This window comes from Xenopus laevis, chromosome 9_10S (assembly GCF_017654675.1).
Source record: "Xenopus laevis strain J_2021 chromosome 9_10S, Xenopus_laevis_v10.1, whole genome shotgun sequence".
Classification (NCBI taxonomy): Eukaryota; Metazoa; Chordata; class Amphibia; order Anura; family Pipidae; genus Xenopus; species Xenopus laevis.
In genome coordinates this window covers 105,495,146-105,556,093 of record NC_054388.1, presented here as the reverse complement: position 1 = coordinate 105,556,093, position 60,948 = coordinate 105,495,146, and the positions used below count along the sequence as shown (strand labels likewise).

Genomic DNA, 60,948 nt, shown 5'->3' with positions numbered 1-60,948 from the left:
GTGAGTCCATTCCTTCAAGGGTTTATTATACCAATTCTGATAAGGAAGCTCTGGAGAACCAACAACCAAAATGCACAGGAGAGAAACCATGCGAGTGACTATACAAACAAACATGTCATCAATCAGATGCCAACAGGCTTGAAAGTTTATTTAATATATTATTGTTTATTTATGTATATTATTTGGTATACATTTCTTTAAGTTTATGATATAAATAATAAATAAACTTTTATTCCAGAGAAAAGGATTTGAATAAGTAGGTGCAGCATTTAACAATCAGATAATCTCATTCGCTCAAGTGACTACTAATCATACTAATCATATTTTCATGTATTTGATAAAAAAATAAATGATGAACTGATCTTATCCAAAAGCACCCCACACAATAATGTATTTAAAGGGATTCTGTCGTCGTTTTTATGATGTCGTTTTTATTTCCAAATGACACTGTTTACTCTGAAAATAATTCACTACAATATAAAATTTCATTCCTGAACCAGCAAGTGGATTTTTTTAAGTTGTAATATTGGTGTGTAGGTGCATCTCAGGTCATTTTGCCTGGTCATGTGATTTCAGAAAGAGCCAGCACTTTAAGATGGAACTGCTTTCTGGCAGGCTGTTGTTTCTCCTACTCAATGTAACTGAATGTGTCTTAGTGGGACCTGGATTTTACTATTGAGTGTTGTTCTTAGATCTACCAGGCAGCTGTTATCTTGTGTTAGGGAGCTGCTATCTGGTTACCTTCCCATTGTTCTGTTATTAGGCTGCTGGGGGGAAGGGAGGGGGTGATATCACTCCAACTTGCAGTACAGCAGTAAAGAGTGATTGAAGTTTATCAGAGCACAAGTCACATGACTTGGGGCAGCTGGGAAATTGACAATATGTCTAGCCCCATGTCAGATTTCAATATTGAATATAAAAAAATCTGTTTGCTCTTTTGAGAAATGGATTTCAGTTCAGAATTCTACTGGAGTAGCACTATTAACTGATTCATTTTGAAAAAAACATGTTTTCCCATGACAGGATCCCTTTAACAACCCCTCGAAGGGAGAAAGTCTTCACTGGGAACGAATACAACATGACTGATCAGCTGTTGCAAACCATGTTTGGCATTGAGCATAACCTAGATATGCTTTAATATTTTTATAATAATCAATATCATGTGGATAACATTATTTTTTTCATATATTTGCTGCCTACTGGGAATATTGATTGGTTTAAGAGTAAAAAAAAAAGCAATTTTCTCATGTATCTCAGTAGAAGAGGCTTCAAAAGGACGTTTGTTTTATTTTTCATGGTAGAGGTAGGACAGTGATTTTATAAGTAAATTTCTTCATTAGTAGCATCATTTTGTTTTCTACAACATAGTTGGTGTTCTGAATGCGTTGTGATGTTCTTAGGAGAGGAGGAAGGCGATCAGACCAGTGATGAGCAAGGAGTGAGAAAGGGCAACTGCTACAGCAGAAGAACCAACTGGAAAATAAAAATATTTATATTAGAATATGGAAAAAAACACACATTTCTTAGAATAGCACTGTCTAGTTAAACATCCCCTTTAATGAAATATTTTATGAGAAAAATAACACATTGGGGGTTATTTATCAAAATAAAAAAAGTCAGACCAAACTAGAATCCATGATTTGCCTTTATTTATCAATAAAATAAAACTTGGAAAAACCACAACTTTTTCAGATTGTTGAACAAAAAACCAGAATTTTTTGCATTTGATGCCTGAAAACCCAGCATCTGACCCCAAAAACTCTGAACATTTCAAATGGTTATGGGGACATCTGCCATTGACTTGTACATGAATTGGGCAGGTTTTAGATGGAACAGCTTCAGGGCATAATAAACCGTAAAAATGGTTAGGGGGGACATCTGCCATTGTCTTATACATGAATTCGGCAGGTTTTAGGATTCAGACTTGGAACAGCTGTGGGCATAATAAATCTCAATAAATAGTGTCTTTTTTTTTTACTGCAACTTTTTCGAGTTTTTGTCGTCAAAACGGACGACACGAAAAAATCACGCCGTAATAAATAACCCCCATGGACGTGGGTCCGTTCAGCAATGCATTGGGATGTAATGAGCAAATTATCCAATCTATGACATATTGAAGAGCTGGATTTTAATAAAATTGTGATATACAATGAAGTACTTGGAGCCCTTGGTAATGTTTTGGATCATAATAAATTTGTTTGGAGTTTGTGGGGTTCTCCAGTCCGACATCTCCCGTCTACAGAAATCTACAAAAATCCGTTGTGCCAAATCGATTACCTTTCTTAGTGGTCTGGCTCACTGTTGTAGATGTAGTGGCATCAGCTCTTCCTCCCGTGAGCCCAATCCCAAGTAGGTCCAGGGCTGACTGACTCTGAGATCTGGCCCATGTGTTTACAACTGTGTTGTTTTCCTGAGTCTTTAGATCAGCCACGTTGCTTCCAAGTAGGCCTTTTACATCGCCGACTGATAGACCCTGTGAAGATATTACAAGCCAATGAAGGAGCCTTCTAACAGGTGTATCATATTGCATTTGCTTTCCACGATGCTATTTCTAGAACATATGTAAGCATGAAAGAGAATCAAGGCTGGTTGTTCCACTGCTAATTTACTCCTGAAAAAGAGCTTTATTTAAAGGAAAACTATACCCCCAAACAATGTAGGTCTCTATAAAAAGATATTGCATAAAACAGCTCATATGTAAAATCCTGCTTCATGTAAATAAACCATTTTCATAATAATATACTTTTCTAGTAGTATGTGCCATTGGGTAATCATAAATAAAAAATTGCCATTTTAAAAAATAGGGGCCGCCCCCTGGGATCGTAGGATTCACTGTACTCACAAACATACCAACAAACCATACATGTTAGGTCACATGAGCCAATTAACAGACAGAGTTGTGTCTTTTGCTTCCACACTTCTTCCTGTTACAGTTAGAGCTGCAGTATTTCTGGTCAGGTGATCTCTTCCTGTTACAGTTAGAGCTGCAGTATTTCTGGTCAGGTGATCTCTGAGGCAGCACACAGACCATCACTAAATGGTGGTTCAAGGCAAGAGATGTAAAAGGGCAATATTTACTTAAATATATATTCCAGTTTGGTAAGATTCTTTAATATGCCACTTAATATGATATGAACTATCTGTTGCTTAAGTGTTCATTTTGGGGGTATAGTTTTCCTTTAACAGGTCCAAACAGGGGAAATTATCCTGAACTGCTTCCTTCATGGCAGTGCTTGTTGGTAGGACTAGTACAACTGTCAGTACCAAAGGGCAAGATGTCTGTACTAAAACTTTATCAGTAGGGTGAAATAAGAAAACATTTCTAAAAAGAGTGTTGTTTTAAAAAAATATGATGCCTCTCTTCTTTGAGCTTGGAAACTTACCAGAACTGAGTTTACATTTAAACTTATGAATGTTCCGATGTCCATGCTAACACTTTTGGAAGCCAGGTATTGCAGATCTGTAGCTGGTGCCCCACCTGTAATGCAATACAAGACAATGGCATTTACAATCCACAATTAAACATTCCATGTTAGAGAGCCAGCATACAGTACGCTGTGTAATCTGCATATGGGGGAGGGGGGTTGTAAATGAGATGATCCTCAGCTGTTAAAGGAGAAGTGAAAACTGCACCGGCCCGGGGTTATTCCAGCGAGTACCATGGAGCGTTTCTCTTCCGGCTTCTTCTTTCTTCTCACGGCTGCGCATTCGAGTGAAAAGCCGAACTTTAAATAAAAATTCGACTTTTTCATTCTACTGCGCATGCGTCTGCCCCGGGAAATTTGAAGAAAGAAGAAGCCGGAAGAGGATCACTCCGTGGTGCTCACTGGTATAACCCTGGCCGATGCAGTTTTCTGCTGATAGGAGGGTTTCAGGTAAGTCAATACATTCAGTTGCGGGTGCCTAACATTTGGCAATCCCAAGTGATAAACGACTTTCCTTCTCCTTTAAATATTTTTATTGGACTTATGGTTTGGCTTTTTTTTTTTTTTTTTTAAACCAATTCAGTAAAGTGAAGACAAATATACATTTTTGGAGGTATTAAAGGAGACCTGTCATCCAGATATAAAAAGCTGTATAATAAAAGTCCTTTTCAAATTAAACATGAAATCCAAATTCTTTTTTTTATTAAAGCATTCATAGCTGTAAACTCATTTCCAGCTGTCAATCAAATATTGCCTGCCCCTCCTCTATGCCTTAGGCAATTACTTTCACTTTCCATTCAGCACTTCCTACATGTCACTGCTCTCCCCACATTCCCCCGGCTCTGTTCATCATTTAATTGTGTAACCAGGACATGGGGATGGACATCAGGTCCCCCATTCTGGTGCACAAACAAGATTTTGAGATGATACAAGGCTTGTCTTAATAACAGTGTCCACAAAATGGCTCCTGCCTGCTTGTTATAATTATGAATTCCGAGACCGAAGGAAACACGATTAAAAAAAATACATATAGTGTAATTAAAGTTAATTTTGCTTGACTTATGTGACAAAATAGGATTTGGAATATTTTTTTTCAGGTGACAGGTCCCCTTTAAGATTTAAGCTCCAAAAATGTGATTGGTTTCCCTTTCATTCATAATTATGAAAAAATCATGACATATCTACCAGACTCAATAGTTTTGGGGGTATTCAAAATGGAATTTTAGCAAACACGGCAAATTTTGCCTTAATTCTCGACCTCCTCTCCACTACCTTGGTTGGACAGTTTGGGAACCTTTGATGTAAGGTATCACTTCTGTCAAGTAATAGAAGAACCCCCTTCCTTTTCCTTTATGAAATGCTGATGGTTGTGGAGTTTGGGAGTTTTCAACCAAACTTTCTCATGATCCCTCATTGGGGCCTTTGGTGGTATTTTGAATTACCTTACTCACTGGACCTGCATTGATCATTGCATTGTAGATGAACTAGAAGAAGCAGATACCCTACCTGCCTACATCTTTTTTTTCTGCTTGTTCAACCATTGGGCTGTTCAACCATTGGGCTGTTCAACCATTGGGCTGTTCAACCATTGGGCTGTTCAACCATTGGGCTGTTCAACCATTGGGCTGTTCAACCATTGGGCTGTTCAACCATTGGGCTGTTCAACCAGTTCAATGGAATTTGACCTCCATTGGGCAAATCAATGAAATCATAGAGAAATCTCCCAACAATAGACACGTTCTCTCAACTAAAAATCAGTGATGTAGATCTAAGCTTTAAACTTAGTCCTACATGAACCTCTGAGTCTTCCAACTGGAGATGCCATTGGGATGAAGAGAGTAATATTTAATTTCCTTATTGTTAAGTGCTCACCTATGTATGGTTTCTTGAGGGTGAAGTATGCAGATGAGTCGCTAATCATACTCTGGAAGGATGTATTGGCCTTAACATACAGCTGGTCCTTCACTGTTTGATTACATGGATTGACATTTAATGGCTTGGCATCTCTGATAATATGTAAAAAATAAATAAATAAACAATTATAAAACAACAAATGATAAAGAGAAGTAAAGTGTGCATAATTCAATCAATGTCCAATATCTAATTGTTCCTTAACCAATATTTACACTTCTAAAAATTATTGGCATTTGCATATTACATTTTTTTATTATTAGTAGTAATAGGCTGACCCAGCTCTGGTTAATATACTGTACATATTCAGGCCCTCTACCATTCATGTACCAGTGTCTTATTTATATACAGGCATGGTTGTTAGGGTAATTTGAACCCTAGCAACCGGACTTCTGAAATTGCAAACTGGAGAGCTGCTGAATAAAAAGCTAAATAATTTACAAACGATAAATAATAAAAAATGAAAACCAAATGCAAATTGTCTCCGAATATCACTCCCTACATCATACTAAGGAGCAGATTTATCAACGGTCGAGTTATAGAGCTGTTTTTTTTTTACCTCGAAACTCGAATTATTTATTCAAAAACTTGAACGAATATCACCAACCCGAAAATTCGAATTGAATTCGATTACACTGGAAGAAAAAACTCAAATGTCAGGAAGGCTATTAACATCTTCAAATGAGTCACTGGACCTCTGCCATTGACGTCTACATGAACGCTGTAGTTTTAAGGTGGTGTACTATCGAATTCAAATTGTTGCCAGGGTCATGGTATGATAAAGCTCCAATTCAAGTTTGGATTATTCCCAGCTCGAATTTGTGAGTTTTGACCAAAAATCCAAATTGAAAATTTAAATTTACAATTCAAACCTTTATAAATCTGACCTTCGAGTGAAGGATTCGAAGTAAAAAAACTTAGAATTTTTGTGCTCCTTGACTATCGAATTGGCGTAAATTCGCCTGAGTAGAATGATTCGAATAGATCGAGTGCAAAAACGATGCGACTATTCGCCATTCGATAGTCGAAGTACTGGATCGAGCGCAAAAACGCTGCGACTATTCGCCCATTCGATAGTCGAAGTACTGTCTCTTTTAAAAATACTTCGACTGCCTACTTCGCCACCTAAAACCTACCGAATTGCTTTAAAAGCCTATGGGAAAGTCCCATAGGCTTATTTTCCAAGTTTTTGATCGAATAAAAAGGCATTCGATCGAATGAAAATCCTTCGAGCGAATATTCGATCGAGCGCCTATTCGCCTGGCGAATATTCGCCAATTTGACTATTCACCAGCGCGTAAATCCGCCCGAATTGCCTATTCGATTCTATTCGATTCTATTCCCCAGTAGAATTTCGAGGGATTTAACCCCTCGAAATTCGACCCTTGATGAATTTGCCCCTAAAAGTTAATTTAAAGGTGAACAACCCTGCATTTTAGGTGAAAAAACTGTTTCACCGACATTATCCATCAAGTGTCTAGAGGAATTGACCTTACATATAATGATATATAGTATAGCTAAAGGGGTAATGTGTAACACTTCCTTCAGTGCTAGTAAATCCATAACAACTGTTCAGAAGTAGCATTTACTGATCAGCTCTTTTAGTTGCTATGGGTTATTGGACCTGGAGCCCTGAGGTGATGGTAAAGACTATTTGCACTCTCAACCCCTTAACACTGGATCTTGCATTCAAATAGCTTTTACAGCCACCTGTCAAGGATGTTACTGTGTCCATAATTAGTAAATGACTTTAGAGCATGACTCACCCGATGGCACTTGGGGTGATACCATTCAGCTGGCTGCTATTCAGAAGGCAAATGGATGGGCTGCCAATGACGTTCAATGCAGAAGTGCTCAATGAGTTTCCAGAAATGAATTTATCAATAACGGCTTTAACCTGTAAAATACAAAATAGAGATTTTTTTTAATCTTGTTTAGTACATTTATGGGTGTAGCTAGAGCAGGGGTATAATAGTGGATCTTTCATTTTATAAGCCCCCTAAAACTACAAATGAAAGACCTAAAAAATGTTGCCATGGCCTTTAATAACCTCTAGCTATAGTATTGCCAGTGGGGCTAAAAGCACCCCAACCCCTTGTACATCGTCATCCTTTAATTCATAGGTTCCCGATCTGTGATGCTGTCCTTCCTAGAGGAACACGGCAGTGGATGGAGCATCTCAGCCTGGGGGACAGTTGGGTTTGCATTTGGCGTAAATACCAATTTGCTGCCCAAGTTTGTTATGATGTCCAGTTAGATATTCCTGGAAACCCAGTTTGAGATTCAGGGTGTATCTATAGAAATAAGTCACATCAGGGTGGATACATATTTGCTACCTAGATATTTCTGGAAGCTTGGTGTAAATATAGTTTAGGATGAGATCTGGAGTAGATACTTCAATGCTACCTTAGATAATAATGGAACCCCAACCTAAAGGCCAATTAAAGTAAAATTTGGGGCAAACAGTTGCTAAGCTTGAAATTGGTGGAACTGTAGTGGCATGACTAATATTTATTGGTTTTCAGTAGATTAGGTGATCTTGACCAAATTTAGACCATTTAGTCATTACCTCTTTGAGAGTCTTCTTCATAAAAAGTCTAGAAACCACTGTTTCAGAACATATTCCTTTTTTTTTTAAGTAAAAATGTATGTATGAAGTTGTGTTAACCTACCACATTGCTAGATAGATCATTCTTCAGCAAACTCTCCAGAGTGTCTACAGAGGTGATATTCCACTTTGCGATATCTGCTTCAGCACAGACACCGGCGATGGCCCCAAGGTTGGGAATCACTTCCTCTGGGTAACCACTAGGATAGAGCTGGAAAAACAAAAAGTTCCCTCATATTTATGTTTGTTTGGTTGTTTTGGAAAGTAACATGAATTACAAATAAATAAATACAATTCATTTGTCATCTTTCCCGGATTCTCACCGTGTCAAGTCGGGTCTTTAGAACTCCCAGCTGACCATTCGTGAAAGGCTTGTTGCCGAGGTCTTGCAGGAAATCTTTTAGTATCGTGTCATTTAAGCAAGCATTTAATTGTTCAGTAGGGTAAGTCAGCGGGAGACTGTTATCCTTAATGTTATCTGCTGTTATTTGTCCAGTCGTGCAACCTGGAAGATGAAAGCAAAATGTCTTTTTAAGATGCCAAACTGTGGTTTTTGTTTGTTTAAATATATATATTATTTATGAAAGGTCGAATTTCAGTGGTATTAGAGCTTTTTGAAACCACAATTAAATTCATGTTCCCTAAAACCATGAATGCCATGAAATCTATTAAAAAATCTGAATATAAAAAGTAGGAATGGAAAAAACCCTAAATAATGTGCTAAAAATATATATATATAGGAAAACCTATAAGACCTCTAAGATGTCAAGTTTTTTGGAAAATTACTAGCAAAAAAAAAATCTTCTAAAAGTCTGGATAAAAAAGGTTCTATAGGATCAGCGTAGCATCTCCCATTGACTTCTGTAGGACCTCAACAGTCTCGTATTTTTTTGTGGTTTTTACATTTATCAATATTCGAATCAATGTGAATTTTTTTTTACTCTAATAAATTTGAATGTACTCACAACTCGAATGGGAGGTTATTTCAGAAAAAAATCAAATGTCTAATATTCGATTGAATAGTCCCAACCCGAAAATTAAAATTGAGTGTTAGGGAGGCAATTAACATATTCAAATGGTTCAATGGACCTCTGCCATTGACTTGTAAATGAACTCGGCAGGTTATGAGTGGCAAATATTTGAATTAGAACTGTTTCCATCAAATTTACATTCGAGTTGGTGCTTTTAAATTCGAATTTGTGAGTTTTGACACAAAAAAAAAAAAAAGTGAAAATTCAAATTTAACATTTGAATCTTAATAAATCTGCCCCTAAATAAATCTGGAATATTTTGAGTTTTAGAGAAATTTTAAAAAATACCAAAAGTTTTGAAAAAAATACGATGCCCAAATCAGCCCATTGGAGCTGTTTTTTTATACATATAAATAGGGTGTTTTTAATTTCTAATTTGTTTGATGTAAATGAAGAGTCAAACAAGATTTGGATCTGGAGATGCTTACCGGCTGCTCGGCGTGCCCTATTGGGATATAAAGTCTTCACAATGGTTGCGAGCTGACTTCTTTTCAGGTCAGAAGTATCTTTTATCCACGATACTAAGACATCCTGTGCAAAAATAAAAGAATCAATTCATTACCCTCTTCAATGAATTGGTGCCCCTCTTTACAGATTTGAGGGATAAGCTGAAGTTTTATAATTCATGGGGCAATAAATTTGCAATTCACTAAATTTTCCAGCACAGTTATTATGAGGTCTCTGTATAGGTTATAACAGGTATCCCCAACCTTTTTTACCCTTGAGCCACATTCAGATGTTAAAAAAAGTTGGAGAGCAACACAAGCATGCAAAAAGCTCCAGGGGGTACCCATTATGGGCTGTAATCAGAGTCGGACTGGGCCGGCGGGACACCGGGAAAAAACCTGGTGGGCCCCGCTAGCCCAGTCTTGTTCCCTGCGCTAATCTTCATGGGGCAGGTCATGGCAAATACAAGTAGGGATGCACCGAATCCACTATTTTGGATTCGGCCGAACCCCTGAATCCTATGCTAAAGATTCGTCCGAATACCGAACCGAATCCAAACCCTAATTTGCATATGCATATTAGGGGTGGGAAGGGGGAAACATTTTTTACTTCCTTGTTTTTTGACAAAAAGGCACACAATTTCCCTCCCTGCCCCTAATTTGCATATGCAAATTAGGATTCGGATTCGGTTCGGCTGGGCAGAAGGATTCGGCCGAATCGAAATCCTGCTGAAAAAGGCCGAATCCTGGCCGAATCCCGACCCGAATCCTGGATTCGGTGTATCCTAAATACAAGCTTTGCGTGTGTTCTGGGGTGGCTCTGCTGGGGAACGCGGTGACAGAGGACCTGGAGGGGGGCCCTGCGACAGCAGTCCCGGTGGGCCCCCCTTTCTGACCCTGGCTGAAATTGACTACAGGTGGCCCCTATGTGGACTGGCAGCCTACAGGAGGCTCTGTTTGGCAGTAGGCCTTGTTTGCAACCAAACCTGCTTTGAGGCCACTGGGAGCAACAGCCAAGGGGTTATTGAGCAACATGTTGCTCACCAGCCATTGGTTGGGGATCACTGGGCTGTAAGAATAGATGATGTCAGTAGGACTATAATAGGGCAAGATAATGGCAGCAGTAAAAGGTGCCAACACTAGGACAAGATGGGGATGGGAAGGTCAGATGGAAACATTAGACAAGATTGTTGTATTATAACTGTAAACAATTGCCCTGCTTTGCTCATAGTGATGCACCCCCAGTTCAAATATAATTGTCTGTATTCTCTGACTTCTTACATTGGAAATATTCGAGAGGATTTCATTGTTAGCGAAACTCATGATTCCCTTAAGAGATTTCAGTGTTGTTTTCGACCAAGTGGATGGTTGCCTTCAAAAAAAAATATGAAAAATGAATTCCAAAAATAAGTATTTGCATTGTCAAGGATTAGTTATGCTTTGTTTATATTGACAATCATCAACCCTCTACTATAAAATATTAGCAGTTCTATGATACTATAATAGCTTATATCACCCAGACCTCTCTGTTTCTTCTGCTCTTCAAGTCCTACCTATTGATAAGATTGAACAAACCTGAAACAAGATGTTTGCGACTTTGGATCTGTGGCTCTGAAAGACTGTATCTGTACTATGAAACCAGCACTATGGGTTGCACTATCCCTAATAATAAACAAGTGATACTCAGAGTTCCCTGTATAACTCAGCCTGCAGCCTTGTGCCTTTATATGGTCACAGAACAACCCCTCAGTGACTTCTAATATCCTTATCATTTACAGTAGGGGGTACATTATCCCTTATAATACATGAGTGATACTCAGAGTTCTCTGTATAACTCAGCCTGCAGCCTTGTGTCTTTATATGGTCACAGAACCCCTCAGTGACTTCTAATATCCTTATCATTTACAGTAGGGGGTACATTATCCCTTATAATACATGAGTGATACTCAGAGTTCCCTGTATAACTCAGCCTGCAGCCTTGTGCCTTTATATGGTCACATAACAACCCCTCAGTGACTTCTAATATCCTTATCATTTACAGTAGGGGGTACATTATTCCTTATAATACATGAGTGATACTCAGAGTTCCCTGTATAACTCAGCCTGCAGCCTTGTGCCTTTATATGGTCACAGAACCCCTCAGTGGCTTCTAATATCCTTATCATTTATAGTAGGGGGTACATTAACCTTTATAATACACGAGTGATACTCAGAGTTCCCTGTATAACTCAGCCTGCAGCCTTGTGCCTTTATATGGTCACAGAACAACCCCTCAGTGACTTCTAATATCCTTATCATTTACAGTAGGGGGTACACTATCCCTAATAATACACAAGTGATACTCAGAGTTCCCTGTATAACTCAGCCTGCAGCCTTGTGCCTTTATATAGTCACAGAACCCCTCAGTGACTTCTAATATCCTTATCATTTACAGTAGGGGGTACATTATCCCTTATAATACATGAGTGATACTCAGAGTTCCCTGTATAACTCAGCCTGCAGCCTTGTGCCTTTATATGGTCACAGAACAACCCCTCAGTGACTTCTAATATCCTTATCATTTACAGTAGGGGGTACATTATCCCTTATAATACATGAGTGATACTCAGATTTCCCTGTATAACTCAGCCTGCAGCCTTGTGCCTTTATATGGTCACAGAACAACCCCTCAGTGACTTCTAATATCCTTATCATTTACAGTAGGGGGTACATTATCCCTTATAATACATGAGTGATACTCAGAGTTCCCTGTATAACTCAGCCTGCTGCCTTGTGCCTTTATATGGTCACAGAACAACCCCTCAGTGACTTCTAATATCCTTATCATTTACAGTAGGGGGTACATTATCCCTTATAATACATGAGTGATATTCAGGGGTTATTGACCTCTGTAAATCTGCCTCCACCCTGTGTCTAAATATGATAATGGAACATCATCATACTTTATATTTAGAGTGTAACTCATACGCTATATATTTTATAGCACACCTGGTTTAAAAAAGTACATTTAATTACAATACTTATAATAATCGTAATTCAGATAATTCAGATTTATGGAAAAAAAAACATATTACTTTTAAGTGGACTCTCTTACCCATATGATGATTTCCCCTGGCTGATCACTTTAATAATGGAAGTTTTTTGGTCATCGGTGAGGGAAGTGCACTGGGGCAGTTGGTTTATTACACTGCTGTCTGAATTTTCAATATATGTCCCATTCAGGTCGCAGACTAATTGTCCAAGTATCTGAATCTGGTCACTGGTGAGGGCAAACCCTGTAACATTCTGTAGGAATACCATAAACATTAGTGTAACATTGGCAATATATACATACACTGTTGCTTAGTAGGAGTTATATTCATTATTGGCATAGACTAGGAAGTATAATTTCACAATTCTGGGGGTTTTGTCCCATCAACATCAATAAAATACTCAGAATAGCAGTACAACTGCTGATATGTATACCAGATCTACTGTTAAACCATACCGAAATCTGGAATTGATTCCACTTACCAAACAGGATAAGGCCTTTGGCAGAAAATTCTTTTGCTTTTTGGAATCTGCTGAAAGGATGCTGATGTTTGCTGCACCGACATTGGTATAGAAAGCTTTACAGGCTGTTGTATTCGCATTGCTTGGAGGGCTGGAATGAACATGTGAAGAACACGTCAGATAGGGGCTGGAATCTGGTTGCTAGGGTCACTAACTATAGCAGTAAAGCAGTGGTTTGTGGGGCAACAGAGTGAAAAATAAATGAGAGCATATATATAATGAACCATAAAAATCTAGACTCTAAGGGGCCGATTCACTAACTTCGAGTGAAGGATTCGAAGTAAAAAAACTTCGAATTTCGAAGTGTTTTTTGGGCTACTTCGACCATCGAATGGGCTACTACGACCTTCCACTACGACTACGACTTTGAATCGAACTATTTGAACTAAAAATCGTTCGACCATTCGATAGTCGAAGTACTGTCTCTTTAAGAAAAAACTTCGACCCCCTAGTTCGCCATCTAAAAGGTACCGAACTCAATGTTAGCCTATGGGGAAGGTCCCCATAGGCTTGGCTAACTTTTTTTGGTCGAAGGATAATCCTTCGATCGTTGGATTAAAATCCTTCGAATCGTTCGATTCGAAGGATTTAATCGTTCGATCGAAGGAATATTCCTTCGATCGTTCAATCGCACTATTTGCGCTAAAATCCTTCGACTTCGATATTCGAAGTCGAAGGATTTTAATTCCCAGTCGAATATCGAGGGTTAATTAACCCTCGATATTCGACCCTTTGTGAATCGGCCCCTAAATCAATTAGCCTCTGGTTTACTACATTTAATACAAGGGTGAAGGACTCTGGGGCACAAAAAAATTAATTCTTTCTCATTCTTAATTTTAGAAAACTGCAATACAAAGTGGCCAATCCACAATTAAACACATGGGATTAAGGGATATAAGAAGATAGAGGGCCTAGGATGAAGAATATGGTGGTGATGTGAAGCATACGGGTTAGAATGGTGCTAAAATCAAAGATGGAGGCACACTGGTGCCCAAGTGTTGTAGCCTTAAAAATGTGCACCAGGGCCCTTAGGTTCCTAGTGATACCACCAAAATATGTCTCAAGGGTTTCAGATAGCTATAAATCTACACACCCAGTAGGAATTTCAGAGGCTAAGCCTTCCCAAATGGTTGAGGCGTTACCTGGAAAACAGATATATTTCTCTTGGATAACTCTCCATGTCCGCATCACTGCTAATTTTGACGATCGGCTTGGCTAGGCAGTTCAACTACAACAGAATGGGGAAAAAATTGTGGTGACAATTCAAGGGCTTAATCTAGAGTTTAAGAGCCAAAGTAAAATTATTAATGAGCACTTTATATTATAGCTAAATCTTATCATGATCTAGGGTTCTACAACTACAGTAAAATTAGCGATATAACAACGAGAACACACCGAACGAGAAGGGAACTCTATATTGCCGATAACTCTTGGGAAAATTGATGATCTAGGGCTCTAGAGCTGCTGTAAAATGATGTATGACGTAACAATGGGCACTCCATATTATGGAGAAAAACGTGATGTAGGGTTTAGAGCAGCAGTAAAATTGTTAAAGACATAACTGGTCACAATATATATATATATATATCTACAGGTATGGGACCTCTTATCCAGAATGCTTAGGACCTGGGGCTTTCTGGATAACGAATCTTTTCGTAATATGGATCTTCATACCTTAAGCCTACTAGAAAATCATGTAAATAATAAATAAACCCAATAGGCTGGTTCTGCTTCCAATAAGGATTAATTTCATCCATAAGTCGGATCATGTACAAGGTACGATTGTATTATTGCAGGGAAAAAATAAATACTTTTAAAAAATTTAGATTATTTGGAAAAAATGGAGTCTATGAGAGAGAGCCTTATCGTTATTTGGAGCTTTCCGGATAACAGGTTTCCAGATAATGGATCCCATATCTGTAGGTGACTCATCTTTTATTATTATTATTATTATTATTATTTAGTGGTTTTAGAGGTTATTATTTTGTGGTTTTAAAGGTTTCAGAAACCAATGAATAAACTCACAAACTCTAAAACCACGATTGTCATGAAATTTATTTAAAAAGTTCTGACTGTAAAAAGTACGAATGAAAAAAAACGGAACGATGCACTAAACAATACCAATACATCGAAAACCTCTAAAAATTTGAGTTTCTCTGACAATTCCTCAAGAAAAAAACAAATCCGAAATTAAATTTAAAACGGTCCAATAAGATCAGTGCAACTCCCATCGGCTTCTGTAGGACCTCAACAAGTTTAACCTGGTGCATTTTGTAGTAGAGGTTTGGTGGTTTTACACTTGATAAATCTCGATATTTTTTTTTTTTTTTTTAAAAGCCAGGAGTTTTTATAGATTTGAGGAAAATATCAAAATTTGATTGTTAGTACAGTAAATGGACCCCTCGAGAAAGACATAAGGTTTTCTGGTGACAGTAAAATTCTTACTGATGTAACAATGAGCTCACCGTTGTTATGACTCTGTATTATAGATGACAGTTGGCAAAAGACAAAAGGCAAAAGTTTTGGGTTTCTAAAGCTGCATTAAGATTATAAATGCTGCAATGATGGGCACATTATAAAGACATTCCAGTGTTCTACTGTAACATTTTGAGTGACATAACAATGGAGACTTAATTCCCCCAAAGCCAACAGCAATTGTCATACCTGGTCTTCTGACAGGATGGCATTATTTATCTTCATAGCCTTTGCCAATGACTGGACTTGGGTAGGACTCATTTTGTTATTTGAGCCGCAGGTATACCCTTGCAGAACCGAGGCGGAAATACTGCAGATAAAATAAAAAGAGGAGACTTTATTTTCCTTCACACACTCTTATGGTACTCCAAAATTTGATCCAAAATGATCCAAAATGAATCTTCTCATTGTTATTCAAAGGGAGACGACGTCCTTGGACATTGCTGGTGTCTCAGCCAAAAGAACCCTCTTTTAATCTATGATAATCTATGATAATCTATGATAAACTTCTTGGAACAAGTTGGTGATTCACGAACAAACCCAAAAACATTGGAGATTTGTATCTTTTATGGGTTTGCACAATATTTTTAAAGGGAAACTATCATAGGTATATTTCTTATACTTTTTGGAATATTACATTGTTTTGTTAGTGTGTTCTTCTAACATTTTCAAGTCTACGATCCTCAGACCTGTCAAGGAGAATCACTGCAAGGAATTGTGGGAATTGGAGTCTTGGCTGGAAGGGGGAGCTGCTACATGGTTCAATTGGTACATGTAGTAAGGAACAGCAATGTAGGAATATTAAAGGTGAGACAGAAACTGCTTTCAATTCATAAAGTTACAATCATTCAAAAATGTCATGTTTACTGGAAATGTGCACAGAATTACAGCTGCTATCTTTATTCTAAATGTCATATTTTGGTTTGTTTCCCTTTGAATGACTTTTTAAACATTCCCCATGAAAAAGACACCCCTGAAGTTGGAACTTACTTGGATAAGACGGATTGGGCAGGCACAACACTGTCAAAAAACATGGCGGCCTGCGTAATAAAAGCAAGATTGTGTCAACAGAAAGTAGTTGGAGACCATAACAGTAAGGGGCAAATTTACTTATGGTCGAATATTGAGGGTTAATTAACCCTCGATATTCGACTGTCGAAGTTAAATCCTTCGACTTTGAATATCGAAGTCGAAGGATTTACCGCAATTCTTTAGATCGAACAATTAAATCCTTCAATTCTAAGGATCTTAATCCATTGATCAAACGATTTTTCTTCGACCCAAAAAAGATAGCAAAGCCTATGGGGACCTTCCCCATAGGCTAACATTGACTTCGGTAGGTTTTAGGTGGCGAACTAGGGGGTCGAAGTTTTTTTTTTAAAGAGACAGTACTTTTGACTATCGAATGGTCGAATAGTTTTAGTTTGAATCGTTCGATTCGAAGTTGTAGTCGAAGGTCGAAGTAGCCCATTTGATGGTCGAAGTAGCCAAAAAAAACATTCCAAATTCGAAGTTTCATATTATTCTATTCCTTCACTCGAGCTAAGTAAATGGGCACGTAAGTCTTTAGTATCAATTCCTTCACTGGTTGAATAATGTAATGGTAGAGCGTATAGCCTGTGCACAACATATGTATTCATTGCTTGCCTTGTTTGAACATTCTCTAGGAATGATGCCTCAGCCCAGGCAAGCAATGTATTTAGAACAGGAATTAGTGTTGGACTGGGATGCCAGTGGTCCACTAGAAAATGACGTGGGGCCACTTTCCAAACTTTTATTTCTCCTCTCCTCACTCATTCTCCTAATCTACTTACTATACTCTATTCTTCCATTATTAAGCCTATTTTTTTTGCCATAAAGAAATAGGGAATGACCATGAAATAGGTCAAATAGTTAGAAGAAAGAAGCCCACGGACACCTGGGCCCACTGGGAGTTTTCCTGGTATCCCAGTGGGCCAGTCCGACACTGAAAAGTCAATATGTTTTTGGATTTGGCTGAACATTCAGTTTTCCACAAAAGATTTGAATGTCGAACTCAATTATAACCCTAATTTGTCACATGAAGTTAAGCGTATGGATTTCATTTGGTCAAATCCCAATCTTGAATAAAGAGCTGGGGTGTGTCCACACGGAACCCTGGAGTTAGTGTTTCCTTGATATATAAGAAATAAACTGTAGATATATAACTTTCTCCATTCTTCCCCCTCCTATCCAAGCCCTTATCTCTCCCCCGACCTCTCTTTTCTTTGTTAGACTTTCTCTTACCACTTACTATGTCTGCCTCTTACTGGCTTTTCTACTATGCCCCTTTTATCCTCAGTCTCACCCCAGAGTGTGTATAGCTATCTCTTGCTAATGACATACCTGTTCTGGGGCCCAGGCTTTGTTATTAATGTCATCCAGGATGGGCTTGAAGGCAAGGCGGGATTTGGGAATGAGTACGGCCATGGCGTTGGGAATCATTTTGACAAAGTTTTCTGGCTTGGAATCTGCAGATAGAATCTATGGAAATAGAGAAAGGATAATTAATTTGGGGTTACCTTTAGGGCAATGGATGCACAAAACAAACGAAAATACATTCCCCATTGCAGGAGAAGGAAATCTCCATATTTTTAGTGCTAAAAATAAAGGCTAGCCAGACTTGGCGTGATAGACAAGTCAGAATGCTGATTATGTTTTAAGATTCTATCTGTAACCTAAAGCTATCCATAAGGTAATGGACCATGAATACATGTTGAACTGCAAATGTGGGTTTGATAGCCTTCCAGTCCTGGCTCATATCCACGAACTCTGGATATCGGTTGGTTTGTGAATCAGGTAGGTTTGAACATTTTCCCAGCAATGCACCATGTTGGCCAGTACATGGTTCATCAGAAGATGATAAAGTAAAAAGGAGCCTCAGCTCTATTCATCCCTTTCTTCTGGGCCGAGCATTCGTTCTCTTTGCATTAACAATGGGACAATAAAAAGTCAGCTACACCCTATGTTGTCCATCAAATGTTCTATGCAGGGGTGTAACTACATAGGAAGCAGACTCTGCGGCTGCAGGGGGCCCAGGAGTTATAAGAGGCCCATGAGGTCCAAATAAAGAGCAATTTCAAATTATATTGATGAAACAGGAAAAACTGTGGATACATTGGTGCCATAAAATTAATTTTCTGTGGGTCCAGCAACATCTAGTTACACCACTGGTCATTCTTCTGTTGGCCTGTGGTGGAATCAGTCAGAAGACATACCAGATCAGTTCGGAGTATGGCCTCCTTAACTGATGATTAAATTAAAAGTTGTGCAGAAGAATGTTTCCAAAGACTGGCAGTTTATTTGTGTATCTATAATAAGCTCAGGATTCTAAGTGCTAATTGACCATGATGAAACTTACATAATAATGCTCAAAGATAATTCATACCATGTCTCTTATGCTATGATTACTGTTTGAAATGGCTTTGGATATCCACTCACCTTGGCAACAAAAACAGTCTGCAGAGAAGAAGGAGCACTGGACAACTGGTTTGCAAACTGAGAGTTTTTGGATGCATTAACAATCAAACCTGGATCCAAATCCATCAACTTCTTGCTTGGAAGACCAACCACCAAGCTGCCCAAGCTTTCTAGATTTGTCACCTAAAACAAATAAAAGAAATCATAATATTTAGTATCTACAGATGGACATCCAAAAGAATGGCTTATTGAAAAACAATCGATCTTGGGCCTGCAAGGTCTCCAGCTGGACAACCCTGAAATTGTATTTTATTACAAGGCAATAATGTGACCACAGTTGCCACAGGCTACATGCCACAAATTGCTTTCTGACCTTCAGCTTTTTCAAAGTAAAATATTAAAACATTTACCTGGTAACCAGATTGGAAGAGCTTATTCATGATTGCCTTTGATTGTCCAGAACTCCAGCCACTGACGCTGCTGAGAGAAGACAGGGCGCCCTTGAGATCACTGTCCTTAATGCTGCTGATCTGAGACGTGGATAGTCCAACAGCAGTTTGACCCAGATCACTGAGAGTGCTTGATGTAAAGTTGTTCAGCTTGCTGACAAGGGAAATTGAGACCTAGGGAAATAAAATGGAGGGTTTGAATAGAATAATAGCTGTAATATAGGTACATGTGTACTACATGCTGGCATAAGTAAGCTGTGCTGTCCATCACAGGACTATTGTGTTAAGACATCTAGTGGTCATTTGTGTAACTGCAGTTTAGCTCCTCTCATAAGCAACAATGAAGTGTCTTACACTTGTTAATAAAGTTTGTTAATAAAGTTTCACCCTCAGGCTGCAGGAGCCATCTTACCTCTCAGGAGTGTTCTAGGAAGTTCATCTGTCTTCCCTCCATACATATATGCTTGTAAGTCTGCATATTATTTGTTAGATTTATTGTGCATTGCATCACTGTATGTTCGATGTGAGTATTAGCTGTTCTTTCTCTGAAATGTGTTTATAAATGCCACATGCAATTGCATATTGTAATTTCAGTCTATTTGATTGTATTGCAGTTTTACAAAATAAACAACTCCACACGGAAGTATATTCAGTTTTACCTAAAGAACACAACCTCCTTCTGTCGAGTTATGTTCGCTAGCTGTCAGCTAATCGTTAGTAGGACAGCATAGTAAAAAAGCATACGTATACGTAACAGGCGAAGATAAAGAGCTGCATTTGAATTCATACATCATGAATCCAGATAAGAGTATGGACATCTCGCAACAAACTTATGAGACCAGGTCCCACGTGTCTGGCTCCAGATATTCAGGACACTCCAGCAGATCGTCTGCAAGCTCTGCAGGCCTCAGAGCAAGAGCAAAAGCTGAAGCAGCACGCGCAGCGCTCTCATATGTCGAAAAAGAAGCCGATATGATCAGACAGAAAGCGGAGTTAGAGGCTAATATGCATATACTGCAGATTCAAAAGGCAGCAGTATCAGCATCGGCAGAGGCTGCAGTATACGAGACTGCTTTCGGCTTGGAAGGAGATCAGCTCCACGATGTTCCAGAAGTAGCAATTCATGATCCAGTACAGAGAACTCAGGAATATGTACAGAAACACACTTTGGACCAAGTCAAAACAGAGTATCCTTCTATTGAACCCATCTCCAGCACAGTTCCACAGTTCCATAACTCAACATATAAGCAGCCTGTTCCAGATACATCTGAGGCGCCCCCTGCTGCTCATGATGATTCAAAAAATGTTCCAGCTTCAAAGGTGCGCGTTCAAGAAAACATGGACTATGCTAATCCTCAGTATCCATCAAGTGACCCGGGTTATCATACGCCCTCTGTGAGAAATGTCCCCTTAGGATCATCAGAGTCAAATGATCTAGCGAAATACCTAATTCGTCGAGAATTAGTAAGCACAGGCCTCTTAACATTTGACGATCGTCCAGAGAACTATTGGGCATGGAAGACATCATTCCAAGGTATCACCAGAGATCTCAACCTCACAGCCAGAGAAGAGCTAGATTTGCTGACAAAGTGGCTTGGGCCAGATTCATCTCGGCAGGCTCAAAGAATCAGGTCGGTGCACGTTCATAACCCTTCAGCTGGGGTTAGGATGGTGTGGCAGAGACTAGAAGACTGTTACGGCAGCCCTGAAGTAATTGAAAATGCCCTAATGAAAAAACTGGACGATTTCCCTAAAATGTCTAACAAAGACAATCTAAAGTTGAGAGAACTTGGCGACATATTGTTGGAGGTGAATGCAGCTAAAACAGAAGGCTACTTACCAGGACTGGCATACCTAGATACAACTCGTGGGGTTAAATCGATCATTGAAAAGCTTCCATATAGTCTGCAAGATAAGTGGATTTCTCAAGGTTCTAGGTACAAAGAAGTTAATCACGTTCCCTTCCCACCATTCAGTTTCTTCACCAACTTTATTGTCAACCAAGCAAAAATCAGAAACGACCCAAGCTTCATATTCTCAACGTACAGCAACCAGATGCCAGCACACACAGAGAAGACAGGAGCTAAGTATGGTAACAGACCTTCCGTGTCGGTCAGAAGGACAGAGGTGTTAGCCACGGATTCAGCTGTGCAGATTACTAACTCTGAAAAGAAATCTTTGGACCCAGATAGTCCATGCCCGATCCATAGAAAACCTCACCCACTGTCAAAGTGCCGTGGATTCAGGAGCAAGCATATCGACGAACGTAAAGCTTATTTGAAAGAAAATAATATCTGCTTTAAATGTTGTGCATCCACCAAACATTTTGCTAAAGACTGCAAGGCCAATATAAAATGTAGTGAGTGCAAAAGTGACCAGCATATCTCAGCACTGCACCCGGGCCCAGCTCCTTGGACATCAGAGACTATTGTAACCGTCAAAGAGCATGGCGGGGAGGACAATGAACCTATTTCATCCACAGTTGTATCCAAATGTACAGAGGTATGTGCAGAAGGGACAAGGCCCAGATCCTGCTCCAAGATTTGTTTAGTAACTGTATATCCCTCTAACAAACCTGACTGTTCTGTAAACATGTATGCAGTATTAGATGATCAAAGTAACCGTTCATTAGCTAAATCTGAATTCTTTACTGTGTTTAACATTAGTGGTGAAGCATTTTCCTACACTCTAAAAACGTGCTCAGGTACTATGGTGAAAACAGGGCGTAGGGTATCTAATTTTACTATTCAGTCTATAGACGGGAAATCACAGTTAGAACTTCCCACTCTCATCGAGTGTGACATGTTACCTGATGACAGGTCAGAAATACCAACACCTGAGATTACACAGCATTTTCCTCATTTGGAATCATTAGCAGACAAAATTCCTGCACTTGACCCTAATGCTCAAATACTCCTCTTGTTAGGAAGGGATATCCTGAGGGTTCACAAAGTACGTGAACAAGTCAATGGACCCCATAACGCCCCCTATGCACAGCGTTTAGATTTGGGTTGGGTCATAGTTGGAGAAGTATGTTTAGGAGGAACTCATCCATCAATGGGTGTGAACTCATTCAAGACAAATGTACTACCTAGTGGACGCACTTCGCTATTCAGCCCATGCTCTAGCTTTATGCAAATAAAAGAAAACTTTAATGCTTGCAAACGGCCTTTCAACCCCGCTCTATGCTATGTGAAAACGGCAACTCACAGCATGGACAGTTTAGACCATAATGTGTTTGTTACAACTCCAAATGATGAAAAACCTGCTACGTCAATTGAAGATAACATGTTCCTTGACATAGTTGAAAAAGAGATGTTTATCGATGAAACGAATCATTGGGTAGCACCCCTACCATTTCGTTCACCACGTCTTAGATTGCCAAACAATAGAGAGCAAGCTCAGAAGAGACTTCTTGCTTTGCAGCAGTCATTCAGAAAAAAACCTGAAATGAAAGAACATTTTGTTACTTTTATGCGAAAGATCTTTAGCCAGGACCAAGCAGAGCCCGCTCCACCGTTGCAACCAGATGAGGAAAGTTGGTACTTACCCATCTTCGGCGTCTATCACCCTCAAAAACCAGGGCAGATCAGAGTGGTTTTTGATTCAAGTTCTCAGTATCAAGGTATCTCACTGAATGACGTACTTCTTAGCGGACCTGATTTGAATAATAAATTGTTGGGTGTACTCATGCGCTTCCGCAAAGAACAAGTTGCAGTGACTACTGATGTACAGCAAATGTTTTATTGTTTCATGGTTAGGGAAGACCACCGCAACTACCTGAGGTTCCTTTGGTACCAAGACAATGACCTTAGCCAGGAAATTTCAGAGTTCAGAATGAAAGTACATGTCTTTGGGAATAGTCCTTCTCCAGCCATAGCCACTTACGGACTCAGACAAATAGCGAAGCGTGGAGAAAGTGAATATGGCAAAGACGTAAAAGAGTTTATCTTAAGAAATTTCTATGTAGATGACGGACTTATTTCTGTGCCTACTGAAGCTGAAGCAATCAGTCTCTTGCAGAGGGCCAGAGACATGCTGGCAGAATCAAATCTCAAACTGCACAAGGTAGCATCAAATAGAAGTGCGGTAATGGAAGCATTTCCTGCAGATGACAGGGCTAAAGAGTTAAAAGACCTTGTTCTAGGTGTTGATCCTTTGCCCCTTCAACGAAGTCTAGGAGTAAGTTGGAACCTACAGACTGACAGTTTCACCTTTCAAGTGTCCAGGGAAGTAAAGCCATTCACACGGAGAGGTATCTTGGCCACAGTGAATAGTCTTTATGATCCACTTGGTTTTGCGACTCCGATCACTGTACAAGGTAAAGCTTTAGTTAGAGAGCTTTCAGTAGATCAATGTGATTGGGATACCCCACTCTCTCCAGACAAAGAGACTCAATGGAGAACGTGGACAGAAGATTTGATTCATCTTGAAGGTTTCAGCATTCCCAGACCCTATGTGCCAGTGTCATTTACAGCTACAAGGCGAAAGGAGGTATGTGTTTTTTCTGACGCTTCTACTATGGCAATAGCAGCTGTAGCATATCTCAAGGTTACAGACAGCGATGGTCAATGTCATGTTGGCTTTATTATGGGAAAATCCAAACTAGCTCCTAAACCAGCCCATACAGTGCCACGTTTAGAGCTATGTGCGGCAGTTTTGTCAGTTGAGTTAGCAGAACAGATTGTTGAAGAAATGGACTTTGAACCTGACGCAGTTGAATATTATACTGACAGTAAAATTGTACTAGGTTATATTCATAATACTTCCAGAAGATTTTATGTGTATGTTTCAAACAGAATCAATCGCATCAGAAAATCCACTAGTCCAGATCAGTGGCATTATGTTACCACTATTCAAAATCCAGCAGATCACGGGACTAGACCAATTCAAGCAACCCACTTGAAACATACTAACTGGTTTTCAGGTCCAGATTTCTTGTATTATTCAGTCACAAGTCATCAACCTGAAGTCAATACGTTTGACCTCGTAGAACCTGGTTCTGACTGTGAGATCAGACCCGAAGTGACAGCCTTAGCAACTGAGGTACATGAACGTCAGTTAGACTCACGTAGATTTCTCAGATTTTCAAATTGGAAATCTCTTGTGAGAGGTATAACTACACTTATTCACATCAGCAAGTCATTTTCTTGCAACAAACAGAAAGATTCATGTAAGGGCTGGCATTGCTGTAGAAAGTTATGCCATCCCTTAGATTACTTGCAAGCAGAGACTGTCATTGTCAAATGTGTCCAACAAGAGGTGTTTTCAGAAGAGATTAAGTCTTTGTCAAGGACGAAGAAAGTCACAGATCAAAGCCTGATCAAATGTCTGAATCCTATAATTGACAAAGAGGGACTACTCAGAGTAGGAGGGCGTTTGTCTAATTCAGACATGGCCGAGAGTGAGAAACACCCCCTCATAATTCCAGCCAGCCATCATATAGCCACCCTCTTAGTCAAACATTACCATGAGAAGGTAGCACATCAAGGTCGTCATTTTACTGAGGGTGCATTACGTTCGGCAGGCCTATGGATCACAAGAGCTAGAAAACTAGTCTCCAGTATTGTTCATAAATGTGTTATCTGCAGGATGTTGAGAGGAAAGGTGCAGGAACAGAAAATGTCAGATCTCCCACCAGACAGGCTCGTTGTAGCCCCTCCATTCTCACATGTTGGGCTTGATGTCTTCGGGCCTTGGAACGTGATGTATCGCTATACTAGAGGACATTCTGCTCAGAGCAAAAGATGGGCTGTAATGTTCACTTGTTTAAGTACCAGAGCAGTTCATTTGGAAGTGCTTGAATCCATGTCATCTTCAAGCTTTATTAATGCTTTAAGAAGATTTTTGTCTATCCGTGGACCAGTCAAGCAATTCCGATCAGATAATGGAACAAACTTTGTAGGAGCTTGCAAGGAACTGCAAATTAACTCAGAAGATCCTGAGATCCAAAATTACCTTTTTGAACAGAGATGCACTTGGACCTTCAATGCTCCTCACTCATCTCATATGGGAGGAGTGTGGGAGAGGATGATTGGCATAGCCAGACGTATTTTAGACTCGATGTTGGCACAAGGCAAAAATGTTAGACTGTCACATGAAGTGCTGATTACTTTGTTAGCTGAGGTTACGGCCATAATGAATGCTAGACCATTAGTTACCATTTCAACGGACCCTGAGAAACCTGAAGTTCTTACACCAGGAATGCTTTTGACTCAGAAAGCTTGTCCTATATCAGCACCACCTGGTGAGTTCACTTTGAAAGATCTTTACAAGTGTCAGTGGAAGCAAGTTCAGAACCTTGCTGATACTTTCTGGAAACGTTGGAAGCAAGAGTATTTGTCATCACTTCAAACAAGAAGGAAGTGGAAAGAGGAGAAACCAAATGTTCAAGAAGGACATGTTGTCTTGTTGAAAGACCCTCAAGCTAAACGCAATGAATGGCCAATGGGTCTTATTGTAAAAGCCATTCCCAGTGGTGATGGGAAAGTTCGCAAAGTGGAGGTTAAAGTCATTAACCACGGAGTTGCTAAAGTATATCTCCGACCTGTTTCAGATTTGATTGTCCTTTTTCATAGTAAAAAGTTATCGGATTGAATTTACAGTAATTCTTAGGTATATTATAGTGGCATATATTTACGCCAGGCGGGGAGTGTGCTGTCCATCACAGGACTATTGTGTTAAGACATCTAGTGGTCATTTGTGTAACTGCAGTTTAGCTCCTCTCATAAGCAACAATGAAGTGTCTTACACTTGTTAATAAAGTTTGTTAATAAAGTTTCACCCTCAGGCTGCAGGAGCCATCTTACCTCTCAGGAGTGTTCTAGGAAGTTCATCTGTCTTCCCTCCATACATATATGCTTGTAAGTCTGCATATTATTTGTTAGATTTATTGTGCATTGCATCACTGTATGTTCGATGTGAGTATTAGCTGTTCTTTCTCTGAAATGTGTTTATAAATGCCACATGCAATTGCATATTGTAATTTCAGTCTATTTGATTGTATTGCAGTTTTACAAAATAAACAACTCCACACGGAAGTATATTCAGTTTTACCTAAAGAACACAACCTCCTTCTGTCGAGTTATGTTCGCTAGCTGTCAGCTAATCGTTAGTAGGACAGCATATAAGCTTTACTGGGTCCCATCCTATTCCTGTTAGACAGGTGCAGATTAATGCACAGGATATCCTAAGCCAGGGATCCCCAACCTTTTGAACCCGTGAGCAACACTGAGAAGTAAAAGGATTTGGGGAGCAACACAAGCATGAAAAATGTTCTTGGGGTTCCAAATAAGGGCTGTGATTGGGTAATTGGTATGTGGATTGTCAACCTACATTGAGGCTCTGTTTGACAGTGCACCTGGTTTTTCTACAACCAAACGTTGCCTCCAAGCCTGGAATTCAAAAATAAGCCCCTGCTTTGAGGCCACTGGGAGCAACATCCAAGAGGCTGGAGAGCAACATGTTGCTCACGAGCTACTGGTTGGGGATCACTGTCCTAAGCTATAACCTAGGGGCCCATTGTAGCTCTTTTTCAATTATTATTTTTATTTTCTTTTAATACCTCTTTTTATTTGCATTGCTGGTTTCTGGTTGGGTGCACCTGCTGGGAGATGAAGGCAGGCAAGGAACGTGAATGTACCTACGTATGTGCAGATCCAGTGACTTCACTGGTGCACGCCGACCCTGACCTGGTGTAGAGAGTTTGGGTACACATGTGCCTGGATCTGCACAAATCTGGACTCAACAGTAGCCTAGAAGGGCAGCCTGTGTGGATGTAGCCTAGGGGCCCCACATGTCATTAATCTGCCACTGCTGTTTTTGAGATGAGGACTTAGCTGCAATTATATTTATGTCCACTAGGGATGCAAAGGAGAAACAACAAATTGAAGTCATGTAGGTAAGAAACAGGATTCATCATTACCTGTAGTTCTTCAGTGGTTTGGGCTGAAGCTCCTTGGGTCTGGTTTTTAGCACAAGCCTTATTGATTTTCTGGGAGATGTCAAAGATATCAGCACTATTCATATTGAGAAAAGCTTGTGGTGTCAGGAAGCACAGGAAATTACTTGGAATGCTAAAAAGGTAAAAAATGAAACAGTCATTACTGGTTGAACTTTGACACTGGAGATTGATATAAACATCAGCACCTCAAGGAGATACTTGGTATTAAGGTGAGATGGGTCATTTCTGTACACAACTGGGGCAGTGTCTTGATATTCAAATGTTGGGAGTTATACAGCGTCAAACTGGACCTTTTAGGAAGCACAGGAGAAGCTGACATCCAAAGCTCGCTCTTAGATCTACTACTAGATCAAAAAATGTTCTAAAGTTTATTGGTGTGACATATCTGTCTGGTTGAAATATGAGAGATTATGGGAATTGTCCTGCAGTGGGGCCCATCAGAAGGTTCCATGTTACTTGGAAGGTTGAGCTGACCCTGGAGGAATGGTGGTATTGTCTGACCCACAGTTAGAGCCAGCCATCAACCAAAATCTGTTTGTACGGTACCTGCTGAAATTGGTATTTCCGCCTGAAGTCATTAGTGTGGTGATGAAAATAGCAATGTCCTTATCCAAGTTGAGCTGGCTGGCAAACTGGGAAGTGGCTGGGTTGTTGACAAACAGCTGCAGCTGCAAAAAGTAATTTTTAAGTTACAACTAAATTCCAATCATTATGTCAGAAAAGTCAGCAAATTTAGTAGCTGTTCCTGCAGGATTGTGCTTAGCACAGGAGAATACTTATGCTGCCATAGTTTTATGGGATCTCTCTGTACAGACTATGAGCAAACTTAGGGGGCTGTTCCTGCAGAATTGTGCTTATTACAGGGGAATACCTATGCTGTCATAGTTTTATGGGATCTCTCTGTACAGACTGTGAGCAAACTTAGGGGGCTGTTCCTGCTGAATTGAGCTTAGTACAGGGAATACCTATGCTGCCATAGTTTTATGGTATATTTCTCTGAACTCTGTATAAGCAACCATTCCCTTTCATAGCTGTCAGGTTTGAGATACAGTGTAGCACTTACAATGGTTATTATCAATATATTGGTTATGTGATTAACTAACTTATATTTCTCCCTTAGTTGCTCAGAGTACCCAGGAACCTGGGAAGTGAAGGAATTTTCACAGGTAGTTGCAAAAACAAACCAAAAAAAGTGTTATTTATTGAGCTTATGTTGAACTGGGGGGGGGGGGTTATACTGCCCCTTTAACAAATACCATTGGTTTATGACCATTAGGGGAGTACTTTTACTGCAGTCTCATTAACTGCACTAACATAAACTTACAGTGTTTTGATTAGCAAATGTTAACAGATCGGTCTGGCTAGACAGTGCAAAGAAGAAGCCCATGTTGTCCAAAAGCCAGCCTGCAGAGTTGGGATCACTTTGGTTGTAGCATTTTGGTGCTTGACCTAAAAAGAAAAAATAGAGATTTGGAATATGGTCCCATTCATGCATGAGCAGTATAGTTATCAAACGCAGGCCACTGAATCATCTATACTGCTGCCTTTGCATTTTTTCCCATAAAACTGCACTCCCTATCAATCAATAAAGTGGGACAACTGTGCTCATGTAGTTTGTGTCAGGCTTTGTTACTGCTTAGAGATTAAGCAGAATAATGTAACTACTAATACAATAACCCCCCTGCACTCCCTACAGTTTGGTCCTCAGTCCTCAGTCAGCCTTATGTCAGATGAGTGATATATTCATGAATAATGTAGGGTATATAACCACAAGCAACACTGTGCTCTCCCCGAGCCCTTTATAGAGAAATGTGTAGGGCATAGCATTCCCAACCAGGGTTATAGTTCTCTCTTATGCTCTACATAATTCATAACCGATAAATGAGGACAATCTCTGTATGATTGAGTTTTATCCCTTGCCAGTTGCATCCTGATGGAAGTCAGTCATAGTTATCATGGGTGTTGGCTTAATGAAACTGACCATTATTTTTCAGATACGGCTTGATGAAGGATCCATAAGCAGCCTGCTGTTTCTCTGGTTTCATTTGTTGGTAAACGGAGTTCAAACGTTTGGTTCTAAAGAATATAAACAACATACAATAAGATAAAAAAGGTTTTAAAACAGTAAGAGATTCAATATCTAATATGATGGACCATAATTGGTGATCTGACCATACATTTAAAGATCATATGACAAGGTTTCCAAACAAGCCATTGGTCAAAACAGTCATATTGACCATGGGTCACTTGAGCAATATATACATGTCCAAGAAGCTCCTGGCATGTAATTGTAGCACCCAATTATAGCATCTATTTGAGGGTCACAGTGGACCTCAACTGGTGAGCTGGCCATACACATAAAGATCATGTGCCAATGTTTCCAAATAATTTGTCAAAACAGCCTGATTGGATATGGGTCACTTTTATCGACATAATGGCAAGGTTTCCAAACAAGCCATTGGTCAAAACAGCCTGATTGGCCATGGGGCACTTGAGCAACATATAAATGCCCAAGAAGCTCCTGCCATATAATTGTAGCACCCATTTCATGTCACAGTGTGGGTGGTAATAGCAAATTTTGTCTTGGTTGAGCAGCCAATAAGGGACACTGGGAATTATTAAATACTCTATGGAAACTGCATTAACTGAGAAGCAGCTATCAAGATTGGAATTTAGGAAACTGGGTTAATAAAACTCATAGTACCGTATGCGAGTAACACAATCAAAGGATGTCAGGAGCAGTGTTGCCTCTGAATGGCAAGTACAGAATGATGTGTTAAAGCACATTTTTGTGTGCTCAACCATTTGTTGTGTGGGCTTGTGCACGAACAAGCGCGTGGATTAGAGGGCACATTGGTCATGACATACAGAAGTAGCCAACTGGCTTCATTTCTACTGGTGTATATACAGTCGCCCAAAGTGAAGTAAGGGAGAACTTACACTACTTGGAAGGAATCACAACTAATGTTCTGTGGGATGAGGCTGAGTTGATCTTGAGAGATTTCAGGAAGAACAAGGCTCAGATTATTGAAGAGTGTTGACCAATCAGAACTGTTGAAGTTATTGATTTTGGGGGTCAGAGTCTGGAAGGTTTTGTTTAATAGCCCCTGAGCTAGAGGAATTGGAACGGTGGTCATATTTTTCTGTATAAAAAGAAACACAATTTTCAGCATAAACTGATAACGTGCATAGCACCTCACATCGTGCCGGAATTAGTAAGTGAAAATCTTCACTGCAAGTACACAGTAAGGTAAGAACACCAGTTATATGCCAGAAGCACAATCACTATATAAGCTATTACCCATTCATAAGAGATATTTTCCCTGGTACACACAGAGAATTATAACAAAACTTACTGATGCAGCAGCAGAACTGATCTGAGCCAAGAAATCGTAGGCATTATTGGTATTTTGCAATAATGCCATAATCTGTCCTACGGCACTGGGGTTACTTCCAGCTGATGATTCCAAACTGAGACTGACCACTTGTGGCACTGTGAGCGAAGACAACACGTCCATCTGCAAAATAAATGAGTAAGTGAATAAAGCCTTGGTTAATGAGCATGCATACATTTACAGTATAAGAGGGGAGCAATCAGTTGAAAAATTAATTCCATTCCATGTGTGCTTCACCTAAAAGGAAACCATTTGAGGAAAGTGAAACATGGTAAGAAGTCACCTTTTAGAATGGCTGGAGTTTTTGTCTCATTTTTCTACTAATATGTTTTTATATATGGCAATATAAGGCTACAGTTGCATTTTCCCACCTTCTTTCCTGTATTGAAGTTAAGACCATGAACATCACAGTTTTTGACTAGTGATGGGCGAATTTATTCGCCAGGCGCGAATTCACGGCGAATTTGCGCGATTCGCCGCCAGCGAATAAATTCGCGAAACGCCCGCGAAAATTTGCGGCAAAAAATTCGCCGGCGTCAAAATGTTTTTTTTTTCGAAAAAAAACGGACGCCAGCATCAAAAACGGGCGCCGGCGTCAAAAACGGGCACCAGCGTCAAAAAAAACGGGCGCCGGCATCAAAAATGAGACGCCCATCACTATTTTTGACCAATAGGTTAACATCTATCGCCTCTCTTAAAATATAAATGAACAGAAAATAAGCAGAAACATATTTATAGAACACCACAGCACTAAATCCCTAAAAGTGCAAACTTTTGTGCAAGATTTTTGTTCAGAGAACCCATTTAAGAAGGACTAATATTTGTTATTTTTGACTGTACTGGATTTTGAGCTGTAGAATTTGGGTACTTACTCCATTGAAGTTGGGATTAAAGGCAACCAAGTCCTTGTATTCAGCAAATTGAGAATATTTGCCAAAGTTCCCATTGATCCAGGTGCTGCTGTTGACATTCTTTGAGCAGACGGATCCTAATGGGAGACAAGAAATAAAAGTTAAAGGGGGAATGCAATTATGATCTATACAATGTGGACATGACAAGGAATTGGCAATTGTAGATACTGTAACCCCCTTTGAAAAAAATGTCTATCCCCTTCTAAAATTTACAGTGGCATGACAAGAAAGCGTTCATCCCCACACCAAAACTGTTTTAAGGACCCAATGGCAAGTGGTTGGACAAATGATACTGCTATTTTTAGGGTTTTATATCACTGTTTAGCCGAAACAAATTAGAACATTCAGTGATATGTACCAGGACATTGGGACAAATGGTTTTCCATGCGACAGCTAGTGGCACCATTTTAGCTTAGATACTTAAAAAGGAAATGTACCCTACTCTTAGAAATAGAAGATTTGTTGCATTCTACCTTCAGTGGTAAGCTCTGACTCACCCTTTTCCTTTTCTGATCATATTAAGACGATGGTCAAAAACTATCACTTTGTCTTATACAATATTGAAAAAAATCTCTCGCAAGCAATAGCTAAACCACTCACCTTCATACTACCCTGCTTATTTCTACAGGTTCCTCAAGTTTTTAAATCCTTACCATGGCTTCCCATTCATCAAAAAATAACAACAAACTCCTTCTCATGCCTTTCAAATACATCTGCACTACACTACATCTCTTATCTTGTGTCTTGCAGGGCCGGGCGACCGTCCTCATGTGCATGCGCGAAGAGCGTGCATGCGATGGGGAAGTGCGCATGAGCGAAAGAGAGCACACGCTGAATTTCTCCTGCAGTTGGGGGCCACAAAGGTCTGAACTAGGGGAAGGTGTCCGAAGAGGTACATGCCTGGTGCCCCTCTACCTTTGTGCCCTAGGCACGTGCCTCTTCTGTCTACCCCTAGTTCCAGCCAATGTGTCTTGATACATTTCTGGCTGACTTCTCTGTTCCTTTCAGATGCCTCCACTTGATCACACCACGGTTTCCCTCCCCTCAAGCCTTTCCCTCTAGCTGCCCCTTACTTCTGGATTTCCATCCCTGATTCTTTCTCTCAGTCTCTTTAAAACTAAATTTCAAGATGACCTCTTGGAGACCTCTCCTAGCATCTGACTCCGAGTCCTGGAACCTAGGACTTTATGTCACTGTATAATCCACTATTTGTTATCCTACTGTTTTTGTAATATCCTCACACTTGAATTGAAAGCTCTACAGAGCAGGGATCTCCTTCCCTTTGTCATTTATCCATTAGTCTTGAATGTTGTTAAATTAAGGAAAAAGTAGTTTCCTGCTTAACACAATTTCATTCATTCATATATCATGGTGTAACCTGAAATCTATTATTTTGAACACCTATCAACAAATTTCATCCTCCATTGAACTTGACGGACTTTGGTCTTTTTTCAACCCAATTTAACCATTACCATTATTTTTGAGGTAGGGTTGAATGACGACTTTGTAAACATCCTCTTGTTTTACATTTTTCAGGTGGCTAAATGACGTGTCCATTGCTTTGATTCTGTTAGAAACAAAGAACATTACAATTGGAGAAATGTAGATACAGATATATACAACAGGTTCATGCTTGTGTTGGGTTTCATTCAGTAGTTTAAAGGCATTTACTTTTACTAATATTTGCTTTTTAGTGACTACAATTTTCTTTTTTAGTGTTGGGTAAATTACTTCTTAGATATTGGTGGTAATTAGTCATTTGGGTCCTATGATCTGATAGCTTAGTTGCTCTGCATTTGGCCTCATCATCAAATGCTGATCTTCGGTTTTCCTAATTATAAAATAAAGAGGGGTCCAACCTACGTCTTCCATCTCTTTAAGTACACTTCATCTGTAGTGAGATGATTGAATTTGTACTGAGGGCTATATCAGTTGGGTGGCTATTTAAAGTTGCAAACAAGATTTTAGATCTTTAGTTGTGAAAGTATCTGCATCAACTCACACCCATGATAGTCTGAATCCTCCACAGAAGTAATAGTGGCAATTATATTGACCCTATAAAGATGCCATAGGTTGAATGCTTTTAATTCATGGAAATCACAATGCAACTTATATTATCATTACATTTTAAATCAATTGCCACATTATTTCTTGTAAAAGTTTCAGTAAGTCATGTGACACAAGTGACATGACTGGACATCAAATATAAGCAAACATTTCATAGGTTCTCTGTGAAGTTTGTCATCTGATACTCTTGTTACTTATCATAACGGCACATGTAGGGATTAACTAAGTGAATTAAAGAGACATTTTCCCTTACACAGACTGGAAGGAGTCACAGGAGAAGGTCTGAGGTAGGAGCTTGAGCTGGTCTGTTGTGATTTCAGGCAGAATAAACTTCAGTTTATCTTGAAAGAGCCCTGTCCAACCAGAGCTGTTGGAGGGTGAGAGGCTTGGAATCAACAACTGTAAAGTTTTGTTGATGAGATCCAGTGCTAGGGGGCCATGAATGGCGCTCATGTTTTTCTGCAAAGAAAAAATATGAAACAATGTAGATTTTTATGTGCCACAGAGTTGGGTTCAGGTCCTCTTGCCACCATTAACAGATGTTTGATTTTTTAACACAGAACTGCAACAAACTTCTAACCAGTAATTTACATTAAGCCCATAAGAATAAGTTGATCTCATGACATGGATGAACTGAAGCGAATGACTCTGAAGCAGGTGCATGAGACTTACTAGAGCAGCTGCTGAGTTGAGGGTAACCAGGAAGTTTTGGACATCTGCTGCGTTTGGAAATAGTGCCATAATTTGCCCCGCAGCATTAGTGTTGCTTGAAGCGTTCGACTCCAGGCTGAAGCTCACCACCTGGGGGACTGTCAGATTAGACAATACGTCCAGCTGCAAAGCACAATAAATACAACAGTAAGTAAGGAATTCATTGAGGAACCACATAAACAGTCACATTTACACAATGTAGTTTGTACATTTTTAGGGACTGTACAGAGAAATGGAAAATAAGGAAGAGATGAAGGGGTCCAATACTTACTGCATTGAAATGAGCATTGAAGGCAAGCAAGTCCTTGTACTCTGCAAACTGCATGAATTTCCCAAGGTTCTGCGTGACCCAGGTGCTGGTGTTGACATTCTGTGAGCAGGATAAACCTTATGGGAGATGAAAGAAATTTAAGGGCACTACAACAATGGTATTCTCTCTCTGTCTGATTATCCTGGATACTGTTTGACCAAATCCCACCACTATTTACTATTCAGCTAAGCTAAATCAACGTTACGTGTCTAAACCACTGGACGAATTCCTTCCATTGTTAATGGGACAAATGGCCTTCTAGAGGACAACGTTCCAGATAGCATTTCATTTTAGACACTTCAGCGGGAAACATATCATACTGTAAATGTAAACTTATGGCGTAAGATGAGATCTTTATTATAATTGTGAAATTACCATTGTTTTTGAGATTAGGTTGAATGATGACTTTGTAAACATCCTCTTGTTTTACATTTTTCAGTTGGTTGAATGAGGAGTCCATTGCTTTCATTCTGGTAGAAACAAAAATTGGGAAATGTAGATTTATAGTACACCTTTGGGTCTCCCTAAAGGGTTGCATTAAAACCAATGGCGATTTAAAGGCTAATACAAATACACAGAAGAATTGAGATTTGGAAAACTCTCTTGACATGAGAGAACAAAGATGGAGCACCATAGTCTTATCTACATTTATGGCTGAGGTTGGACTTTGAGTTTATGATTTCACTTACACAGCTTGAAAGGAGTCACAAGAGAAGTTTGAGGGTAAGAACTTAAGTTGGTCCGTTGTGATTTCAGGAAGAACAAACTTCAGGTTATCTTGGAATAGCCCTGCCCAATCAGAGCTGTTGGAGGGAGAGAGGCTTGGAATCAAAACCTGGAAAGTTTTGTTGATCAGACCCTGTGCAAGAGGACGTGGGATGGAGCTCATATTGTTCTGTAGAAAAAAAAGAAAGAAAGTTTATGGAACAGCTTTAAAAGCATGGCAATTATGCCTTTACTTCTGAAAGGATTTTAAAAGGTAAGCATATAAAAGTTGCAGGTGTTCCCTCCACGCAGTTTCCATTTTCATTCTTAATAGTGATGGGCGAATTTATTCACCAGGCGCGAATCTGCGGCGAATTCCCGCGATTTGCCAGCGGCAAATAAATTTGCAAAACCGCCGCGAAAATTTGCCGGCGTCAAAAAAATTTGGACGCCGGCATCCGTTTTTTTGACGCTGGCGCATTTTCACCATTTCGCAAATTTTTCGCCGTTTTGTGAATTTTCGTGTTACAAATTCGCCCATCACTAATTCTGAATATTGGACCAAAAAATGTGTGGATTCATCTGTGGGCTGGTCAAATTAATACAGCCGAGTTTTTCAGCATCCAAAATGTGCTGATACAGTCTACCTCGGCTTATACTCGAGTCAGTGGGCAGTAGTTGAGATTGCAGTCACTTTTAATCATTCCTATACCAACAGTTCGCTTGGGGAGAGACTGCAATATCACACAGCGCCCTCTGTTGGTTATATGAAAGAATAACAGTGACTGCAATATCACACAGCGCCCTCTGTTGGTTATATGAAAGAATAACAGTGACTGCAATATCACACAGCGCCCTCTGTTGGTTATATGAAAGAATAACAGTGACTGCAATATCACACAGCACCCTCTGTTGGTTATATGAAAGAATAACAGTGCCCTCTGTTGGTTATATGAAAGATTAACAGTGACTGCAATATCACACAGCACCCTCTGTTGGTTATAGGAAAGAATAACAGTGACTGCAATATCACAGCAAAATAATCGAGTTGCACTCGCACACCCTGGCCTTCAATTAGGATAATCCCTGGTGCACAGCAATGGAGGAATCGGCGTCCACCTTGTAATGATGGATCAGAAGAAAATTCACTGGCACACAGGTACTGCTAGCAGGGTAAACACTTGCTGATTTATTAAATGGTTTGCAGCATGCAACGTTTCGGGGTAACCCCCTTTATCAAGCATCTTGCTTCAAGCATCTTGCTTGATAAAGGGGGTTACCCCGAAAACGTTGCATGCTGCAAACCATTTAATAAATCAGCATGGGTTTACCCTGCTAGCAGTACCTGTGTGCCAGTGAATTTTCTTCTGATCTGCAATATCACAGAACCCTCTGTTGGTTATATGAAAGAATAACAGTGACTGCAATATCACACAGCATCCTCTGTTGGTTATATGAAAGAATAACAGTGACTGCAATATCACACAGTGCTATCTGTTGGTTATATGAAAGAATAACAGTGCGCCCTCTGTTGGTTATATGAAAGAATAACAGTGACTGCAATATCACACAGCGCCCTCTGTTGGTTATATGAAAGAATAACAGTGACTGCAATATCACACAGTGCCATCTGTTGGTTATATGAAAGAATAACAGTGACTGCAATATCACACAGCGCCCTCTGTTGGTTATATGAAAGAATAACAGTGACTGCAATATCACAGCACCCTCTGTTGGTTATATGAAAGAATAACAGTGCCCTCTGTTGGTTATATGAAAGAATAACAGTGACTGCAATATCACACAGCGCCCTCTGTTGGTTATATGAAAGAATAACAGTGACTGCAATATCACACAGCGCCCTCTGTTGGTTATATGAAAGAATAACAGCGTCCTCTGTTGGTTATATGAAAGAATAACAGTGACTGCAATATCACAGCACCCTCTGTTGGTTATATAAAGAATAACAGTGCCATCTGTTGGTTATATGAAAGAATAACAGTGACTGCAATATCACACAGCACCCTCTGTTGGTTGTATGAAAGAATAACAGTGACTGCAATATCACAGCACCCTCTGTTGGTTATATAAAGAATAACAGTGCGCTCTCTTTTGGTTACATGAAAGAATAACAGTAATATACAAAAGTTGAAACAATTCCTTTTGTGAAGTCTTACGAGCCCCCCAAAGACTGAGCCCTCTCCAAGCTCTATAACTGCCTGTTCTAAGCCTCGACCATATTAGTAACTGAACTTTTTTGTGTGTTGGGTACTATGGGAATGGACAAAGATATGTACAGACTATACACTCCCACATTTTAAGCTTCATTGTGGCAAAAAGTAAGTGGGTGAAAGCTTTTGGGTAAGTCCTTTAACTAAATACTAAATACTTTCTGTCAAGTAGCAATACAAAGAGGTCAGTTCTATTTGCGTCACCTTGAGACCAGGTATTTTATTAGAATAGCACAGAAAGGTGCGGCTTTTGCAGATCTGTACAGTGTGTTTTGCTGCTAAGATTTACTGGACAAATGCTTCATTCTTTCTATATTTGTGAGCTTTGCTTAGGGGGAGCTTTCCAAACACTCAAAGGCAGGCACCCATTGAGTTGACTGAATCTGTAACATCTATAGTGAAGACAGATGAAAGTTGAACAAATCTAAGACTACTCATATTACTACCATTTAGATTTTCCTTTTTGAAATGTGTTTTTATGTATCCCCCTACTTTAATTGATAAGGATATTAGAAGTCACTGAGGGGTTCTGTGACCATATAAAGGCACAAGGCTGCTGGCTGAGTTATACAGGGAACTTTGAGTATCACTCATGTATTATAAGGGATAATGTACCCCCTACTGTAAATGATAAGGATATTAGATGTCACTGAGGGGTTGTTCTGTGACCATATAAAGGCACAAGGCTGCAGGCTGAGTTATACAGGGAACTCTGAGTATCACTCATGTATTATAAGGGATAATGTACCCCTTATCATTTACAGTAGGGGGTACATTATCCCTTCTGGGATATCTGGATTTTCAGATGTAGAATTGGATACTTACTCTATTAAAGTTGGGATTAAAGGCAACCAAGTCCTTGTATTCAGCAAATTGAGGGGTTGTTGCAAATTCAGCAAATTGAGGGGTTGTTCTGTGACCATATAAAGACACAAGGCTGCAGGCTGAGTTATACAGGGAACTCTGAGTGAGTATCACTCATGTATTGTAAGGGATAATGTACCCCTACTGTAAATGATAAGGATATTAGAAGTCACTGAGGGGTTGTTCCTTGACCATATAAAGACACAAGGCTGCAGGCTGAGTTATACAGGGAACTCTGAGTATCACTCATGTATTATAAGGGATAATGTACCCCCTACTGTAAATGATAAGGATATTAGAAGTCACTGAGGGGTTGTTCTGTGACCATATAAAGACACAAGGCTACAGGCTGAGTTATACAGGGAACTCTGAGTATCACTCATGTATTATAAGGGATAATGTACCCCCTACTGTAAATGATAAGGATATTAGAAGTCACTGAGGGGTTGTTCTGTGACCATATAAAGACACAAGGCTGCAGGCTGAGTTATACAGGGAACTCTGAGTATCACTCATGTATTGTAAGGGATAATGTACCCCCTACTGTAAATGATAAGGATATTAGAAGTCACTGAGGGGTTGTTCTGTGACCATATAAAGACACAAGGCTGCAGGCTGAGTTATACAGGGAACTCTGAGTATCACTCATGTATTGTAAGGGATAATGTACCCCCTACTGTAAATGATAAGGATATTAGAAGTCACTGAGGGGATGTTCTGTGACCATATAAAGACACAAGGCTGCAGGCTGAGTTATACAGGGAACTCTGAGTATCACCCATGTATTATTATGCATAATGTGCCCCTACTGTAAATGATAAGGATATTAGAAGTATTAGAAGTGTTTAGCTGTATCATGGCTATATAAAGGCACAGTCATAAAATGTTGTTGTATTTCTGTTGTTGGCATAGGCTGAACAGCAACACCCATGAAAAGATACAGCTGTGTTATTTGTTGGAACTGTATCAATGTAGCACAATAATAATATATAGCAGTATAACTTACCGCAGCTAAATTGAGGTTGGTCAGGAAGTTTTGGACATCAGCAGAACTATTCAGTATTCCCATTATCTGGCCAGCGGCATTAGAGTTGTTCACTGCATTTGGCTGCAGACAGAAGTTCACTATTTGTGTCACTGTCAGGCTCGGCAATACATCCAACTGCAAAGCAGAAAACACACACAAGCAATCAATGAGGGATTTGGAAAGCAGGGAAGTTTTTTTTATATCAGTAGATTAAATAGGAAAGGTCAGAAAAGGCACTTGATAAAGTGGGTTTCATTTATGCTGAAAAAGTTGCCAGTTTGCTGAAAGACAGTGTCGTGCCAGATGCTTCTACAAATCCCTCTGGGTATGTTCCCTTGTGCTAAGCCACTCTACAAGATGAGATGACTTTGCCTCAATCTTATAGAACCAACTAGATAAAATGTTTGGAACAACCACAGTTCTATATTCTAGGGCTTCTTTAGCAGTAAAGATCTGTGTCTCCAAAGATGTCCTAGTAGCTCCCCGTTTTCTTTTCTGCTGATTTACTGCACATGCTCTGTGCTGCTTTCAATATTCTGCTTTCTTTCCGGTATTGAGTTTAAATGGATGACCATGAACATCAACGTTTTTGACCAGTAGACAGTAGGTTAACATTCATAACTTCTCTTAAAATAGAATATAAATGAACAAGAAAGCAGCAGAAACACGTTTATAGAAAACCACAGCACTAAATCCCTAAAAGTGCAAACAGAAGATTTCTGTTCAGAAAAAACAATTGGTATAATGTTTGTTATTTTTGACTGGACTGGATTTTCAGATGTAGAATTGGATACTTACTCCATTAAAGTTGGGATTAAAGGCAACCAAGTCCTTGTATTCAGCAAATTGAGAATATTTGCCAAAGTTCCCCTTGATCCAGGTGCTGCTATTGACATTCCTTGAGCAGGCTGATCCTAATGGGAGACAAAAAAGGAAAGTTAAAGGGGAATGCCATTACGATCTATACAATATGGATGTTACAAAAAATTGCAAATTGTAGACTCTGCAACCCCTTTTGAAAGAAAATGTTTACAGCTCCATGACATTAAAATTCTCATCCCCACCCCAAAAACTTTTTTAAAGGGGACCTGTCACCTTAAGAAATTATTCCAAATTCTATTTTATGGTGTAAGTCAAGCAAAATAAACTCACTTAAACTATCAAAACTATTTAAATCGTGTTTTGTTATAGCCTTGGAATTCACAATCACAGCAAGCAGGCAGGTGCCATTTTGTAGACACTTTTATTAAGGCAAGCTTTGCATCATGCCAAAACCATGTTTATGTGCCAGAATGGAGGGGGCTGATATCCCTGCACTCACTGGCTACACAGATGGTTGGGAGGGAGGGGGAATGTGGGAAGTGACATTAAATCTATGAAGTGTAGAATTGAAAGTGAAAGTAATTGCCTGCCCTGCCCCTATGACTAAGGCATTGAGGAGTGGCAGGCAATATATGATTGACAGCTGAGACTTTTAAACAAGTTTATAACAGGGATATATGTTTTAATAACAAAAACAATTTGGGATTCATGTTTAATTTGAAAAGGAATTTTATTAGTCTCTATGACAGGTCCCCTTTAAGGCCCCAATGCCCCTGATCTTTTTTTAACTTTAGGAAATACACAGAAGATAGGGGTTGGACAAATGCTGCTGCTATTTTTAGTATTTGATATCACTGTTTAGCTGAAACAAATCGGAACATTCAATGATATGCACCAGGACAGTGGGACAAATGGTTTTCTATGGGACATCTAGTTCACGGTACCATTTTAGCTTCAATACTCAAAAAAGGAAACGTACCCTACTCCTAGAAATAGAAGTTTTGTTGCATTTGTTGCGGTAAGCTCTGACTTACCCTTTTCTTTTTTTGATCATTTAAGATCATGTTCAACAGCTGTCACTTTGTTTTATACAATATTGAAAAAATGTGTCCCTTTCTCTCGCAAGCAACAGCCATTACATTCATCCGTGCCTTCATACTACCCTGATTATTCCTACAACTTCTTTCTACTACAGATTCCTCCAGTTTTTAAATCCTTACCATGGCTTCCTATTCAGCAAAGAATATATAAACAACAAAAACCATCTCATGTCTTTCGGATTCCTCTGCACTACACTACATCTCTTCTCCTGTGTCTCGATACACAGGGATCCCCAACCTTTTGAACCCGTGAGCAACATTCATAAGCAAAAGGAGTTGGGGAGCAACACTAGCATGAAAAATATTCTTGGGTTGCCAAATGAGGGCTGTGATTGGCCATTTGGCAGCCCCTATGTAGATTGTCAGCCTACATTGAGACTCTGTTTGGCAGTAGACTTGTTTTTATACAACCAAAACTTTCCTCCAAGCCTGGAATTCAAAAATAAGCACTTGCTTTGAGGCCACTGGGAGCAACATCCAAGGGGTTGGAGAGTAACATGTTGCTCACGAGCTACTGGTTGGGGACCACTGCGATACAGTTCTGGCTCCTCTGTTCCTCTCAGATGCCTCCACCTGATCACACCACCACCGTTTCCCCCACCTCAAAATTGCTCCTTACTTGTTTCCACCCCTGATTCCTTCTCTCAGTCTCTTTAAAACAAAATTTCAAGATGACTCAGTCCTGGAACCTATGGCTTTATGCCACTGTATAATTTGTTCTTCTCCTGTTTTAGTGATATCCTCACTTGAACTTAAAGCTCTACAGTGCAGGGACCTCATTGCTTTTGTAATCTTTCATTAGTTGGATGTTGTTATATTAAAGGGCACCTATCACAGCCAAAATCAAACACATATTAACAATCTGACCAGTACAAGCTAAACACGTTTAATCAAACTACATATATAGTTTTTTGAAAAAACTGCAGGTTTTAAAAAAATCCCTTACTTTGTCAAATGGGTTCTTTCGCTGAGGGAGGCCATATTGAGACTCTAACAGAGACTCTAATGTGCAGATTTCAGGAGCATGCTCAGATTGTAACACTGCTTTGAGTATTCTACCCAGAATGCCTTGTTTAAGTAAACTCCTCCACTAGAAGTATCAGGAGATTTCCCTATCTTGTCCCCTGCTGGTGATGTCATTATGCAAATGAAAGGCACACAGTAACTTCCAGCAGGTGGCAGCACTACTGTACAGCAGCTAACACACAGGTTTGGCTGATTTGGAAATAGCTTAGAAGGGTTGATAAGCAACAAGGAATTTGAACTGAGCATGTGCGAGATTTCAGAGCTACAGTTGGCTGGGAAGATATAGGTAGGAGGAGCCAGTGAAATCCAAGATGGCTGCCTCAGCTAGAACTGCAGGGGAGATAGGGGAGATCTTGCAGAAGGAATAGTGAGCTGATCATTTCCATTATAAAAACAATTCTAACTGTTTTAAAAATCGGATTTCTTGAACTTTCACATAGTGTATTTACTTAGTAAATGATTTTGGTCATGATTGGTGCCCTTTAAGGCAAAAGTAGTTTCCTGTTTAACACAATTTCATTCATTCATTTTTTCATGGTGTAACCTGAAATCTATAATTTTGAACACCAATCAACAAATTTCATCCTCCATTGAACTTGATGGGCTTTGGTCTTTGTTCGACCCAATTTAAATGTTACCATTATTTTTGAGGTAGGGTTGAATGACGACTTTGTAAACATCCTCTTGTTTCACGTTTTTCAGTTGGTTGAAGGCAGTGTCCATTGCTTTGATTCTGTTAGAAACAAAGAGCATTTCAATTGGAGAAATGTAGATTTAGAGGGTTAGTTATTAAGGTCCAAATTTATCTCAGTATTTTTAAATGAGAAATCCGAGCAACTCCGAATTCCTGAATGGACCTTATTTATGAAGAAAAAAGACCGAAAAAATAGGGTCGGACAAACTTTGGAGTTTTCCGCAAAAAATACGCAGTTTTCAGAGTCTTTTGCGCAGAAACCCCAAAATCATCGTATATCGGTACGGACATCAGCGCAGACACTGGGACCTTCCCCATTGACTTATACAGGACCTCGAGAGCTTTTAGATGCCAGGGTTTCAGATTCAGAGTTTTTAGACTAACTGACTTTAATAAATCTAGAAAAATTCGTAGTTTTTTTTTTTTTTGGTCCGGATATTCGGACCTTGATAAATAAACCCCTTAATGTATACAATAACAGCTTGATTCTTGTATTGGGTTTCATTAAATTCTGCAGCAGTTTAAAGGCATTTACTTTTACTAATTTTTGCTTTTAATGACTAAAATTTTCTTTTTTACTAGTATGGGATTTTATTACTTCTTAGATATTTGTGGTAATTAGTCATTTGGGTTCATGAAATACTATGATCTGATAGCTTAGATGCTCCGCATTTGGCCTCATCATCAAATGCTGGTTTTCCTAATTATACAATAAAGTGGGGGGTCCAGCCTACGTCTTTCATATCTTTAAGAACTTCATCTCATTGAGAGATGATTGAATTTGTATTGAGGGCTATATCAGTTGAGTGGTTATTTAAAGTTGCATCAGGCAGCTGCAGCTCCAAGAAGATTTAAGATCTTTAGTTGTGAAAGTATCTGCACCAACTCACACCCACAATGAATCCTGAACAGAAGTAATAGTGGCAATTACAGTATATTGACCATATAAAGATGCCATAAAGGCCACAGGTTGAATGCTTTTAATTCATGGAAATCCTAAGGTGACAGAAATAAGAGTGACAATTATATTGACCATATAAAGATGCCATTGGTTGAATGCTTTTAATTTATGGAAATCTCAAGGCAACTCATAGTATCACTACATCTTAAATCAATAGCCACATTATTTCTTGTAATTTTATAGTTTCAGAAAGTCAGATGACACAAGTGACATCACTGGACATCAATTATAAGCATACATTTACATATAGGTTATGAAGTTTGTCATCTGATACTCTTGTTACTTATCATAACGGCACATGTAGAGATTAACCTGGTGAATTAAAGAGACATTTTCACTTACACAGATTGGAAGGAGTCACAGGATAAGGTCTGAGGTAGGAGCTTGAGCTGGTCTGTTGTGATTTCAGGCAGAATAAACTTTAGTTTATCTTGAAAGAGCCCTGTCCAACCAGAGCTGTTGGAGGGCGAGAGGCTTGGAATCAACAACTGTAAAGTTTTGTTGATGAGATCCAGTGCTAGGGGGCCATGAATGGCGCTCATGTTTTTCTGCAAAGAAAAAATATGGAACAATGTAGATTTTTATGTGCCACAGAGTTGGGTTCAGGTCCTCTTTCCACCATTAACAGATGTTTGATTTTTTAACACAGAACTGCAACAAACTTCTAACCAGTAATTTACATTAAGCCCCTAAGAATAAGTTGATCTCATGACATGGATGACCTGAATTTAATGACTCTGAAGCAGGGGCATGAGACTTACTAGAGCAGCTGCTGAGTTGAGGGTAACCAAGAAGTTTTGGACATCTGCTGCGTTTGGAAATAGTGCCATAATTTGCCCCGCAGCATTAGTGTTGCTTGAAGCGTTCGACTCCAGGCTGAAGCTCACCACCTGGGGGACTGTCAGGCTAGACAATACGTCCAGCTGCAAAGCACAATAAATATAACAGTAAGTAAGGAATTCATTGAGGAACCACATAAACAGTCACATTTACACAATGTAGTTTGTACATTTTTAGGGACTGTACAGAGAAATGGAAAATAAGGAAGAGATGAAGGGGTCCAATACTTACTGCATTGAAATGAGCATTGAAGGCAAGCAAGTCCTTGTACTCTGCAAACTGCATGAATTTCCCAAGGTTCTGCGTGACCCAGGTGCTGGTGTTGACATTCTGTGAGCAGGATAAACCTTATGGGAGATGAAAGAAATAGAATGAGGATACCATTGTTGTTGTGCCCTTCAGTCTGATATGATGACTCTTCCAGAGAAGAAGTTATCTATCCCTTTTCCCCAGACCTTGGTAAAGATGATCTCTTTTACACACATTTCAGATACACCAAGACCCTGATCTAATTAAGAACAGCTGTTTTTGACACATTAGCGATACTATCCAGGATACTGTTTGACCAAATCCCACCACAATTTACAGGATTCGGATTTGGCTGAGGTCTAACTATTCAGCTAAGATAAATCAACGTTATGTGTCTAAACCACTGGAGGGGACAAAGTTCAAGACAGCCTTTAATTTTAGACACTTCAGCAGGTAACTTATCAAACTGTAACCTAATGTAGTAAGCTGAGATCTTTACTATAATTGTGAAATTACCATTGTTTTTAAGATAAGGTTGAATGACGGCTTTGTAAACATCCTCCGGTTTTACATTTTTCAGTTGGTTGGATGAGGAGTCCATTGCTTTCATTCTGGTAGAAATAGAAAGTGAAAAATTGGGAAATGTAGATTTACAGTAAATAAAATCCCAGTACACCTTTGGGTCTCCTTAACGGGTTGCATTAAAACCAATGGAGATTTGAAGGCAAGGGTCTACAGAACAAATACACAGAAGAATTGAGATTTGGAAAACTCTCTTGACACGAGAGAACGAAGATGGAGCACCATAGTCTTATCTACATTTATGGCTGAGGTTGGACTTTGAGTTTATGATTTCACTTACACAACTTGGAAGGAGTCACAAGAGAAGTTTGAGGGTAAGAACTTAAGTTGGTCTGTTGTGATTTCAGGAAGAACAAACTTCAGGTTATCTTGGAATAGCCCTGCCCAATCAGAGCTGTTGGAGGGAGAGAGGCTTGGAATCAAAACCTGGAAAGTTTTGTTGATCAGACCCTGTGCTAGAGGACGTGGGATGGAGCTCATATTGTTCTGCAGGGAAAAAAAAAAGAAAGAACTTTTATGGATCATCTTGGCAATTATGCCTGAGCTTCTGAAAGTATGGTAAAAAGGTAAGCATATAAATGTTCTAAGAGTTCACAGAACCTCAAATGCTTAATTCTACATTGTAGGTGTCCCTTCCAAGCAGTTTCTATTTTAGTTCTGAAAATTGGACCAAAAAATGTGTGGATTCATCTGCATAGGGACGTGGGCTGCTCAGATTAATACTGATCCCCCATATGATCCGTAATAAAAGCCAAGTAAAAAAAGTTTGCCCAGTAGCAGTAAAAGCAATCAATACGGTGTTTGCTTTTCTTACCGTACCTTAAAACTTAATACCTTTTATTACATAACCTTCTCTGCCTCCCAGGACCCACCAGCAAAACTGAAATTGAGGTCCTGCTCTTACAACAGTTAAATGGAGGCAATGTCAAGTGGTAAAGGTTATACAGGGTTATGGTGGAACTAGGGTTGCCATCTTTTTAAAAAAAAAAATTACCGGCCATGGTTGGGGGGTGGAAAAGAAAGGGGCGGGGCGTGACGCAAAAGGAGCGGAGCCGATGAGGGGTGCCACAAAAGGGGCGCAGCCAGAGGGAGTAGCGTCACAATAGGGGCGGGGTCATGAGGGAGTAGCATCACAAAAGGGGCGGGGCCACCGCCCAAAGCCGACGAAAATGTAAGTTTTCATCAGCGGGCAGGGGATTTTGTAAATGGTATTACAAATTACCGGATGCTACATTGCCGGTAAATTTGTAATACCGGCCCCGGCCCTGGCAGGTGTTTTACCGGCTAGGCCGGTAAAATACCGGCTGGTTGGCAACCGTAGGTGGAACTAAGAAAGAGCTAATGGGAATTTACCCAGACTGGGGCCTACTGGGAGAACTTCTGGTGCTCTGACTGGTCAGTTTGACCTTGGGTCCACTGCTGACATTATTTAATGGAGCTCTGTATATTCTATGAGCTTTGGTTCTGTACAATTCCATTTTGCTGGTCTGTCTGTTTTTTTTTTAAACCAGGGTTTATTGGGCACTAGGCCTTTTATCTGCTGGATTTTTGTTGGGGGGTGGATTATAACACAACAGAGGTCAAAGGGAAATAATATGGAAGTGTGGGGACAGCTTGCGAGAAATTGTCATCTTAGACAAATATTAAACAGCACACCTTGGTAAAAGGACAAAAATAAATCAAAGAAAATAATATGTCACCTCTTAATATTTCCATTAGTAATATACAAAAGGTGAACCTCTTCCTTTTGCGAAGTCTACCGAGCACCCAAGGACTGAGCCCTCTCCAAGCTCTATAGCCGCCTGTTCTAAGCCTCGACCATATTAGTAACTGAACTTTTCTCCCTTTTTTTGTGTGTTGGGTACTATGGGAATGGACAAAGATATGTACAGACTGTACACTCCCACATATTAAGCTTCAAAAGTAAGTGGGTGAAAGCTTTTGGGTAAGTCCTTTAACTAAATACTAAATACTTTCTGTCAAGTAGCAATACAAAGAGGTCAGTTCTATTTGCGTCACCTTGAGACCAGGTATTTTATTAGAATAGCACAGAAAGGTGCGGCTTTTGCAGATCTGTACAGAGTGTTTTGCTGCTAAGATTTACTGGACAAATGCTTCATTCTTTCTATATTTGTGAGCTTTGCTTAGGGGGAGCTTTCCAAACACTCAAAGGCAGGCACCCATTGAGTTGACTGAATCTGTAACTGTAACATCTATAGTGAAGACAGATGAAAGTTGAACAAATCTAAGACTACTCATATTACTACCATTTAGATTTTCTGTTTTGAAATGTGTTTTTATGTATCCCTCTATTGTGAACTATAAGGATATTAGAAGTCAATGAGGGGTTGTTCTGTGACCATATAAAGGCACAAGGCCGCAGGCTGAGTTATACAGGGAACTCTGAGTATCACTCATGTATTATAAGGGATAATGTACCCCCTACTGTAAATGATAAGGATATTAGAAGTCACTGAGGGGTTCTGTGACCATATAAAGGCACAAGGCTGCAGGCTGAGTTATACAGGGAACTCTGAGTATCACTCATGTATTATAAGGGATAATGTGCCCCCTACTGTAAATGATAAGGATATTAGAAGTCACTGAGGGGTTGTTCTGTGACCATATAAAGACACAAGGCTACAGGCTGAGTTATACAGGGAACTCTGAGTATCACTCATGTATTATAAGGGATAATGTACCCCCTACTGTAAATGATAAGGATATTAGAAGTCACTGAGGGGTTCTGTGACCATATAAAGGCACAAGGCTGCAGGCTGAGTTATACAGGGAACTCTGAGTATCACTCATGTATTATAAGTGATAATGTACCCCCTACTGTAAATGATAAGGATATTAGAAGTCACTGAGGGGTTGTTCTGTGACCATATAAAGGCACAAGGCTGCAGGCTGAGTTATACAGAGAACTCTGAGTATCACTCATGTATTATAAGTGATAATGTACCCCCTACTGTAAATGATAAGGATATTAGAAGTCACTGAGGGGTTGTTCTGTGACCATATAAAGGCACAAGGCTACAGGCTGAGTTATACAGGGAACTCTGAGTATCACTCATGTATTATAAGGGATAATGTACCCCCTACTGTAAATGATAAGGATATTAGAAGTCACTGAAGGGTTGTTCTGTGACCATATAAAGACACAAGACTGCAGGCTGAGTTATACAGGGATCTCTGAGTATCACTCATGTATTATAAGGTATAATGTACCCCCTACTGTAAATGATAAGGATATTAGAAGTCACTGAGGGGTTGTGTGACCATATAAAGGCACAAGTCTGCAGGCTGAGTTATACAGGGAACTCTGAGTATCACTCATGTATTATAAGGGATAATGTACCCCCTACTGTAAATGATAAGGATATTAGAAGTCACTGAGGGGTTGTTCTGTGACCATATAAAGGCACAAGGCTGCAGGCTGAGTTATACAGGGATCTCTGAGTATCACTCATGTATTATAAGGGATAATGTACCCCCTACTGTAAATGATAAGGATATTAGAAGTATTAGAAGTGTTTAGCTGTATCATGGCTATATAAAGGCACAGTCATAAAATGTTGTTGTATTTCTGTCGTTGGCATAGGCTGAACAGCAACACCCATGAAAAGATACAGCTGTGTAATTTGTTGGTACTGTATTCATGTAGCACAATAATAATGTATTGCAGTATAACTTACCGCAGCTAAATTGAGGTTGGTCAGGAAGTTTTGGACATCGGCAGAACTATTCAGTATTCCCATTATCTGGCCAGCGGCATTAGAGTTGTTCACTGCATTTGGCTGCAGACAGAAGTTCACTATTTGTGGCACTGTCAGGCTCGGCAATACATCCAACTGCAAAGCAGAAAACACACACAAGCAATCAATGAGGGATTTGGAAAGCAGGGAAGTTTTTTTTATATCAGTAGATTAAATAGGAAAGGTCAGAAAAGGCACTTGATAAAGTGGGTTTCATTTATGCAGAAAAAGTTGCCGGTTTGCTGAAAGACAGTGTCGTGCCAGACGCTTCTACATATCCCTCTGGGTATGTTCCCTTGTGCTAAGCCACTCTACTAGATGAGATGACTTTGCCTCGATCTTATAGAACCAACCAGATAAAAGGCGTGGAACCAACCACAGATCTATATTCTAGGGCTCAGTCTTAAGCATTCTTGGATCAGTTAGAGCAGCGGTTTCCAAGCCACCCCTTGGGCAGGTTGTAGTAGTAGCAGGGGAGGCTCTGTCTGCAGGCCAGTTAGGGTGAAAATTAAGAAGAATGCCCATTTACTCTCCTTGAATTACTTGAAAGCCCTACTAGAAGGTTGGTTGTGGTAAGTTTTGGGGTGAAAATGTATTTTCCTTTTTTTCTGTCCTAGAGAATCTTGGAACTAGTATCAACTGATACACCAATATGTTGCTTCCCGTTTTTATTTTTGCCTGGCTTGATAGCAGTAACAATTACCACTTGTTGTTCGGAAGAAGCAGCCACTGCAGTTTTAATTTAATATATACCTGATTGTGTATTGGACTCTTCATGATTTTGCCTACAACCATTGTTATCTGCTTGTCAATCACATCAGTTATTATTGATATCACCGTTCTTGGTTCATTTCTACCCCCTTATTTTAGAGACTATTCAATTTGCTACTTACAGCATTGAAGTTAGGGTTAAGGTCAATAAAGTCTTTGTAGTCCGCAAACTGAGCAAATTTCCCAAAGTATTTTGCCAGCCAGTTGCTGGAGTTGACGTTGTTTGAGCAGGCATTACCTGGGAAGAGAAAGAAAGAGCGAGAGATGGGAAATGTCCAACTGCTAAAGACTAGATGTCCTCTGCACTCACCCGTTATCAATATATATAGGATATTAAGTCATTTTGTTTATTAAGCTAATTACTGACATTTCAGATCCAAGTGTTTTAGGGCTGGATCCTATTAAATTCATGATGTGCTGCAGGAAGGACGAACATACCTGAAGAATTCTGTAGCAATGACTTGAGGACTGGAAACAGCTCTTTCCCATTGGTGATAGTCATACCGGGGTCTTCAATACCAATACCCTGCACCCTTAAAGAAGAAGAAAGGATTTTGACCTTGCCCAGATTAACTGACAAACCTTAACATCTTTTGAAGTGAACAGTATTTTTATTGGAGACCATCATTAAAAAGGAACACTTGATTTGCTCCAGGAAGTAACCATTAGCATTATTGTCTCTTGGGTTACCCAAATATTACTTGAGTACAATTACCCAAGCATTAAAGCTTGCTGGGGGCTGTAGTCCAGCAACATCACTCAGATATTGTTTTAAAGGCCACTAAAAAAAAGTTTACCAATATTCTCCAGGTGCAAGAGGATATGAAATAGCTGTCCATTATCTACAGTACCCGGTTTCTTGTTCTTTGCTTATACATTGTCGATGAGATGCATTAAACTAATCTGGTCTTTGTCTGTCCTGATGATGGTTTCTTGCACCTGCTATTAATTCTGGGCTAAATTGCTTAGTAATTGCCCTATATTTGATAATACCAAGATGGCTGATATCTGGTGCTAGTAGCTCATATTCTTACTGTAGAATGAACAAGAATGAGCAGACTAGCTATAGCATAGACTAGGGATGCACCGAATCCAGGATTCGGTTGGGGATTCAGACAGGATTCGGCACCAAATCCTAATCCTAATTTGCATATACAATTAGGGTCTGGAGGGAAATCACACGACTTTTCATCATAAAACAAGGAAGTAAAAAATCTTTTCTACGTTTTCCTTTCCTGCCCCTAGTTTGCATATGCAAATTAGGATTCTGATTCTGTTCAGTATTAGGCAAAATCTTTCACAAAGGATTTGGCCGAATCCCAAATAGTGAATTTGGTGCATCCCTAGCATAGACACAAGGTTGTCCTGGTCAGACAAGTGGAGAGTAGACATTTAAGCCTAGGATAGGTAGAACCAAGGCATCAAGCCCTAGCCTCTAATTATATATATAAGACTGAGTGGGAAATTAGTATGTTGCTATTTAGTCAACTTGCGATCTCATGTCACAGAATGGGTGTGGATATTTATATAGTGAATAAAGTACCCCCTCTTGTACAATATAAGGATATTAGAAGTTACCGAGGAGTTTCATGACCATATAAAAACAAGAGGCCGAAGGCCGAGTGTTTTTATACAAGTCATGGAACTCCAAGGTAACTTCTAATATCCTTATATTTTACAACTGGAGGTACTTTATTTATTATAATACACAAATTTCAGTGAGTCATGTGACAGAAATGACATCAGAACTCACCGTTTATAACTGATGACATCAGAACTCACCGTTTATAAGGATATAATTTACAGGATATTCATGGCTTTTGTGTATTATAAGGATATAATGTACAAGATATTCATGGTTTTTGTGTATTATATATATATATATATATATATATATATATATATTATATATAAAACAATGAGTGTGACTATACCCTGTGACCTACAGCAAATGAAATTATAGTATGGGAATGGGTTTGGGGGACAAGTGAAGTACTCTGTTTAGAGAACACTCAAGCCTTTTTAGAGGGTGTTACCCTTCAGTGGATACTTACAATTCCTGAATGTTTTCACATGGTGCTTTCTTGTCCACCAGGCACTGCATCATTGACGCACTAAGGTAAGGCAGGAATGGTCCAACATGTATTGGGATCAACTGAGGAGCAGGGTTGCTGCTGTTTACTTTCTGCAAAATACTGGGCCAGATCCCTGCCAAGAAGAAATTCTTCCATTCTTTGCTCACATTCTGAAACTGATCAAATGAAAATAAGAAAGGTCACTGTTTTTTGTTGTAGGAGGAAACATAAACCCTCTAAACCAACAAATATAAAAAAAAAAGCACGTTTGCAATTAACATTGTTTTCTGTTTTTCAAGTTGTTAGCAGTTTTTACACTGCTATATAGTGAATGTAAGAAACAGCACCACCTGGTGGTCCTTACAGATGACTGGCTACCGTTGGATGAAAATGAATTTCCCCAGCAAAGGAACATCTTGTGACGTCATTCTGCTTTAGGGAATCAGAATTTTCCCGACACTGTCCGTTCTATGCATTTAGACTGTATCGACACATCTATCTATTTAGTGCTTATGAATACCATAATAAAAAAACGGAATGACAGACAGAAGGCAGAACAATGGCATGACTGCTTTGACTTAGGGGAAAATATGTTGACTCACTAAAGTCATAATTATGTTTTTCTGACATGCCCTTTTTGTGTTTTGGTTAAAAAAGTTAACCAACCAGAAAAAGTGGAATATGAGAACAAACACATTTGACTTAGCTCTGGTCAAAATAGATTTAGACAATAAAAAGTATTTGCCTAAATCCGTCAAATGCTTTGCGTGTACAGATATTTGCTTTGTTATTGTATCAAGTCATGCTTTCTACTCAAATGAGTTGTCTAGCAGTTCATTTGCAGGACCTTTTCTTCTGAAATACAACCATGTAGACAATAACTCTAGGAAGGGATATCTCAGCCACATCTGATGCACTTGGATCAGCCTGGATCTATGTAGTGCCCCATACATAAGATGGAAACAAAGGGCAACAGGTAGGATGACTGAGGGAAACATGGAAGCTCATAAGCTCCAGACTAGGGATGATTATGTGCTTAGAACAGTTAGAAACCATCTAGAAATAGCAATATTATTTAGACAAGAGATGCAAAGCTTGAGATGTTTGTAGAACATGTCCCACCATGAAGTAAAGGTTTGGGGATGTTTAGAACTATAGTTAATAAGAACTAGAAAATACAGACGGACTTCCATGATTTATGGAATTTATGGTTTGTCATGTCTAGTCTTTGGACTAGTTATACACACCTGCCCAGTTAGGTTGGAGAGCATAATGTCTGCGTTGCTACTGTTCAACTTTGAGAAAAACAAGATGGAATACAGACTATCATTGCTCATTACGCTGCTGGGACAGGCAGTTAAATTCAGCAGCAGATCCGAGGTAAATTCATCTAAATTGGCCTCCTAGAGAGAAAGAGAGAGAAAAACCAAAATTATCAGTACATATAGCTCTTATGGATTTTAAACTCAAGGCATAGTTAGTAGGCTTAAAGGAGAACTAATGCTTAGCTAAAGAAGTAGCTAGAAATGTTGTACATTATGTTTTGGGTTTCTGTACCAGCCGAAGACAACCACAGCCCTTTAGCAGTAAAGATCTGTGTCTCCGAAGATGCCCCAGTAGCTCCCCATCTTCTTTTCTGCTGATTCACTGCACATGCTCTGTGCTGCTGTCACTTACTGAGCTTAGGGACCCACTCACAATATACAGTACACATGGAATAGAAATGTCACAATATAAGGCTGATTAGTAATTAATACACATAATTACTACATGGCAGCACAGAAACCAGTGCAATTAGCATCAGAATTTAATAATCAGCAAACCTGTAGCATCAGCTTATATTACAGCCAGGGAAGCTCATTTTCTGCTGGATAATTAGTGACGAGCCCTAAGCTTAGCTTCTCAACAGCCAATCAGAGCCCACTGAGCATGTGAGTGTCACAGACACTTTCCAAGATGGTGACCCCCTGTGACAAGTTTGAAGTCCTGGATCATTGCTGCTATTGACAAGCTGACACTTTAGCCTCATGCAATTAGTTCACTATATAAAATATGTCTTTTTTAGCCACATTTATTTTTAGGGTTTAGTTCTCCTTTAAGTGGCATACTCACTGGTGTGCAGGCATATTCTTCGAACGTCCATTCACAAGCGTCTGCGATGTTTGTAATTGTGCTATGAAAAGAAGGAAGGTATTAAAGATAAGTCATTGGCATGAATACCTAGTTGACTTAGAACCGAAGAGAACGCAATACAGATTTGTCTTTAATTTAATTTCTCATGTGCACAGATGCACTGGGAAACATTTGATCAGTTTAGCCACGGGTGGAACAAGACAGCCATGTCTCCAAATCTTTAGACAACCGTTTATTCAGTTCTGTTTATAGGAATCGGAAGCACTGTGTATTTTCAGTGTAAGTGGTGGGTCTGTGACAGTTAGTTAATGCGAAAGTCTATGGCTGCCTGAATGTATAGTTAGGAGAGCCATTTTGTGCAGTTGTGTGCCACTAGCCTAAACCTCGTCTATGATGCTACTGTCCCTGACTGGCTCTTTATCACCTCCCATAGGCCTTATCTTGAAAATCTGGACTGACATAGCAGAATCAGGAATAAGCACAACTGGGGCCTCACCTGTTTGCGTTGGCACACAACACTGTTTCTGTGAAAAACAAATAAAAGAATGGTTAGGGAAACATTGTTTATTTTACACCAAAACCTACAAAATAGACAAATTAGGAACCTACCATTAAAAGAGTAGGGGGGACACTGTGGAGAAAACCAAGAAGACATTAGCATCATTTTCAGGCAGAAGGACAAAAACCATGTAATCATAATGATAGAGAAGCATTTAGGACAGGGCCAGTTTTCAACATAATACATGTATGGAGTAGGTGGAACTGGTTGCTATGGGTTACTAGGCCCGGAAACAAACTTTGCATCATTCAGCAGGTACCATTTACGGGTCAGCTGCTTGAAAACTTGAAAAACTTTTTGAAAAAAAAAATAGGTTGTTATGGGTTACTGGACTTGGGCAAACTTTACGCCTTTTATTACATAATGCTACAGGTATATAGGTATGGAGGTACTGCATATATTGATGCTGGGAGCTTTTGAGCGATATTGACTCATCGTCAACATTGGCTCATTGGTTCAAGCCAAAATGTTGGGTTAAAGATGGTGGATTACCCAAACAATATATAGTATATTGTACAGAGTCCATGGATAAATATAGTCCTGTATTGTGATAGACTGGGTAATCTTACATTAAGGGGCACATTTACCTAGGGTCGAATATCGGGGGTTAATTAACGAAGGATTTTGCGCTATTCCTACGATCGAAGTACTGTCTCTTTAAAAATTTCTTCGACCCCCTAGTTCGCCACCCAAACCTACCGAGGCCAATGTTAGTCTATGGGGAAGGTCCCCATAGGCTTCCTAACAATTTCCTGATCGAAGGAATAATCGTTCGATTGAACGATTAAATCCTTTGAATCGAAGGAAATTGTTAGGAAGCCTATGGGGACCTTCCCCATAGACTAACATTGGCCTCGGTAGGTTTGGGTGGCGAACTAGGGGGTCGAAGAAATTTTTAAAGAGATAGTACTTCGACTATCGAATGGTCAAATAGTCGAACGATTTTTAGTTTGAATCGATCGATTCGAAGTCGAAGGTCGTAGTCGAAGGTCGAAGTAGCCCATTCGATGGTTGAAGTAGCCATATTCGACCATTCGAAATTCAAACTATTTTTCCTCTATTCCTTCACTCGAACTAAGTAAATGGGCTCCAAATCTTACATAGAATGTATATCTGTCTCTCGTTAACAAAAATAGAGGTTGTTATTAATCAAATCTGGTGAATTTGAGAGTAGTGACCCATAGCAGCACCAACTGATCAGATAACTGCATTATGTGCCAGTACTCCGTGCCCAGTGGAATATAGAATAAAGCCACATTTTGTTTACATGCCCAGGGCAAGTTCAGATGTCAGTCATCCAAATGACTAGATAATGTGGGGGAGTAAGTACCCCATTAGCCTAATGATCAGATAAGATCATTGACCTCATAAACTTCAGCGGGTATTGCCCATATTGGTTGATAATTTCCCTCTATTGAGTGACTTTATCTGCCTGGATGTCTCCAGTTTAGGAGCAATTGAAGCAGCATTCTTGGGGGGTGGGGGAAGCAAAATTCTTTTACACCCCTTAGTCCCTTAACTTATCATCCTCTGTCACAAAACACATACTTGGCTTGTGGCCATTGAATATTACATATGAAAAAAAAAAGCAAATACTTTCAGACAGGGAAGTTTTAACACTTACAATGTTGTTGGCAGCGACAGACACAGTCACCAGAAGGCCTGAATGCAACAAAGGAAACATCATATCGGTTACACTTGAAATCATATCACTTCTGTTCAAAAAGGAACTTAGAGGGACTTAAAAATGAATGTCTCATATGAGCCAAAAAATGGGATTGTTTTATTCCAGAATATTACTTTTTAAGGTTAAAGGTGAGAACTCAATGCCAAAGGTGCATGATTAATGCTTGTCAGTTGGCTAGAAGTGTGGTGTTGTACATGTTATTACAATGTAAGTATATGGGGGTAATTTGGGGTGATTTGACACCATGTTCAGGCTGTTATAATACGCAGCTCTCAAAGTGTCCAAAGACACCCCTGGGAAAAAAAGCATCTTAGGAATGTGAAGAATTGCTCTTCTGTATAAACCATTAAGTATTAAGCCTACATTTTGTTGTTATTCACAACCAGAACCAAAACACCTGTAAATGCCAATGTGACCCCTATTCAGTCCCCTTTTGGTGTATTGTTTTACTGGGACTCAGGGCCGGATTTACATTCAGGGGCAGGATTTACATTTTAGAGCGCCCCTAGGCCAGCTGCCGTTCCCTCCCTTTCATTTGTGCAAATTTTCAAAATCGAGACCAGAGCAATGGGGATTGGGCACACAGAGAATCTCTCATGCTCATCCCCAGTGTTTTTGAACCAATGTGGGTGTGGTTGGGCAGCATGCATCCCCCTAAAATCCTGCTGCCCTAGGCCTGGGCCTTGGTGGCCTCTCCTCAAATCTGGGCCTGCTGGGACTGTTGACTGGAACCAATAGCCAGGCAGACATGGCTCTCAGAATGGGAGAAAATCCAGAATCTCCAGATCAGAAATATATTTTCTGCATACCAACGTGGTTGGAGATGGGAAATGATAATGGCAGAGAGAGGACATATAAATTATAACAGTAGACCAGAACTCTAATTCCCCACCACAAAAATGCAGACTAAAAGTATGAGGCCTCCAGTTGGATCCAAACAAAGATTTTTTTTAGGTATGTTAGAAATGCAACAGTGGTTTTGCCTTCTCTTGTAATGCTGTCTGCATGTAACTAAATATACTGTACTCCATGGGTTTGCACTTACTTGTCAGAAGCAGGGCACTTCTTAGCGGAACCCCCATATTGAGGTCAGGACAACCAACCTGTGTACAAAACAAAAGAATCTGATTTATGGCACATTCGCATGCAACGTTCTGCATCATGATAAAAAGCTCTGGTCAGATGTATGTTTTATCCCAAATGACTCCCTTGTTTTTACTTCCAGACAAAGAAAAAGTCTGTTTTCCCAAAGAAAACCTACAGCAGAGACGGATGTATGTACAAGTGGGACCCAATAGTAGGTATGACATCTGTTTTATGGAACTAGGGGTTTTCGATTAAATGGTATTTCTGTCATTTAGATCACCAACCTTTGGTCATGGCTCCCCTTCGCTCGCAAAATGAACACATACATAGGAAAATAGTATCTCTACAAATGATTCTAGGGTAGGGATTCTGAACCTTTTGTTTACCTATGAGCCACATTCAAATTAAAAAAAGTTGGAGAGCAACACAAATATGCAAAAAGTGCCAACTATGGGCTGTGATTGATTTTGGTAGCCCCTATGTGGACTGTCAGCCTGTAGGAGACTCTGTTTGGAAGTACACCTGGTTTTTATACCACCAAAAATTGCTCCCAAGCCTAGAGTGCTTTGTGTCCACTGGGAGCAACATCCAAGGGGTTGGTGAGCAACATGTTAAGCTACTGATTGGGAACCACTGTTCTAGGAGAACATAGTCACCCCAAATCTTACCCTAACTGACCATCAAGATGGACCTTCTGGTATATGTAGGAGAGCAAACAGACAGTCTCCTCAATTCTCACTCTAAATAGCCTTCAGATACCACCCCAGTTGAACTATCCCCAAAGTTAGGAACCACTGGCTTAAGGCTACTAATAAACATTTAAACATTATAAAAATGCTACTGGCTTTGTTTGGACATCAACAATGATTTATTCAGCTTCGATACCATTAAGTACATGGTGTTGTCTTATTATTACAGTGAATCATAAAAAATATTTTATAGGTCTCATTAAAGAATGGTATTCCCATATTTTGGAACTTAAAGGAGAACTAAACCCTAAAACTGAATATAGCTAAAAATGTCTTATTTTAAATACTTATTGCACCAGCCTAAATTTTCATCTTCCCAATAGCAGCAATGATCCAGGACTTCAAACTTGTCACAGGGGGTCACCATCTTGGAAAGTGTCTGTGACACTCACATGCTCAGTGGGCTCTGATTGGCTGTTGAGAAGCTAAGCTTAGGGCTCGTCACTAATTATCCAGCAGAAAATGAGCTTCCCTGGCTGTAATATAAGCTGATGCTACAGGTTTGCTGATTATTCAATTCTGATGCTAATTGCACTGGTTTCTGTGCTGCCATGTAGTAATTATGTGTATTAAAAATGTCATTTTTTGAAGAATTAAAAAAAGGATCCAATGAGTTTCGCTCCAATCAGTTGCAATCATTAAATGTTATGCCTGACCATACAACCAATATCTAGTAGATCAGGCACCGACACATCCAAAAAATGATTGTGGAAATGCTGAGCAAATATTACGCATTGCCTCCTACAAGTAAAAATTTAAAAAATTTGCATTGGGGATACAGGTATGGGACCTGTTATCCAGAATGCTCGTAACCTGGGATTTTCCGGATAATAGATATTTCCGTAATTTGGGTCTTCATACCTTAAGTCTACTAGAAAGTCATATAAACATTAAATAAACCCAATAGACTGGTTTTGCTTCCAATCTTAATTGGGATCAAGTACAAACTACTGTTTTATTATTACAGAGAAAAAGGAAATCATTTTTAAAATTTGGATTATTTGGATAAAATGGAGTCTACGGGAAACAGTCTTTATGTAATTCTGAACTTGACTTGAACTGGATAACGGGTTTCCAGATAATGGATCCCATACCTGCACTGATTTTTTTTTCTTAATTTAAAATGTTTTAAAATATTAAAATATATTTTAATATAGACATGATATTGTATTCCCCCCCAAAAAAATATATACAGTTATAGGATCTGTTATGTGAAAATCCATTATCCAGAAGCTCTGAATTACAGGAAGCCCATCTCCCACATTATCCAAATAATTAAAACATTTTAAAAATTATTTCTTTTTTTTCTGTAATAATAAAACAATGCCCAGGTCTGAGCATTAAAAAAAGATATATATATATATATATATATATATATATATATATATATATATATATATATATATATATATCTATCACAATATACTAAGGTATGTTATAGCCTTGCATGGTTATCTCTTTAGCAGTTAAGCACAGGGACACCTACCTGTCTGTCGAAGCTGTCTGTTCTTCAGTACTAACAGTGCTGCACAATTGCAAGGATTTAAGGTAATATACACTAGCTGGGTGTGGCTTGTGTCTGATGCAAAACCTGAACTTAACCTATATGTTTCCCCAATTCACTCGGAGACGGCTTCACAAACAAGTGCAGCAAAAACAGTGCAAAAGGTTAATTGCAGGGTCCCTATATTTGTAGTGTTTTGGAACCAGGAAAAACACAAGAATTTATGATCATTTCCAGGCCGGCTCCATTTGTCAGGGGCAACCCTTAGTTGTTTTATTTTACGGCATAAGAAATTGCATTTATATTGGGCATTTCATTTTATTTTAATTTAAATTATACCCCACTTCTGGGCAGCAGCCAGAGGGGTGGGGTGTTTGAGCTCAGGGCTGCCACCTGTTGTATCCCCCCAACAGTCGCGGAACTAGATGTTACTGGGTCCCACATATCCAGAGGTTGTCTTGTTTTACCTATATCGATTGAGATTGGTCATTAATTAGGGCCTCATGGGGTCCTGGGCCCCCTGCAGCCGCAGGGTCTGCTTCTTCTATAGTTACACCCCTGCCCCCCAACCTTTTCACAGCTGCTGGCTGCATCCCCGGGCTGTTTAGGAACGTTGCATTGCTGAGTGCCAGCCAGTGCCCGTTTTGTGAGCAGGGAGCCAGATTCTTGGTGTACCTGAAAGGGAATTCCGCAATATTTTTTCCTGTGCAAGGAAAGAGCTGCCTATATCCTACTGTGTTTCTAGGAAGTGAGTGTTGGTACCCGTCCGTCCACCACGCACCCCATAGACAGGGACCAGAGAGGGTCTATGGGCAGCTCCAATAAAGATGCCA

The 60,948-nt window shown here is 39.6% G+C and overlaps 1 protein-coding gene across 2 annotated transcripts; it reads right to left on the bottom strand.

The window, feature by feature from the left end:
- Window positions 1-963: 963 nt before the first annotated feature.
- Window positions 964-57,877, bottom strand: LOC108703229. Of its 2 annotated transcripts, XM_018239310.2 has the most exons (48): window positions 57,822-57,877; window positions 56,714-56,751; window positions 55,140-55,161; window positions 55,027-55,054; window positions 54,510-54,570; window positions 53,645-53,800; window positions 52,377-52,573; window positions 50,761-50,855; window positions 50,445-50,560; window positions 49,492-49,647; window positions 46,074-46,279; window positions 45,728-45,822; window positions 45,194-45,309; window positions 44,884-45,045; window positions 44,465-44,670; window positions 43,106-43,200; window positions 40,318-40,433; window positions 39,499-39,654; window positions 35,382-35,587; window positions 35,068-35,162; window positions 34,654-34,769; window positions 34,344-34,505; window positions 33,925-34,130; window positions 33,077-33,171; window positions 31,566-31,681; window positions 30,655-30,816; window positions 30,239-30,441; window positions 29,280-29,374; window positions 28,623-28,747; window positions 27,845-27,966; window positions 27,260-27,410; window positions 19,297-19,509; window positions 18,908-19,069; window positions 17,813-17,950; window positions 16,439-16,488; window positions 15,638-15,758; window positions 14,116-14,201; window positions 12,935-13,064; window positions 12,516-12,706; window positions 10,703-10,793; window positions 9,404-9,506; window positions 8,268-8,449; window positions 8,009-8,155; window positions 7,103-7,233; window positions 5,298-5,431; window positions 3,384-3,478; window positions 2,278-2,473; window positions 964-1,473 (listed from the first exon to the last, which is right to left on the bottom strand). In XM_018239310.2, exons 1-48 carry the CDS (start codon window positions 57,856-57,858, stop codon window positions 1,397-1,399), a joined length of 6,159 nt encoding a protein of 2,052 aa, XP_018094799.1. In that variant the 5' UTR covers window positions 57,859-57,877; the 3' UTR covers window positions 964-1,396. The 2 variants fall into 2 exon arrangements, with proteins under 2 accessions (XP_018094799.1, XP_018094800.1); XM_018239311.2 differs by lacking the exons at window positions 40,318-40,433; window positions 43,106-43,200; window positions 44,465-44,670; ... (3 more) ...; window positions 46,074-46,279; window positions 49,492-49,647.
- Between the last annotated feature and the right edge of the window lie 3,071 nt (window positions 57,878-60,948).

Excerpts from the sequence above, each read along its gene's own strand:
- LOC108703229 (XM_018239310.2), bottom strand. The coding sequence starts at position 57,858 with ATGGGGGTTCCGCTAAGAAGTGCCCTGCTTCTGACAA. Across the intron at positions 35,163-35,381 it reads TGTGACTCCTTTCAAGCTGT|AATGAAAGCAATGGACTCCT; the intron begins GTAAGTGAAATC and ends TGTTTCTACCAG. Across the intron at positions 9,507-10,702 it reads TCCTCTCGAATATTTCCAAT|GATGTCTTAGTATCGTGGAT; the intron begins GTAAGAAGTCAG and ends ATTTTTGCACAG.